Source organism: Punica granatum, chromosome 7, assembly GCF_007655135.1.
Source record: "Punica granatum isolate Tunisia-2019 chromosome 7, ASM765513v2, whole genome shotgun sequence".
Lineage (NCBI taxonomy): Eukaryota > Viridiplantae > Streptophyta > Magnoliopsida > Myrtales > Lythraceae > Punica > Punica granatum.
The window spans coordinates 18,321,600-18,393,519 of record NC_045133.1 but is presented as its reverse complement, the minus strand read 5'-3'; the positions used below and the strand labels follow the sequence as shown (position 1 = coordinate 18,393,519).

At 36.9% G+C, this 71,920-nt stretch overlaps 5 protein-coding genes and 2 pseudogenes across 10 annotated transcripts in view; 5 read left to right on the top strand and 2 right to left on the bottom strand.

The window, feature by feature from the left end:
• Positions 1-12,314, bottom strand: part of LOC116215431 (sister chromatid cohesion protein SCC2) — a 13,907-nt gene extending 1,593 nt beyond the window's left edge. The window contains exons 1-25 of one of the 3 annotated variants that reach the window (XM_031551143.1): positions 11,851-12,314; positions 9,446-9,555; positions 8,949-9,082; positions 8,746-8,836; positions 8,370-8,626; positions 8,038-8,145; positions 7,786-7,897; positions 7,565-7,658; positions 7,283-7,469; positions 6,753-7,184; positions 5,722-6,233; positions 5,431-5,641; positions 5,312-5,362; positions 5,064-5,222; positions 4,805-4,972; positions 4,045-4,344; positions 3,826-3,978; positions 3,167-3,336; positions 2,599-2,707; positions 2,244-2,405; positions 2,056-2,160; positions 1,729-1,962; positions 1,229-1,362; positions 857-1,147; positions 334-769 (exon numbers count right to left, since the gene is read on the bottom strand). In XM_031551143.1, coding sequence (XP_031407003.1) covers positions 334-769; positions 857-1,147; positions 1,229-1,362; positions 1,729-1,962; positions 2,056-2,160; positions 2,244-2,405; positions 2,599-2,707; positions 3,167-3,336; positions 3,826-3,978; positions 4,045-4,344; positions 4,805-4,972; positions 5,064-5,222; positions 5,312-5,362; positions 5,431-5,641; positions 5,722-6,233; positions 6,753-7,184; positions 7,283-7,469; positions 7,565-7,658; positions 7,786-7,897; positions 8,038-8,145; positions 8,370-8,626; positions 8,746-8,836; positions 8,949-9,082; positions 9,446-9,555; positions 11,851-12,113 — 4,983 coding nt within the window. In that variant the 5' untranslated portion in view covers positions 12,114-12,314. Of the gene's footprint in view, positions 1-333; positions 770-856; positions 1,148-1,228; positions 1,363-1,728; positions 2,161-2,243; positions 2,406-2,598; positions 2,708-3,166; positions 3,337-3,825; positions 3,979-4,044; positions 4,345-4,804; positions 4,973-5,063; positions 5,223-5,311; positions 5,363-5,430; positions 5,642-5,721; positions 6,234-6,752; positions 7,185-7,282; positions 7,470-7,564; positions 7,659-7,785; positions 7,898-8,037; positions 8,146-8,369; positions 8,627-8,745; positions 8,837-8,948; positions 9,083-9,445; positions 9,556-11,850 lie in introns of all 3 variants that reach the window. The other 2 variants (XM_031551141.1, XM_031551142.1) reach the window with 2 other exon arrangements.
• A 7,889-nt stretch (positions 12,315-20,203) lies between these two features.
• LOC116215436 (expansin-A23-like) lies at positions 20,204-22,090 on the top strand. The gene is made up of 2 exons (XM_031551151.1): positions 20,204-20,364; positions 21,363-22,090. The coding sequence occupies exons 1-2, from the start codon at positions 20,235-20,237 to the stop codon at positions 21,977-21,979; spliced, it is 747 nt and encodes a 248-aa protein (XP_031407011.1). The 5' UTR covers positions 20,204-20,234; the 3' UTR covers positions 21,980-22,090.
• A 12,570-nt stretch (positions 22,091-34,660) lies between these two features.
• Positions 34,661-35,511, top strand: LOC116215437 (pentatricopeptide repeat-containing protein At1g63130, mitochondrial-like). Its single transcript, XM_031551152.1, has 2 exons — positions 34,661-35,039; positions 35,145-35,511. Exons 1-2 carry the CDS (start codon positions 34,850-34,852, stop codon positions 35,363-35,365), a joined length of 411 nt encoding a protein of 136 aa, XP_031407012.1. The 5' UTR covers positions 34,661-34,849; the 3' UTR covers positions 35,366-35,511.
• On the top strand, positions 35,367-36,332 carry LOC116215442 (annotated as a pseudogene).
• Positions 36,333-39,246: 2,914 nt separating this feature from the next.
• On the top strand, positions 39,247-39,956 carry LOC116214456 (serpin-Z4-like). The gene is made up of 2 exons (XM_031549859.1): positions 39,247-39,655; positions 39,850-39,956. The coding sequence occupies exons 1-2, from the start codon at positions 39,247-39,249 to the stop codon at positions 39,954-39,956; spliced, it is 516 nt and encodes a 171-aa protein (XP_031405719.1).
• Positions 39,957-42,049: 2,093 nt separating this feature from the next.
• On the top strand, positions 42,050-46,235 carry LOC116215439 (annotated as a pseudogene).
• Positions 46,236-46,537: 302 nt separating this feature from the next.
• LOC116215432 lies at positions 46,538-54,927 on the bottom strand. 4 transcript variants are annotated; one of them, XM_031551146.1, is made up of 5 exons: positions 54,700-54,873; positions 48,593-48,787; positions 47,767-48,348; positions 47,532-47,594; positions 46,544-46,677 (listed from the first exon to the last, which is right to left on the bottom strand). In XM_031551146.1, exons 1-5 carry the CDS (start codon positions 54,757-54,759, stop codon positions 46,669-46,671), a joined length of 909 nt encoding a protein of 302 aa, XP_031407006.1. In that variant the 5' UTR covers positions 54,760-54,873; the 3' UTR covers positions 46,544-46,668. The 4 variants fall into 4 exon arrangements, 3 of the variants coding, with proteins under 3 accessions (XP_031407006.1, XP_031407004.1, XP_031407005.1); XR_004158463.1 differs by having other exon boundaries at positions 46,538-46,677; positions 46,802-48,348; positions 54,700-54,927; XM_031551144.1 differs by having other exon boundaries at positions 47,532-48,348; positions 54,700-54,921.
• Positions 54,928-71,920: the final 16,993 nt, after the last annotated feature.

The following is a 71,920-nucleotide window of genomic DNA, read 5'->3' as shown; positions in this document are numbered from 1 at the left end:
AGACTATAGATCATTGCATGAACTTGGGAAAATGCCCTATCCAATTAAACTGCAGAAAAGGATATGAGCAACGGCCGAGGTTCTTAAATCAATTGGCGGAGAGCCGCGTCAGATGTGCTCCAAAAGCAATTGCTAATTTTGCAGTGAAAACAATGGTGCCTTTCTCAAATTATTAAATGGTTTTTGGGTTAGGCAAATTGGAAGCACCTAATAGACGTTTTTTTACCAGTTCCATCAACTTTATGATTTCGTATATCGAATATCATCTGAAAATGCAACTCTGTACATGTCTAGAAGAAAACAAGTTGCTTTATCTACTGGAAAGAAAAGTACCTGGATTTTCTGCAGGTCGTCACCAGATATTCCACGAGGTTCACTTGAACCCGGAAAATGGGCTTCTCCTTCAGTATAAGCACTGCCGTTAGCACTAGATTTATCAACCGCCTCAGGCAGGGTTCTGCCATTCAGATCCAGTGATCCCACATGGCCTTGAACTGGCTGAAAAAACGACCCTGACTGAATTGTCCCATTCAGATCTACAGCTCTTAAGTTACCAAACAAAGGTTGAGCAACTTGCTCCTGTTGGATACTTCCATTACCATGGCCTGTTTCCTGGCTTCCTCTTGAAAACAATCTCGAACAAAATGCCTTCAAGTTTGCCTCAATGGCACCAGCCCTAACTTGTATTATTCGATTTATAGAATAAATCAAATAGAGCGGCTCATCAGGCACGGTGAATGGTAATAAAGCAAGTATTTCTGTACAGTGCCTGCGGACAGAAACTTAATGCTGTCAGTTGACCTAATTAGAGCAATAAAAAAGGAAGAAACTTCAGTAAGCAGTGTTTCTGTCTTACATTAAAAAAGGCACCACTGAATCATTCCATGCGGGGTTATCAAATTTGCGCACAATTGAAGCCATAAATTTGTTTCTAGAAACTCGATTTCCACGAATAAGCTTGTAGATCCGTGAGACTCCAAGCCTAGCTTGGGCTAATGCAGCCCCGTCAGACTTCCCCCTCGTATTTCCAGGACCCTTGAAATTACTCTGGCTGGCATCTTCAGAGGAAGCTCCATTAATGACTTGTATAAAAATAAATGACATCTGAAGGCCATCTCCTAACCGACTTTCAAAAAAGGCTGGGTACCTGAAAAGGAGCTTCAATCAGTCCAGAGTATACAAGATTCAGAATCACTAAGGACATATTTGGTTAGAGGATTGCACTTACTTCTCATTCATATTCATCAGCAAATGATGAGCCAGCTTTGAATTTGCCTCCTGGGGATCAGTTTCAAGTGCTATAAGGTATGGAACACAGGTGATAGGATGAACAAGACCCTGACGCAGAACAACCTCCACAATCTGCACCAGAACCAGAGTTAAAACTTGTTGATTTTGAATACCAAAACCCTAAAACCCTTAGTACTCCTCAGCAAAAACTTCAAGATTCTATTTAAGTAGATCAAAAGGATTAAACACCTAACTAAATATTCATCTCAGCTGTCTCATTACAGTTTCATGAATAAACCATTATCTATAATTGGTGTGACAAATTAGATACTGAATAAATCATTATCTACAAAACGGTTGTCCTATGTTACGGACCCTGTCCCTCAGATTTCTAAGTGCATACCAACGATTCTTTTTTGTAGACCCACCACGAACACACATCATTCACTCCTATCTCTATATATAACTGACTAGATGTTCAGAGAAATAGAGTCTGACCTTGAGAGCAGTCTGACGAACTTGTTCATTAAAGTCGATGCACCTATCCAATATTTTATCCCAATATAACTGAATGATACCCCCACATATATTAGTATCTCCTGCACCTGCAGCGACAGGTACGCTAGAGTTGGCTTCTTCGGGGTAAGGAGTTGCAGTATCCCCAGCCCTTTCTGTTCCCATTTGGCTTTCAGCATCAAGAAGATACTCATACATGTTTTGCAATGCTTGCATCTGATAATGGAAAAAGTCAATTAAAATATGAAAGATTAATTGCTGATAGAAGATGACATGGGCAGAAACTAGCAAGTACAAGATACTCCTCACCTTGAGGCGGGAATCAGCATCAGAGGAGAATGTTGCCTCTAGAATGTTGCCAACATCCTTGTCCAACATAAATTCAGGCCTAGCAATTAGCACAAAGCCCAAAGCCTACAGAAGTCGCACAAATATGAGAGATCCTTTGTGAAAAATCAGCTCGTAGTATGTAAAGAGAAGATAGCAGAAAGACTAACCTGCAAAGATCTAACCTTCAAAACAAAGTCATCCATCTGAAGATATCTTTTAAACAAGCTAAGGCTGCTCGCAACATCAATCCTTTTCTTACTAGAGGAAGACAAAAGGGAATTTCCATAGCGGATAAGCAGACCAAGACAAAAAAGAGACCGACCTAGTTGCTGATGCAAAGAAAATAACTGTCATTAGGAGAAAAGAAAACGATATGCATTGCTTTATATGTGAGAACTTCCATAAAAGCGGCACCGAAAAATGCCCATCTTGTTGATGAGACTAACACAATGAAGGCCATTAAAGGCCATTTACCATAAGGTAGCAAAAGAATATATCCCTAAAATCTTTGAGCCTACCAACCTGCTTGCTCTCAACACCTTGGGAATCCAAATGTTTGAAAAACACCTGAACAAGATATTCAATAACACTGGATCCCTTTCCAGCAACTTTTGTGACAGAGCATAGGCATCTGCAATCAGAAAAACAAAATCAGGAGGAAAAAAAATGATCCTTACTTTTCAAATAAGTATAAAGTGCATCAAAATGGCTATTTTCTGGATATCTCAGGTGTCTATAACTGCTTGCATGGAAATAAATAAATAAATAAACAAATCCACCATTGACAATCAGTAGAAAAATATTATTTTGGAACCTGTAACTGAGTCTGACAAGCTAGCAGCATATCCAAAATGAAGTCTCGCTATACATTTACATATATGTCTAGAAAAATTGCATCTCACCAAAGGATATTCAGTAGTCATTTATCATATGTGGAGGGAATTTTATAAGCTTTAACCTCCTCTTTTAATATAGTTCTTCTTTTTCTCCCCAATTAGATAAAACTGACAAGTTGCAGCCATACAGCAACTATCACTACACAATTCAATAAGCAGAGAACAAGAAAGAGTAAGTGAGAACTCGGAGTTACTTGATGCAGGCATGGACAACTGTCAAGAAAGAATGCCGAACAATCATGTGCTTCAAATCTTGTTCTAATTCTTCAATAACACTTTGCGGTAACTTCCGAAGCAAAGGCAAAACGGAATCAATTATGAAGATTATGCTTTCCAATAACTGCGCAACAGCTCTGTTATCTCCCTGGAAATGAAAGAAAAAACAAAATTTTAGTGTCAAAAACCCAGCTTCCCTGCAACTATTGGAAGCAGACTCACAGAGCGTTTCGGAAACTAATAATACATACGAAAGTAAAATATGGATTTCACAAAAATTGTTCAATTTTTTTTTCTTTTTCAATACCACAAATCACATGGTTCTGTTACTAGCTTCACATAAATACAGATGACATACACTAATGAACTACATTGCTTCCATCCATGAAAGTTTTGATTCCTATTTTATCACCAGCTCCATTATGAAATAAATTTTGACAGCAGCCATAGGTATAGCCAACTACTACTATTATATTAATAAGCTATTACCTGCGTATTCTGCATAATGATTTAGCAAGCTGAGGCTTTTCCCCAACATTGAACAGAATGTGGATAGAATATCTCAGGGAGTTGCAGAAGAGCATGTGCCAATATCAATAGTTGTATGATTTACATATGAAGGGCAAGGAGTATATACCTGGCTCTTCAAATAAGGTTGCAAAGTGACAACAAATTGGGAAGGATCGGAAGCTGGTGCACAAAGTGTTGGATCCACAACACAAAGTGCATGCAAAACCAGTACATAGGGGAGCGTCCTCACCTCCACTTCCTCACTTGTTGATTCCTCCACCTGAGAATTAAGCTTTCAGCAAAATAAATCAAGTGTACTTTATGCATCACAAGCAATGAAGCTTACCTGCAATATCTTTTCCAGTAAGCACTTGCACATTAACTCGCAGCGCTTACGAACTGATGCAAGCAAAACCGGGTTAATTCCAGCAGCTTTTGCCGATTGTGGGAAAAAATCAAGCGCCAAATTGCGCTTAATGACAGAGACAAGGAGTTGGTAATTTGGCATCCTCCTCAACATGTCAACAATTTGCTCAGTCTTTTTAGCAACTTCCATAGGAACAGAACTTCCATTGCTGTAGAATCGAGCCTGTCCACCAGAAGGTTCCTCAAACCAAAACTCGTAAAATGTCTTACAAACAAGATCCTGTAAAGGACAGGAAATAAGCAGGAAATGTGAGAGGAAGATAACAAAAAGAAAAGCAGTGTCTATATACTTCTGCTTCAAGTATAACAAGAATAAATCATACACGATAGACAACCAGAGGAAAAGGAACATTTAAGAATGACATATGAAAGCCCATGAAATAAGAACAATAGAACTCTCAGCTATTACAATATAATTGATGACTTATTGTCATACTGGGGTTCATTCTGTAGTGTGTGTGTGTGTGTGTAGATAGCATAAAAAAGTTGGCATCTACACAACTGCCATTCAAAATCACATTCAAATCGTAATCCCATTGTGTTATGGTGTATTCAATGCCAAAAGTGGATGGCCTAGGTAACACGTATAGAGAGGCCAGAGGAGGGAGCTTAAACTGCTGCTAGAAGTTCAGAATGCATAATCCATATGACCAAATATAAGCACAAAATTACTCACTGACCTGAATACTAGACTCGTCATCAGTAACCCGCACAATGATCTCAATGCAGGCACTAGTAAATTCAGAGAAATTGTCACTAGCAGTGCACATGTCCCGGATTATTTTGATTGCACGCTTACGAACACTGACTCCAGTATCTTTTATTCTTTCTGCAACCTTCTCAAAATACTACAATAATGAACTTTGTGAGAACTAGTATTGGATCAACTAAACATCAAGGAAGAATAAAAAAAGATGGGTGCCACACTTATGAAATTACCTTCAAACCAACGTCAGGATGTGATGCAATATGCCGACCGACAAGCTCCAATGCAGCTTCCCTTACAGATATTGCAGAGTCACAGAATCTCCCTTCTACAGCCAATTGCACACGATTGTCGCACAACACCTCAGGGTCAGCCTCAACAATAATACTGACCTGCTCATCCCAGTTAATAATAAGAGTTAACAGACATCATGACAAAAATGAACAGATATAATATGGTTATCCAAATGAAAGATACTTACTGCTCGTAAGGCCTTGGCCCTAATTACTGGAGAGTTTTCCCTGAGACTTGCCTGAAATCAAACCCCCAGTAAGAATAATGCCTTGCTGTTTAAACATAAATCTAGCAGATTTTACTGACCAGAAGCATGTGAAGAATTTTATCGAACCCTCTGGAAAAAGAATTATTTTGTCCCAGGGCTAAAGTGATCTTCTTCACTGAATCTCTTGTCAACAATGAATACCCTGAACCAGAATCACGCACTATTGCTTTCGATTTCAGTCGGGCAAGGTAGTAAAAGAACTTCTGTTGAGACTTCAGATCATCCTTGCACCACAGGCAGAGATAGAACCTGGAGGAAGGCATCTTCAATGCATCCACATAAAGTGCAAATATAAATAACAATGCAAATATAGATAGTTTAGAACGGACCAGCGAACAAACAGGTGTAAGTCGTCAGCAGAAGCAGAATCTTGGAGGTAATTCAGAAGCAACTGCTGAACAATTTCAATCTTTGTGATAGGACCATAAGGATCAGAACTATTCTTTTTGTTGTCCTTGCGTTGTGTTTCGCAGTACGATTGCAGAACCATAAGTTGCTTCTTGCAGACGCAAAATTGGCAATTCCAACTATGATTTGGTACCTCCTGCTCCCTCATACCCATGCAATCAGAGTGGGATGATCGTTGACAACTTTGACATGTAAACAACAACTTTTCAACCCTGCCATCCAAACAAATAAAGCATAGGTCCTGTGGATAATCTTCAGTAACATCTTCTCCATCATTTAACTCTTGCACTATCCAAAATTTGTCCAGCTTGTGAATAACAGCATCACGCTTCAATCGAGCAGCAATCGTACCAAGTAAATCAATTGCCATAGACCGAGCAGAGACATCTTTAGATTTCAAGCCAGCATTCTGGAGTAGAAGGACGCAGAACACCTGCAAATAACTTCACCAGCTTAAAAATATTTCATCAATACTTCAAAAGGATAAATAGCAACATTTGCCTCATGGCTTTTTAGCGTGGAATTTCAGGAAATAAAACAGAATCATAGAACAATAGGACTCAGACTATAGCTTCAATTGCTTCAACATAGAGTCCTAAGTGAAAATCTGCAGGGTGGTGGTGGGGTGTGGGTGAAGGGGCATGCGCATTTGCATTGTATATCCTTATTCGATATTAAAATTCAGCAATACAAATTTTCAACAAATGTCCAAATTACTCATACTCTTAGCACTCTTCTTATCTGAATAAGTATACCAAGTTAGTGCCTATTTGAGAGTCCTTACCCGACCAAGAACGAATTTCAAATCAACTAAACTGCGCAACATCCTGATATGCAGTTAAGTATTGTTAATGAGCTCATATATGTAATAGTTGAAACAGCATTATGTTTTAACGTTGGAAGACAAAAAATAGTGCAGTCAGCAGAATTTTGCATTATGTGTAGAAGATACCTCAAGAATGGGAGCTGAAGCTGGATATTCAGGCAAGTTCAATGTCGTCATCAGATCCATCACAAGATTTTCCATCAAAACTTTCACCTCAGATGCATCCTGAGGCTTTGCACTAGTAAAACGCTGAAGTACACGGGTCCAAAAGAGACAACAAGCCTCTGTGACAGCTTCATGGCATTTGGCCAAGTGACTAAAATCAGTAGGGGCTTCCATAATGGCATTAATGCTAGATGCATCCCTCATAGCTTCAGGAAGGTTAGCGCTACAGTGAACCAATTGAATCAGCAAAGCAGTAACCATCTGAATCTGCCTTTGATCCTCATCAGGCAGCAGATAGGCTCGAAGTGCTCGCTTTGAGGAGGGTAACTTCCACAGCAACTGAAGCATTTCATCGATCACATAAGAGCGATGTTGATTGTACGAATAAAATATCTGTTAACAAGAATAAAACCAAAATGATCAACTATTCCAATTTATACCTGCATGATGAAAAATAATACTTCGAGGATTTAGGACGAAGTATATTCTACCGCACTAGTTAAAGCAATGGCTTTCAGCTGCAAAAGCTGAACATTATCCACCAAAAATGTGGTAAAGCTTGTCCTCACCAACTGCAGAATACAACTATCTGATAGCTTCTCTATCAACAGTAGATCCCTGAGTAGACCAAGAATAGTACACAGTTTCTGAAGCACGGTATTAGCTGCTGATGAGACCCTATCAAGTGAAAGTGGCAATAAAACATAAGATGCCAGGTCAAAATAAGGAAAACTCCAGCACATTCAGATAATAAAGAAGTTGAATGAGCAGACTTGTTCACAGCAGATTTCCTCATTTTAACACTCTTCACACTGCGTCGCCTCTTGCCAGAACTAAAATCAGCATCAAGCTCGTCATCTTCATAACCTGGAAATAGACAAATTAAATACATGTATAACATGCATAACATAATATCCAGCAGCGAAATGATGCGTAATCAACAAGTAGAAAAGTTTTGTTGCCGTTATGAATGAACTTAGAAAGAAAGTCTAACCTTCAGCCACACCATTGTCACTAGGCTTGTGCAAGGCCCGATAGGATGGATCATAGACATACATGATACCCGTTATCTGATGCCTAGAGAATTCCAGAATTCTTTCAATGATCTGAAGCAGATAAGGTATTATCAGCATCTCACTACTAACAACGTGCAAGATTGAAATAATTTGACAGGGCCAACGAAGGCACAAACACAACAGAAATTGCAAAACCTCAACAATATAAGCATAGACGAATACATAAGTACCTCTTCACTATAAAGCTGTTTTGGCATCTGCCTGTGAGACATCACAGCTAGAGCTGCATGTATGGACTCCAATGCACATAGAACAGATGAAAGTGCATCTGAATCTGACTGGAAGAACATACCAGGATTAGTTAAATAAAGCATACAAATTTGTAGTAATAAAATCAGCAACGAAAACATCATAGCACAAGCACAAAGAGTTAAACTGAAGTGCTTCTTAACCAGAGATCATTTGAACCAAATTGAAATTGCTTCATAACAAAGAAAGACTGCTTCAGCATTAGAGCCAGTGAGAGAATATTTGCAACAATAAAAAAGAATGGTAAACTTACAGAATCCATTTCATCAATGGACAATCCTTCTGCTCGATGTATCTGATGATCTAGTACCTTCAGAAGTCTAACAAGAATATTTACATCTACCCGATGTAGAAGCTTCTTTGCACGAATAGACATAATTTCATTCACAAGTGTTCTAATATCAGACAGGGGCAACGAAAGCCACTCTGCTTCATCCCTCTCATCTCCAATAATCTCAGCTCTGCCACAGAAATCCTCCAACACCTCACAAAAGCTCCCGATTATGTCATCTACAACCCAACATACGCAGAATATATCAGGGGCAACAGCTGAGAGTTTTAACTCATATTGAGGATATGAACCCAAGCATGTGAACACAAAGAGAAAGAGGCAGAATAAGAAGGCTAACCTTGAAGTTCAACAGGATCTTGCGGAACTGACGGGACTTCGTCATGCACTTTCTTCTTAACTTTTGGCTTTTTAGAAGACGTAGAAACGTCCTGCAATATTTAATTGAGACTGAGAAAACAAAAAACACGTGCACTACAAACTACTTTAGAGAGGAAGAACTACAACAAATTACTTATAACCAGAACCAGCATGCAAACATACATTGGCAAGGAAATGATTAAGCTGTTGAGCCCTGCTTTCATCCAAGTCTGTCTGTGCTTGACTAGCCAATACACTAGGTTCAATAGGCTTCTTGTCATGCAATTTACTAACTGGGATCTGCTCTTTGGGGCGACCTGAGAAACTTGAACGGTGCAATGAACAATAAGAATAGAAATGACAATACAGGTGGGGAAAAAAAAACTTATTAAAGGTCTTAAAGCAGGTATAGCAGTCCATGGCATCCACAGATCTTGGCTTATATGTATATATATACATAAATATGTGTGTCTGTGTGCGCGCGCGCGTGCGTGTGTGTAAAAGGGAAATAGAACCCCACGATCCCAATCGATACCCTAGGCAGAAACATCCAGAATTCTTAAAAAACAAGAAAGATATACAAAATAGATAGTTTTACTCAAAGAAAAGATGGTGGAGAAAAGGGAACATTATATAACAAGAATTGCCAGGCAAGGTACATACAGGGAATACTCCTTTACCTGGAACACTGTATTCAAATGCTTCAGGATTGTGGCGCAGAACCTCTTCATAAAGGGCTAACGGCTCGATATCACCATGTGACATTACTCTTGAATCTTCTCTAAGATTTCTGCCCCCCCCCCCCCCCCCCCCCCCCAAAAAAAAGGTATTATTACATAAATACATCCATATACAGAAGGATAAAGCATGTAACTCCAGCCATTAGCAAAATAAAGCCTCCAAAAGACGATATTACACATGTAAAACTTTCCTAAGCACCTTTTATAATGAAAACTCAGGGAAGAGATAAGTTAGGAACTAATCAACATCAAATTACTACTTATAACTATCAAGAAGCCCGCATAAGGGTTTTTTTACAGTTGTTTAAGGGTAATAAAGGTACGAATTTGAGCTGACCACTAAAGAGGAGATAAGAGCATAAAAAGGGTACACATTTGAAAGTTGAAAATTTTTAACCCCAAGCAATGAAAGTATATCTCATACAGAATACCTTATTTTAGCCAAATTGCATATATTATTTGAATGTGATCTATAAAACAAATTTTCTCGAACCATAGTAAGGAGTTTTTTAAACTCTTGGTGCATTCTTTTCTGTAAATACATGCCAATTTGAACCCGCAAGAGAAACTGCTGCTACCAGAAGATTGTATTATCTACGCAATTAAAAAAATAAGGATTCTCTAATTCGCCTCTTTTTGTAGAGAAGCATCAGTTAAGCATTATCTTACCCATTACCCCGAAGATTAAGATTTTTAATAGCCATAACTACACCCCCAATCACCTCAATTTATCAAACTATCTTCCAAGGAAATTAATTGCAGCCATGAGACTTGATCGACCACCGCTCTACTAGGAATTCAGGCTTATTACCAATCAAGTAGCTTAAAGAATTACTGCAGATTAAATCACTGATTCTCATCGAAACATGGAAATCCAGTTATCACTAAGAATCTCGTCTTCAACTTACTGGCTTGCTTCAGAGGCATCTTCTTGTAGCAGCTAAATCGTACATATAGTTTTTAGCTGAAGGAATTAATAGTAATGGCAGCTTCCTTGGACAGATGAGTTGGAAGTAAATTACTCATCCACTACCTGAATGTTATGATCTTTGCACCTTGACGAAGTTAGTGAGGTATAACTAATAGGCAGCATCTAGGTTCACTGATGGTGAAATTTCAGGATCTGTCAGGGCTTGGAATTTCGCTCCTTTAATAAACTTTTTCGGTGAGTTTCGAGAAAGAGGAGTTTACTGTGTAAATAGCAATTTGATTAATTGAATATTTTCTTCTGCACAGTAACTTTTGACACATTTAAAGCACTCCTTAACAGATGATTGTCTTAAACAGTTTCCTGTACTAGATATGGCAAGAGATCCGTGAACCATTCAATGCCTATAAGAAAATGATGGCATCTTTCCATTGATGATAAAACATAAATATGCATATAATGAATTTGATTTATCTTAATTATTAAACGGTTAAATAGACTATGCAAGCAATTTATGAAATATGAATAAACCGCCCCATGCTAGACATGTGGAATCAATCTAGCTAGACATGAAACATGTAGTTTATCCTAGAAAAATGCTTTAAATGCCACTGCTTTATAGAGAAAGTAAAACCTTTGGCTAAATAAAATATAACAAGATAAAATGCGTTGAAGTTTAATTCTTAAGAATTTAGTATTTTTCAGTAAAATAAAATTTCTTACTTTAGGAAGAACCAACTCATAACGTAACACATGAACAGTAAGAACTAGCACTTTATTGGGACTAGAACTAAATAAGAAGAAAATAAATTTAAGAGAGAAAATAATATGTAGTATTTATAGGCCCTGCCCATAACAGGAACGTAGAGTTCACGGTGGCATATCTCATTACTTATAGTAACCACAACTCCTAAAACTCCCACTTTTTACGGGGGAATTATATTATTCAATATGAAATCGAGCTTATCTTCATTATCTGATTTATTAATTCATTTTTCTGATTTAACATATGATGCAAGGCACTTCGGCCTTTTAAAACTACTCCATACTTAAACAGCCTATTTCTCAGACTCATTTAACGAACCGAAGGTCAGAATAACCACTCTCCCTCAATTCAAGTATCCAAGTGATCACTCCTTCACTACTCTATTCTGCTTGCCATACAGCAGACTATCACTGCTAACCGTCACACAAAAGTATGGCCATTGCATCTACAAATTCTCAATCAGCCTCATGGAAATGTACTATTATCCAGAAATTTGAATCCATCCTCACTTGAGCACGAGCAGAAAAACTCATGGAGCAGCATAGATGTACGAAATCAGCTTCACTTCCCCCGAGCAAACGAATTGGAGCAAAAGCTTCAGCAGAGCGGAAGTAAATCAAGCAGTTGCGAGACAACAGAGAAAGAACTCACAAGTAAGAAACATCGGTTTCTCGGAGCAGAGCTGCAATTTTACTTGCTTGAGCGAGGATCCCACTGCGATTCGAGAACCTGCTGCTACTGCTGCTGCTGACACCAGCGGGCTCATCGAACAACCTAAGTTCGGGATCGGACGAACCACAGAACACCGGCAGTGATGGCAGCGGCAGGCACGGAGCAACGTCGGAGTGAATAGTGTTGGGCAGTCCGATGCCCCTGTAGCTCAAACCCGAGCCCGAACTGCTGGGGTTATTCATCGTTCGACTGGGAATCGAGTCCGGGAGGTGCAGGTCAAGCTCGAGAGCATGAATTCAACCGCTCCGGCGAGGAATGTCGGAGATCTCCGGCCAATTCAGGGGGTGAAATTAGGGTTCCGGCTCGCAGGAGAGATTCGGAGCCCTAGGAAATGAAATCCGGTGATGCAATTGGCGGGGAAAATGCGTGAGGGGCAAAATCATTTTTGCGATTTTTCGGCTGATAATATATGTATATACAGGATTGGATAAAAATGGCGTCTAATGAAGTTACCAAATTACCCCTGAACATGCTATTCTTGGCACTGGCCGATAATTATCTTCCGGCTCAGTTCAGGGTTATGTGGCGGCGCATTGACTTTGACGACCGGGGCTTTACCCGGCAAGTGGGAATTTAATACGATTTGAATTACGGAATGACGAAAATACCCTGAAGCATCTGTTTTATTTTGAAAATGGCTTGTCGGGAAGCCATGTTCGAACTTTTGGGAATATCTGCAAGAACTTATCCGCTAGGATTAGGAGTTTCCTAAAAAATGCGTTTTAACGAGACTTCGAAAATAATAAAACTCTTTCTATTATAGCCCCCGGATCTATTGATATTTAACGGTTGTCATATTATTTCGGATTTGGCACTTCTAAGTATACATTAATATTTAATGATACCTTATTGAAAAGCAACTCGGCATTATATTGAATTTAAAATAATAAATTACATTCCAAACAAAGAAAAAACTTAGTATTAGTGATCTTTCCATATTCAAAATAACAAGTCATTCGTCAAATTATAACAAAAAAATAATAATGGTTATTAACCTAAAAATACATATCTTTTTAGATTCCTAGATCTACTTTTCTTTTTTTTTACTTTGACAGGTGGATTTATAAAGTTTCACTCCGTCACCAAATATACCAAATCATGAATTCCTCCTTTAAAAATGCTAGCGTGGACGATGACGGTGGTGGCGTGGCTAATGGAATCTGAGTTAGCATTTTTTTCAGTTCCATAAAATCACAAAATAATAATTTTTTCCCAAGTCTACCAATTTTTTATTTCCATGCAATCACAAACTTTCAAGTTTTTCCAAGTCTATCAATTTTATTTTTATTTTTCATTATTTAGTAAATAAACTAATTTATCCACTTTAATAATGACATTTTTTAGTTCTCAAGTGTATTTGCTTCTAGGTGCATTTAGTCTTACTTGAAATTAAAAAATTGGTTTGAATCAATTTTATAAATTTCAGTCCTTGAATCATTTGAACTTTTAAATAGATTTTGTATGGTACCTGACATGATAGCCCTCAGTTGCTGCATGGAGTCTGCATGGCTCAGTAGGGTGCATGTCAATCCAATGCATTGATGGGAAGTAGTTGCCTTAGCTATTGGTATAATTTTCACCCCAGTTTTACTTCCTAAGCAAACAAAAATATTCATGTGGGATGGAGCATACACTGCTTAGTTGAATGCATGTTCACTAATCCACCGGTGGGAAGCTAGTACAGTATCCTAACTAGTGGTAGAATTTTTCTTATGTCCTACTACCCACATTCATAAAAAGAAATTCATGTAAGTTGGCGTGCTTCTTATTTAACTATGTGATGCTACTACTGTATTTCTTTCTAGCATGATGAAATTATAAGGGTTTTCTACAATATTTTTATCCTATTGTTGGCCATTCTCATACTTACGAAATTATTAGGATAAAGGAAAAGAAGTCGACAAGTTATGGGTTAGTTGACCAGAGCTACATCCCACCATTAGATTAGATTAATGTCCCTTGATAAGTAAGACAAACTTTCCACTTACTTGAATTGCTGTTTTGTTTACATTATGAAAATTCTATCAGTAGCTACGGTACTAGAACTACTTTTCACTTTTGGACTAGATTGCCATGTCACTACTAAGCAAGGCATGCTCCATCCCACTTACTTAAGAAGTAGAAATTAGGAAAAATAATATTCTATCAATAGTAGAGTACTAGAGTTATTTGCTACCGTTGCATTACACTAACCATCTCTTGGTGAGCAACGCAAGCTCCAACCAGTGATTGAGGACTCTCAGCTATGGTATAATGTGATAGAATAGAAGTTTTCAGAATTAGGTAGTTTATGATCTTTCATGGAGTACTTGTTGAAGTCTGTCTCTATATGTATTTGTAATTGCATGGCAAAATAAATCTTAACAGAATTTGCGTGGCTAAATGTTATGACCCTTGGCATGACCGATCGTATCCAGTGATTTCATTGTTGCAAGAAATTAAACTCATTTAAAATTTTTAAATATTTCTAGCATCAACTATCCAAAAAAACCGACTTAAAAATCGTTCTTTTTATTTTAAGTAACTAATTAAAAATGTTGCATTTAGTAATGAAATTAAGTTTTGAAGAGATGAAGACAAAGGTAGTTGGGAAAAAATGTGAAAGAATTCGGAAAAAAAATGTAATGATTGTGTTGTTGAATTAATGTAAAAGTAAAATGAAGTGAAGTCAAATTTAATTTCATTACATTACCAAGCATGCCATTAAATACATTTAGAAGCGGATACACTTAATTAAGAAATCACATCATAAAAAGGGATCAATTTTTTTGAAATAACTAAGGGAGCAAAAATTTATGATTTTATGAAAAATAAAAACAAATTGGTAAATTTAAGAATAAACTAAAAGTTAGTGATTTTATGGGGAAAAAATGCCAACTCAGATCCCATTTGCCACATTAGCATTTTTATTGTGCGCGCCAGCATTTTTAGCGGGTGGATGATGTTTTAGTAAATGTGGGAACAAAGTTTCGTGAATTTACATGTCAAAATAATTTTAAAAAAAAAGTAGATGGAGGAATATAAGGAAAATATATGTATTTTTAGGTTAATCTAATAATAATAACTTTCCTGTTTATTAAGAAATCTCACTTGATAAATTAGAGAAGTGGTTTATGCCTCCCAGATGGAATGCTTAACATCACCTAATCTCTATCACAGTTTTGTGGAAGGAAAAAGAAACAATAAAATTTGGATCGATTACTTCACAAACTTTGCCAGTTATCTCAAATCTAGCATGAACTATGTTTCTTTCTCACAAACATAGTTGGTGCTAAATTTGAGAAAATTGACAAAGTAAGTGATTTTTGACGCGGTTAATCCATAAAATTTTCATAAATTACTGGAGAAAAATATTATCCCGATGTTGCTCTTTCTTTACGATCCTATTTCTCGTGTAGAGTTATCTTGTTTCGATGTATTTTGAGATGAATTTTCGCAATCCTATAATTACTTGAGTATATCTCATGTACATATTTTTTGTTGAGGAGCGTATGTAATTTTAATGATGCAGATGGGATGACTACATACCATATTAGCCTGTTTATGACGCAGATGGATGACTAAAAAAATTTGCATGATAACCTTCCTTAATTCCCGATCCAAACAAGCAGTAAAGTACAAGTATGTAGCATCATATATAGGCTGTAATAAAATTCTTTTTATTATGTACATCATATAGATAAGAGGTGTTATGTGTAAAGTTCCTCATAATAATTCTCAGTTCTCACTATACCCGTAGAATAAATTAACTACTTTAATTTGTAATTTTACTTTTTCTAAAATATTTTTTGATTAATTGAGGATTTTATGAATTTTCAATTACGCCAATTATATAACTGAAACTGTTTATTTTATGTCGAATATCTTATTATGGGGTATTGTCATTATCTTTTAGCTTGGTTAAGATGCTTGTTTGTTGAAATTACATGTTACAGATGTATTGTATATATATCAAGCACATTATTTACATATTTGTATTATTCTTTCTTAAATTGGTAAAGCTGTTTTTTTCTTTTTTAATTTACCAAGAAAGCATGACTTAGCGTTGTAAGTATGAAATGTAACCCATAAAAACAATAGGACTAAATTAGTTAATTTTTTTTACAATCAAAACTGCGGAAAAGTTTCAGATACTGAATAAACATAGCATCTTCAAATAATTTTTGTGGGATAATATTATAAGAAATTATAAGCTATATTTTGTTTATAATACAGATAGAAGATTGTTAGTATTCACATAAGTATAGCATTGGCCGCTAATAAAGGCACTAGAGAGAGGATCACACTTTGTTGCGGCTGTAGATTTCCTATTATTTTGAGATCTAGAAGAAATAAAATTGTATAAATTAGAGTATAATTATGTTTACATATCTTACAACTCTTTTTTGAAAAATCTTAAAACATCATATGTGAATACAAATTTAATATGTTTTTCTATATAGTATCATTACATTTACAATTTTTCAAGTATATATATGTAATGATTATTATTTTTAATATTTTTTATTAAACCCTATTGTCGACACCAAATTATAATTAAACACTTAGTTATCTATCAAATTTTAGTTCTATTATACTTTTATCATTTGAATTATTATTCAATCAAGATGTTCTTTCTTTTATAAGAGTTTTGGATAACTAGGATTTTGGGAGAAAATAACTTATATAATAGGGAAATAATATCGTACAACAAGACTTTTTTATTTTGTTATGTTGTAGCACAAATTGAAATAATTTTATTATACAATGAAAAAAAAATTCACTCCACAGCATTCTGTCTATTTTTCACCATACATGATTTTTTTAATGTGGGGAACTTTTGAGAAATGGGAACTTGATAGACCTAAAATAAATAAAATATAATATAAATAATATAAAAAAATCCAAGACAAAATCGAAGAAGGGGGTGGAGGCGCCCACACCAGCAACATACCCACCCCCAACACCCCCCTCCCCAGTTGAGGTTGCTACACAACTTAGACCACGTTAACGACCTCGGTCGGGGGTTCGGTGGCTGGCGGGGCACCCATTCCCCCTAATTTGAAAGATCCCAAGCAGCTAGGATCCCTTTAAGCTAGTGTTATATATATATATATTTGGTGAGTAATGTATTGCTAAATATTATTGCTACTGTAAAGCGCAAACTTTTTTCTAGTTCAATTCAAAAAACTATTGTAAATGATATAGCAACAATTTTTTTATACTCCCATTTAAATAATAAGGCAAGGTAAAAGTACCCAATTATGAATTATTCAGATGTAATGTGAATAGATTTTCTTTCTTAGAAACTAAGGGTGCGTTTGGATTCAGAGTTAAAATAACTTTGATTTTTATTTTAATTTTGATTGTGGAAAAGACAAATGAGATGTGATTATAAATTTGACTTGAGAAACGTGTGTTTTTGTTGTGTAGTGTGTTGAGTTAAAGTTAAAGTTAAAGTTCAAATTTTTTAACTCGGAATCCAAATAGGGCCTAAATTTTCTTCTCAGTTATAGGACATGCTCATATGCTAGTTAAAGAAAAGAAAAAAAAGGCAGTTTTTGTCCTCAGCTTTTAGCTTTTTTATCATTTTAATCCTAAACCTTTTTTTCGCTATTCTTATCCTCAACCTTTCATGTTTTTGCCACTTTCGTTCTACAGTTACATTTTCCATTAACTTTGTTGACATGATAATTAAAAAATAAATTTTAAAATTTAAAATTGAAATAGAAGAGAAATAATAATAAAAAAAGAGAAGGAAAAATCGAGAGAAGGGGGCTGCCATCCTCAACCAACCACCCTCGATGGGTGTTGCCGGTGAGGTATGGGTGGCTCGGTGGTGGCAGCCCTCATCCCCTGATTTCTCCTAGGGTGGGTGGTCGGTGATGGTAGCCCTGACCCCCTCTCTAGATTCTTCCTCCATCCCTTTATTATTTTTTAATTTTATGATTATTTGTTTTATTTTAATTTAAAATTTCAGAAAGACATTAATTGCCATGTTAGCAGAGTTGACAGAAAATGCAACTGTAGGAGCGAAGTGACAAAAATGTGAAAGGTTGAGAATAAAAATAGGCAAAAAAAGGAGTTTCTGACCAAAATGGCAAAAACGCTAAAGGTTGAGAGAAATAGGCCATTTTGGGGACCCAATTGCTGGCAAAAAATTGGCTAAATGGAAATTTTGTTATGATTTTTAATACTGTAGGGACTAAATCAATGGCAATTTTTTTTTCAGGTACTAAAGCAGTGGTTCTAGAAAAATTTGAGGATGACAGTGTTACTGGTATATAAAATAAACTAGATGAAGGGCCCTTGGCATACATGCGAGCTAGTATTGAAAAGATAGTTGACTAATGGAATAAGCTTGATAGAAAATATTAGCGACTAATAAAAGTTTGTCCGTGATTGCATAAACAGAGTTTGACTATAAGGAATTTTTTATACGTATTTATAAGGAAGTAGTTTTTTTTTGCTAATTTGTAACCATATATTTAGTTATGATTTATTTCTTATCAATACTATATTGCTTAAGCTTGTTTTTTTCTCATATATATGTTGCTCCATTGCTAAAAAATAGTTAGCTGAATGTTTTTGTGCTTTTCAATGAAAAATTAGATTTTTCATAGTTCATAGGATATGAAAGTTTGTACTTTATTTATGTGAAAATGCTAAGAACTTGTATAAATAAAATTATTTTTTAAAATTTTAGTTTTAGGATTACAATAAATGACTTTTTATCTTCCATAACTACAAAATCTTTAGAGTTATTCGAATGATGTGATTCAATAATACTACGTCTATTTCGCATCGTGATTGGTTGAGAGCTTCAAGAATCATGAGGTACCTACATCCTACATGGCATTGTCCAGCACTTTGTTTCAGCTTTTATAATTATATTCATATATAGATATGTAGATGGGCACAAAAAGCCCCATCGACAAATTCAAATCCGAAAACTCTAGACATCTTGTGAGGGTATGTGCTTCTAACTCACGCGCTTTTTTAAATAAAGAAAGAAAGAAAAACTAATGATTGGGAATGGAGTGAAGTAATAATTATATTTATTTGGAATTTAATGATTATATTGTTAAATTATAGGAAAAATTGGTAAAAAGTAATGAATAGACAATAATTGAGAGAAAGCAATGATTGTGTTATTGAATTGTGGAAAAAGTAATGAATAGTTGAGAGAAGTTAGTATTAAAAATTGAATTGAATAGTAGTTAAGATAAAATAAATTGAAAAAGGAAAAAAAGTAATAATTATGTTATTAAATTGAAGATAAATAGAGTTAAAGTGGAGTAGAGTAATAAATATTACTCCAAAACCGAACACACTTGACACCCTAACACTTTAATCCCATGCCTTATGAAGTTGCATAACATATATAGCTATTACAGCTGTGGCATGCCAAAATAACTAATCTTATTTGCTGTCAGGAGGTATATAAAATTAAGAGAAAAGAAACTATTTCCATTTCTAGAATTGGGCGACTCAGCCATTTCCAAATTTTACTTGGCATGAACCAAAATATTGTCTATATTTACATTTATTATAGGGCAAATTACACAAAAAAACCTAAGTTTCGTAAAACATCTCAGTTTTGTCTTAAATTTTATTTTGTAACAAAACAAATCATAAGTTTTCTAAATTGTCTCAAAAATGACTTCCGTTATAAATTCTGTTAATTTTGCATACGTGGAATATTAATTTCAGATATAAAACAAATAAGATAGGTTAAATAAAAAAAATTAAATTTTCAAAAAATTCTCAATTTCATCATAAAGTTGGTTTGTAATGAAAAAAAACTATATGTTTTTGCTCCTAAAGTCGGCCCCGGCTAACATCTTCTCTCATGAACCATTTCTGAGAAATTTTTAAAATACGTATTTTTAAAAATTACAAATCAAAATTTGAAATAAAACTGAAACTTTTTTGAAAATTTAAGTTATTTTTGTAAAGAAAATAGATTATGATCAAATGATGTGTAAATTTTGTGGGTCCCGTGAAATCCTCATAGGCAAATAGACAGCAAACTTAACAGAATGGTGACGGGAGGTCAAATCTGAGACGATTCTCAAAATATGTGATTTGTTTTGTTACAAAACAAAATTTATGATAAAACTGAAATATTTTACAAAATTTAAGTTTTTTTTTTGTATAATTTGCCCTTTATTATATTATTATTGTTTTCTTTCGTTCTCATTAAGTTGTTCTGCTGTCTAGCTTTTCAAACAGGCCTATAAATACAAAGCTCCTCCATTCCTCTAATGGCACCACATTTAAATAAGCTCTATCGATCTTTTCTCTCCTTTCACTTTTCCCCAATGGCTTCTCGTCAACTAATTCCGCTCGTGTTAATATTTATGGTTGCAAAGGTGTTTGCAGGATTGGATGTAAACTGGTACGATGCTCACGCAACGTTTTATGGGGACATGAAAGGTGGAGAAACCATGCGTAAGTCGAAGGCTCGCTCATCAGATATAACTGTCCAGAAAAAAAAAAGAAAAAGAAAAATGGAAGCCTATAAGGAACAACAATATATCTACATATATATATATATATATATATGTATGGCACTACCTTTTCTTAATTTTAGATTAGATAGGGTAAATTCTGATTAAATTAATGATTTTTTTTCCTGTTGATTGTTCTTGACATAAACTTTATCATATAGTTCTTACGTTAATTTTGATAAACTTCTCTGATCAAGAAGAGAATAATTATTATATATCTTATTGCCTCATTAATCGTTTGTGCAATATAGCGGATGAGATCATACTTATACTAGGTCTGGTTTGACGTAATTTTGTTCATTGTTTTACAATCATTACAAAAATTAGTTATTTTTCATTTTGTAAAATCATGGACATTCTCAACTTATTAGCTAAGACTATTCTCATAAAGACGCCAATTTACCCTTGGCGATGAGGTGTCTTCGGTGGGTGTCACACCCCTGCACTGCTGAAAAAGTTTGTCAAGAGAGAGCATGTATAGGTATTGCTGCTTAGTTACATTAATTCTTGTTGATAAAAGTATAGTTATTTTCTATCGTTTTTAATATATACATAGATTTTTATATAAATAATATTAGGAATAGATGTTAATTGGTTTAAAAATGAATACTAAAATTAATATTGACAAAAAGAAATGGTGAGAGGGGAGAGAAAAGTATCCTTTTTTTTTAATTTACTTGCTTATTCTTGCTTAAACCGCCCATTTACTCTCTTCTTCTCATTTTTTTTTTGTTCCTTCTCATTTTTTGTCAAATAATTCTTTTTGAATAATGTTCCGATAAAAACTATGTTCTTTTTTCACATTATTCTTTTTGTATAACTTGAATTAAACCCCAATGATAAATAAATCTTTTAAATACGTACAAATAGAAATTGAGATATTGCTGTTAGCAAGGAAGCTAGTGGTTATGAAATTAATTTTGTACTCCATGTAAACAGAGGGAGCTTGTGGTTATGGAGATCTGTTCCAGCAAGGGTATGGATTGGCCACAACAGCCCTAAGTGCTGCCCTCTTCAACGATGGCCTAACTTGCGGGGCTTGTTATGAGATCAAGTGCGTGAACGACCCCCAGTGGTGCATCAAGGGGGCTGGCTCAGTCATCGTTACAGCGACCAATTTTTGCCCTTCCGCCCCAGGGGGCCAAAGTGGTTGGTGCAACCCCCCGCAGAAGCACTTTGATCTCTCCATGCCCATGTTCACGAAGCTTGCATACTACAAGGCCGGGATCATCCCTGTCCAGTACCGAAGGACCACATGTGTGAAGCAAGGTGGGGTCAAGTTCCAGATCAAGGGGAACCCCAACTTTGATCTTGTCTTGGTTTACAATGTCGGCGGGGCAGGAGATGTCATCAACATTAAGATTAAGGGCTCGAGCACGGGCTGGATTCAGATGTCCCGTAACTGGGGCCAGAACTGGCAGGCCGGAACAGTCCTGAAAGGACAGAGTCTGTCATTTCAGGTCACAGTCAGTGACGGCACGATGATTGAATTTGACAATGTCGCCCCGCCGAACTGGCAGTTTGGTCAGACTTACGATGGAGGGAAGAACTTCTAGACAGCATGCTTTTGTATTTGTAACATGTATGCTTATTACTTCCAATTGTAGTCCGCGAGGATTAATTTGATCAATTCATAATAAGTAATTGTATGAAGCCTGTGAACATGCATGCGGTGGAGCTAAAATGAAATGTTGATGACATTTCACCATATGTGTCGGCTGGTTTAAAGGTTTTCAATCTTATTTAACTTGCCCTCTCGATCTGCACACGATTGGAAAAATGAAACAAACTCATTCTCAACCAATGGGCCGAGGATACGTGCTCAGTCTCATTATCTCTTCGAAATTGTAGTACACAGATCAAGTGCATAGGTGAAGATATCACGAGATATAGTCATTTCAAGTTCAGCATCTGATTCTCCACCTTCTCAACGGCGTTAGAGCACAATCGCAGCCGGACCCAGTTGCATCTCGTTCTGCTTCACCCTAATCCTGGCTCGCCTTCTAATGATTAGATTATTGTTATTCACCTACCCAGGCCTCCATGTCGTACTCTCTGCCGAGCTCAAACTGTGAATTTCGATGGCTGAGACTCTCTTATTCAAGCTTGTTTAATTGAGTATCGTATTCTATATAGTATAATATATATATATATATATATATCTCTATATATGTTAGCAGATTAGTTTGCAGAACATTAGGCACAATCAGAATTTCGGAGAGCATTTTCTTTTTCTGGGATGAGACTGGGGAACATTTTTCTCAGACTGTAATATAATGTATGTGAATGGTAATTTCCGGTTGTAGACCCAGCTTGAGAAATTCGATCTATGAGAACTCGGAAATAATTTAATTTCATGAAGACTGCTATTATACATATTAGCAAATCAGACCTTTATCCTTGTCCCAGCGAAAACCCGGCTTAGCAAGCATATGTAAATGTAGCAAACCGTGCAAGCAATATAAGCTCAAAATTAGCCCCGAAGCTGAGAGCTAATTATAAGTTTGTTATTATTGAGATCAAGGTCTGATCGAGAAAGTCCCCAACAAAATCATGAGATGAGACATCAATCAAAAGCATGAAAAGTAGAGAAGGAAGCTAACAAGTAAGTGATCAGGAAATTAATCGATCATGACATATTGCCCTTCCAAGTTTAGCTTTGATCTAGCACCTTATGAGCATAAGCTTCGGCTATGAGCGAGAGGTGGAGCTTATTAGCATCCACCTTAGAGATCTTCACTACGAACCTGTCGTCATCCCCTATGTCCATCTTCAACTCTCTGACCTTGTACACTTCAGAAGGCAGAGGCAGGAGGACCTCGGTCCACTGCACCTCACCCGGGAGTCGCCTCCCAATGATGAGATTGCTGTTATTCTCTGTCCAGGCCTCCACGTCGTACTATTCCCCGAGATTGTTCCTGGCAACAATGTAGGGACATGGTGTTCGGGTCCTCCACCACATCCCACATTTTTCCTGGTCGACCTCTTTCTCCTTTAATAACATCTGCATACCCTGCTCGTATTGATAATTCCGAAGAGCGCAGCGGCAGCATGCTTCCGGCGAGTGATGATGAAGGATGCCATTGCTTTAGGTTGGATAAATCATGGGCATGCTAACTACCCAGAACAAATATTCGGTGAATATTATTCGGTTAATTGACTGTGTAAATACTCCACCAATATTTTTCCAACTAACAGGGGTCTGATGACGATATCAACGAGAATATTGGGGAATTCGTTGCTTTCATGGGTAAGGGGAAATGGGTTTTCCTATTGTACCCGGGGGGGCAAAAATTAGGGTACCGTAAGAAAGGAGACGCGGCTAAATCACATCGCACATTTCAAATCTGAGCATTGTCTCACAAAGAGGCACATTTCAGATGGGCTGTTACACATATCAATTTTGTACCGGTGACAAAATTATATTTTGCTTCATTAGTGTATGACATTAGAGTTGAAATTTATAAAATATTAGGTAGTAGCATAATATGATAACGTCCACCAATTACAGGTTTTATGGCCATTTATCAATCAATTATATAACATATAAAAGATGAAGCGTGAGACATGAGCCCACCATCTACTTCCGAATTGACAAATCCTTAACTCTATGTTAATTGACTTATTGAATTCAATTAAACAAACTTTTACTATATTATATTTGTATTATATTTGATGAATTCTTTTCTTGGATAAGTTATATTCAGTGTTAGCATGACGTTAGTATCTCCATTACGTTGTTAGATAAAATCAACATAATCTCCGTTACCTTGTTAGATATGAATTTTTTTTTTCACTTTAATTATTTGAGTTTGGTTTTTTAACTCGCGAACTTCGTAGACTATAAGAAATTTCTGTTGAGAGATAAAGATAATTTATTTATTAGGAAGGTAATTTTTGAAGAAAATGAAATGAAAAAATTAATGATGAGAAAAATGTGGAGATGAACGTGCACGGAGGGAGTGAGAGAGAGGAGACAATAGGGCGAGAGAGTGAGGTCATTCGCTCTTACAAATAATACACCAAATACTCGTTTTGAGTTTTTTTCTTCACTGATATCAACAATTACAATTTTTGCATAATTATATTATTTCAATTCCTTATTAATAAATAAGATCAACACATTTGAGAATATATTATATTTTATTAGATTGTTGAAAGATCATATTAATGTATAGCGCAGGTACGAACTCTAGTGTATTATATATGGTACATTATTACTAACACCCTGAGCGTTCTACGTGCCTTAATAGTACCGATGACAATTATATTTCGCTTCAGGTAAAATCTATAAAATATTAGGCCACCTTATATTTCGTAACTATTGGATCACACTGTGGAACCATAAAACTTAAAGCTGGTTGCTCTAGACAAAAAATATTAGGCCACCTTATCCTTCCTGCTGGTTCGACGGTAATGTTCCATCAATAGATGAGATTAATTATATTTAGGGTTAATTACCTTAAAAAATATAAACTTTTCATATTTTATCAATTTTAACATGAATTTTTTTCTTGACCTAAAAAGTATATACAAACTATCAATTTGATATCAATATTAGCACGACATCATCTTTTTTTATCGGTGAGGCCTCAACGGCGGTCACTGACCCTTAATCGAGATAGCATGTGATGACATACATCCATGCTGACCCCACTTAAGGGGGTAGTGTCCGTTGATGAGGCTCTCGCCGCTGATCCCTTGTCCTTTCTTTCTCTACTTTTTTTTTTTTTTCAAATTTGAGGAGGCCCTAGAGGCCACCACCACCCCGTAGAGTCGCCAACAACTCCTGAGTTCGCCGACTGCCCCGATTAGTGGTGTTGGCCAACAATTCCAGTTTAAATTAATCAAAAGTTGGTACTTGCTAATATTGATATCAAAGTGATGGTTTGTATATTTTTAGGTCAAGAAAAAAGTTCGTGTTAAAATTAATAAAATATGAATGTTTGTGTTTTTTTAGGTAATTAACCCTTATATATTTATGAACCATTTATTGAAATATTCCTCCAATTTTGTGAATTGCCAAAAGAGTTCCTAATGGACTGTATCCATCTATCTATAAATACTATAGTGTACTTCTCGTGCAATTGATTTCATTTATTTAGCATTGTACTTACTTGTTCATAATGTCAAATATAAAATTAGTTTCATATAATAATGATTCATTCAATATTCTAAGATTTTTTTATATAATAATGATTCATTCAGTATTCTAAGATAATCATGAAGTATAAAAATGAAAACAACATTCTAATAAAATTGAAAGTTGGATATAGTTTTATTCATAAACTTCATTTTATACTATATGCTATCTTCGTAAAATTTAAATTTTTCATAACTCTAATGGTTTATTGTTGACTTTTGATTAAAAGGATATTGCATTTTCCAATTAGTATTTCAATATTTCAAATTACATTAACTTTTATAATTTTGAAATTCAATATTATTTATTTTTCTATAATTTTTCAATTGCATTACATAAAGGACATTTATTTTTCTTGGAAGCCAATTTTATTATATATACATATAAATATTGATTATATAATTATAGTAATAATTTTAAATTATTAGTTGCATTTATTAAAGACATTTATTGCAACACGTAGTTAGTTTTACTATATACCATCGTTCTGTCCCACGCGTTGCATGTGTTGATTTTCACATATCAGTTAATGTTATTTTAATTAATCACATTTAGAAATATCAATGTTTTGTTTACAATAATAATATTTTTCATTATTAACTGCAATTTTAATAATAATTTTCAATAAAGTAGAGTAACTTTTCATGTTAAAATTAGAGTAATTTTAATTACAATTAGAGTAAGTTTTACAATACAATAATAATATTGCAACTAATTGTCTCGTACATTGCACATGCTTATTTTAATTATATATATGTATTTCTTGTTGTATTTAAGCTTTAATAATGTTAAATATAATAATTAATATATAGTAAAGATGGACATCAAGACGACAAGCCAATTCTCAAGAAAGAAGGAATAAAAAGGTCGAAAGGTCCAACACGAAATCATAAAGAGAAGATTTTGAAGGCCTTCAAAAATAGTTAGATAAGTAAATTTTGGTCTTCAGAAATCTACATAAGAGGATCACCTTTTAGTGATAGCATTACCTAGACTTCTCTACCAAAACTAAAAGTACACACATTGAAACAATACGACCGAACATCTGATCCATTGGAACATATTGAAAGCTGTCGTAACCTCATGGTGTTATTAGATGCTTCGGATGCCGCATTGTGTCGAGTGTTTCCTTCTACTTTGGTAAAAAAAAGGCTCGAGCATGGTTTCGAGATCTGAAGCCCAAATCAATCGGCTCATTCAAAGAATTGTTTCAGGCATTTCCAAAACACTTCGCAAGCTTCATGAAACAGAACAAAAACCTAGGAAATTTAATGCAGGCTTTACAGGGAAGTGAAGAAAGCCTACGAGACTATATCCAACAATTCACGGTCACTGCAATAGAGATCCCACAAACGGAAGTATCGGTAGTGATATTTGCCTTTACTGATGGGTTAAGAGACTCAAAGTTCAGCTACTCGCTCTACAAAGGACACCCGAAAGACTTGACAGAATTATTAGAAAGGGCGTGATGTTGCCACGAAGCTAAAGAAGCCACATCATTGAAATGTGCATCCTAAGTGTATGAGTCATTGGAAAGCATATGGGATCAAGACTATCAAGGACCGAAAAAAGAAAATAGCATCGAATGAAAGTTTGACATTTACAAACTTCTAAGCACTTGAGACATCGAAACTTAGAGTGGGGGCAAAAAGATGTTCCGAGACTCTCATGAGAATGGAATAAACTTTTGAGTTAATTAAAATAACAGTAGTGTTATATTACTTTTATCACAAATATACACCAAAGCAGATGTATGACGGGACTACGGGTCTATGAAGGTCTATGAACCCGATAGATACCCACGAGGTCTATCAAGAACCTATGAGTTCTTCAATTACAAGATCGACGAAAACTAATAGAGGCCCACAGGTCGATTAATAATAAAAACTTACATATTGATAAATAAAGATCTATATCTCAATCCACAATTAAAGATCCGAAAATTGACTTGGAGGAGCTTGTAAGTGATCAAACCACTCTAGTTTCATTGACCTAAAACAAACTCAAAGGTCAGGACACGTCGTAAAATAAAAGAAACTACCCAAGTCCCAAAATTGGCACTTAGGTTGGGGGCAAATGATGATTTTGATTTGAGGAATACATATATATATATATATATATATACGCGCGTTTGTATGAGATTATTGATGGGTTCATGGTGCTCCCGTTCTACTTGTTAAAATGCCGAAGCCCATCCACATGCCCAACATAAATAATAAAAACTTATAAATTGATAAATAAAGATCTATATATCAATCAATAATTAAAGATCTGGAAATCGACTTGGAGGAGCTTATAAGTGATCAAAATACTATAGTTTCATTGACCTAAAAAAAACTCAAGGTCAGTGTTGATATGCTTGTGATTTTCTGTGGAAGGAGCGCAATGAAGTCGCACGGTTTTCTCCAGTCATATATAGACTGGGGCACCACAATTGGCAACCAGGCGTTTATTGTGCAATAAATACAAAATTGGATGTTTTCGACGACCAAGAAAAACAAGTCAAGTGACCGTACCACTTTCTTTATTTTTCTCCCTTAATGGGTCAGCCCATCGATAGGCTCTTGCCGTTAGTCCACGTGCCCTATATTTATGCAGGTAGTCAGGTAGATGTTTGTTGTAGGTTAGATAGTTATGTTGGGTAATGAATACAAAACTAGACATTTTATTCACACATTGCGCAGGATTATTAATTATGAGAAAAATAGTATATTTTATTATATAATTAGATCTTTACAAATATTAATTAATTTATGATTGTATAATTAATTTTTCGATAATTTTCAAGTTTATGATTAAATGAAATTAGTAAAACTATTTCAATCAAAGTACCTTATTTACATAACAAAAAACTTTTATTCATTAAAAAGATGAATCATATATATTTTATTAATTTTTTAAAAACTAGCTGAGATGCCAACGTTCCTTGCATGTGGTGATGCCTATCTCTATGCCCAATATCTACAATTATGAGAATATATTACTATAGCATATAAACTTATTTATTCAGTATAAGCGAAATCTCATTACTACAAAGGACAAAACCCATTCTAAGTACAACGTTAATGCTAAAGTTATAAAGAGCACATAAGTATATTTATCATAAAATGGGAGATTGCTTGACAGTACAATAAATTGAAAAAGTGAGATAGAATAAATTTAAGTGATTATGACTTGATTTTTGATCATTTACTTTCATTTTCACATAATTTACTTAAGGTATGAGTAAATTTCGTCATAATTTTGTCAAATGTATTGGTATATGAAAGTACGGACCACACATTGAATAATTACGTCATAAAGTTTAAATTGGCATAGCATCAAATAGAAAGTCAAGGATATGAGTGACCAGACATCAAACAAATGGGAGATTAACCATTCTCTTTGGACCTCTTCGTGTTCCTCCCGTATTTTTTTTCTTTATTTGAGAACTCTGGATTTCTTCTTCACCTTTTTTGTTAAATAGCATTCCTTAATTTTCTTGGCCTATGTAGTGTACATACATATATATATATATACACACATATAAGTGTGTTTGTATGAGATTATTGATGGCACATGGTGCTCCCATCCTCGCTACTTGCTAAAATGCCGAAACCCATCCACTTGCGTTGCAGAGGGCAGAAGAAGATTCGTTAATCGTCTTGCATTGCAACTTGCTGCAATTTGAAGTATTTTACTAATATCTCTACTCTATAAAAGAAGGCTCACATCTTCGGAATTTAGAGAAAATGTGACAAAGAGTTAGAGAAAGTAGGGAAGGCGGTAAAGTACGATGGAAGCGAGCAAGAGAGGATGCTCCGAGTATTCCCGGAGTTATGTATTTTATGATGTAAAACAGAAGTCAAATTTTTGCATCAACATTTGGCGCCGTCTATGAGAACCTTCGAGAAGAAAAGACATGGCTCAAGAACATGATACAAGTAAGGATGTGCTTTCTCCAAGTAATCGAGGTCCGCTAAATCGGTTGAAGGCATCAAAGAAGATGCCTGATCATCAACACTCCACGATTGCACTATTTGAACGATTCCAAGGATGGATTGCCGAACAAGATCGTGCTTCCTCAAAAAGCCAGCCCGTGGTATCAACTTGTCAAGATGGACATCAAGACGACAAGCCAATTCTCAAGAAAGAACGAATAAAAAGGTCAAAAGGTCCAACACAAAATCATAAAGAGAAAATTTTGAAGGCCTTCAAAAATAGTCAGATAAGTAAATTTTGATTTTCAGAAAACTATATAAGAGGATCACCTTTTATTGATAGCATTACCCAGAGTTCTCTATAAAAACTAAAAGTACACGCATTGAAACAATACAATGGAACATTTGATCCATTGGAACATATTGAAAGCTATCGTCACCGCATGGTTTTACAAGATGCTTCGGACGCCGCATTGTGTCGAGCGTTTCCTTCTACTTTGGGGAAAAGAAAATGCTCGAGCACGGTTTCGAAATCTGAGGACCAAATCAATCAGCTCATTCAAAGAACTGTCTCAGGCGTTTCCGAAACACTTCGCGAGCTTCATGAAACAGAACAAAAACCTGGGAAATTTAATGCAAGTTTTACAGGGAAGTGAAGAAAGCCTATGAGATTATATCCAACGATTCATGGTCATTGCAATGGAGATCCCACAAATGGAAGAATCGGTAGCAATATTTGCATTTACTAACGGATTAAGACACTATAGGTTCGGCTACTCGCTCTACAAAAGACTCCCGAAAACTTGGTAGAATTATTAGAAAGGGCGCGATGTTGCCACGAAGCTAAAGAAGCCACACATGTGCATCCAAAGTGTATGAGTCACATGAAAGCATATGGGATCAAGACTATCAAGGATCAGAAAAAGAAAATAGCATCGAATGAAAGTTTGACGTTCACTAACTTCTGAGCACTTGAGGCATCAAAACTTGGAGTGGGGGCAAAAGATGTTCCAACACTCTGGTGAGAATGGAATAAACCTTTGAGGTAATTAAAATAACAGTAGTGTTGTGTTACTTTTATCACAAATATACTCCACAATAGATGTACGGCGGGACTATGGCTTCCCTGATTCTAAGGTCTACGGACCCAATAAAGACCCATGACGGGTTCTGAAATCTCAAGGTCTACGGATCTAATAAAGACTCACGAGGTCAATAATGAACCTACGAGTTCTGGAATTTCAAGGTCTAGGAACCGATAGACACCCACGAAATCTATCAAGAACCTACGAGTTCTTCAATTACAAGATCGACGAAAACTAATAGAGGCTCACGGGTAAATAATAAAAACTTACAAATTGATGAATAAAGATCTATATATCAATCAGTAATTAAATATCTGGAAATCGTCTTGGAGGAGCTTATAAGTGATCAAATCACTCTAGTTTCACTGACCTAAAAAAAACTCAAGGTCAGTACAAGTCGTAAGATAAAAGAAACAACCCAAGTCCCAAAATTGGCACTTAGGTTGGGGGGCAAATGATGATTAAGTTGATTTGAAGTTCATATATATACACACACACTCATATACGTGTGTTTATATGAGATTATTGATGGGCTCATGGTGCTCCCGTCCAACTTGATAAAATGTCGAAACCCATCCACTTGCCTGACATAATAGAGGCTCACGGTCTATCAAGGTCCATGAACCCAATAGACACCCACGAGATCTATCAAGAACATACGAGTTCCTCAATTACAAGGTTGATGAAAACTAATACAGGCTCATACATAAATAATAAAAACTTACAAATTAATAAATAAATATCTATATATCAATCAATAATTAAAGATCTGGAAATCGACTTGGAAGAGCTTATAAGTGATCGAAACACTCTAGTTTCACTGACCTAAAAAAAACTCAAAGGTCAGTACATATCATAAGATAAAAGAAGCAACCCAAGTCCCAAAGTTGGCACTTAGGTCGGGGGCAAATGATAATTAAGTTGATTTGAAGTGTGTATATATATATGTGTGTGTGTGTTTGTATGAGATTATTGATGTGCTCATGGTACTCCCATCGTACTTGCTAAAATGTCGAAACCCATCTACTTTCCCGACTTAGTTGCAGAGGGCAGAAGAAGATTTTTTAATCCTCTTGCATTGCAACTCGCTACAATTTGCAATATTTATAGAAAAAGAGCCGAAACAATTAGCAATAGCAAAAGTGTAGGATAGGATAAAGAGGTTCCGAATGGAGTTTATAGAAATGACACTACTCAAGCTAGAGCAAAATCATTTAGATCAAAGGACCACGGAATCAGCAACTGGAAACTGATTCCGTTGTAGACAAGAGTATCGTTTACCTTCAAACGCTACAAACATACAAATAACTGAGAAATTGATGGGATATATCATAAAATGGTCATGTTCTTTGCTACTCTGTTTGTTTTGGGTTTGTGTTGATGATACAAGTAAATTCGAGTTACCTTAGTTTCATTTCACCTAACACCGGAGACTTCTCATCTTTTTTCCGTTTTTGTTGCTTGATCAGAGGCTGTTCCTCCGCATTCGGAAGCTCTGAGAAGTATTTCATTGGAGTTCCGTGCTAACGGATAGCCGATGGTACTGTTATCAAACTGTGTTATTACAATCTCAAGCAAAAGATGGGGCAATGTGGATGTTGTTTTGGACTTCTTGCACTATAAAAGAAAGTCTCGAGACTCCAACCTGTTACCGTCAGAATCTCTCCCTATCTCATTCCCTCTCTCTCTCTCTCTCTCTCTCTCTCTCTCTCTCTCTCTCTGCTTTTCTTTCTCTGTGAAAGTAAATACCTTTATATTCATCTATTAAAAAAAAAAAAGTAAGTACCTTATATAGAAATGGAATAATTTCTCTAAAACATTTCTTCTCTACTATTATTACTTTTATACAAGAATTATGAAAGGTCTCTCTTTTTTGTTTTTATGGGAACATAAAATCTCTTTCTTTTTGTTCATTTTTCGTTAGGCAATTATGTCATCTTCGATTTTTCTAATTTATGACTGCCTTTCCTGTCGATAATCCTGACTTCTTTTTTATTTGCTTTTCTCTTGATAACATTTGCTTATAATCTTTTTTCCAATAACTTTTATTTCACATCTTTTACTCTAAACTTATAAACAGTTTCTACTCTTTCCTCTTTTTTTTTTTTGGGAACCTCCTTTTTTCAAAGTATTAGTTTTTAAGATATACTCAAACTTTTATTAGTTCATTATCATCAAACTCGTTTAAAGATTTCTGTTGTAAAACTATAACTATGCTGTGAAAATAGTTTACAAGCGAGCGCATGTTAAATACAATGAATTGATAAGATGTTTTTGCAAGATTCACCATTCATTAATGAATTAGTGATTGATTTTTCTCCATTGTAATTTATGACTTTCTTTTTTCTTGGGTAATCATGACTTCTTTTTTATTTGCTTTTCTATTTATAACCCTTTTTTCGGTTACAAGATAGACCCATGGGCCTAGTACATTGAAATAAAAATCCTAAATATCTAATAAAGTGGGAACTATACCTATTTAGTGAAAATACTTTATAAGCAAGAGTATGTTAAACATAATGAGAATTGATAAATTATTTTCACAAGATTTTGTTTGAAATATTTTTTTTCGCGAGATTGAACATTCATTGCTGAACCAGTGATTGATTTGAGAAAATATGAATTCTTTTAATACCTATAAGTTGTTCTCCTCTCTCCACCAATTAACTTATCACTTTTTCCGTCGTACTTTTTTTTTCTTGACATTCTCTCTCTTGAAAATCATCCTCTTCTCTTGTTCTTTTAATTATTTCTTTATTTTCTAAATTTACCTGTAATTTTTCACAAAACTAAGATTTAAACTATATTATTTTGATTAAAAGAAAAAAATAGCTATTATAATATTTTGATTAAGGAAAAAAAAGGAAATATAAACTAATGTTCCACAGCTACTTTACGATGATAATAATAAATGAAAAAATCAAAAGAATAAAGAACATGGAATGCAAACGTCTGTAGTAGGAGGATTTTGTTTTTCTTTTCTTCTTTTGTTTTTGGTAAGTAAAGACACTCGAAAATAGCCCCAAAAAAGAGATTCAAAAGTATTCTCCTCCTTGAAAGAGAAGTTTAGAGAGTAGGCCCTTTCTAATCTAATATATTAAACTTTAGGGCAAGAAATGCATCGATCAAAAGAAAACTTTTGGGTGCAAAAGATGATTTTAAACATCCAATTTCAAGTGCTTCCCTGATGCAACAAAATGAAAATAAAATGCTCATTGACGGTTTCGGCTGTGATGGGGGATGTAATGGCGGCAAAGCTCCAACCGAGCACCGACCCCCAGCAACCTACCTGCTGCTACTATTCTCCTCCTTTTAGAGAGATAGAGAGAGGGTAAGCTTGGGTTAGGGCTTCCTGTCTGGCGACCTGCCCCATCAGTGAGGTCACCAAACGCCATTTCCAACATTACCAAAAATAACGAATTGATCTATGGTAGATTTGGGGGTAAGATGTTGGTTTATGCATTTTATGAAAAAAGTTCATGCAAATTTGAGAAAAAATGAAAATTCATGGTTATTGACATGATTAATCCTTTGTATTTTAATTGTAATTTAGATTATTAACCTTTCACAAAATTCATTTATTTATTAAATTATTCCGAATTTTCTAATATTAGTCGAGTGGTTAATTTGTTTTTATAGATTTCTAAACTTTAAATTCTAAATTTTATTTTATTTTTCAATTTCCATTTAATTTTTAAAAATTTTACAGTAAGAATCTAGCTAATTTTATTTTTCAAATATTTTTAATCAAATGCGGTTATTTTCAACGTAAACTATCCTAATAAGAAATGAGCTAAAATTGCTATTGCTTGATTTTTTTTTCATTTCATGGATGTATTTATTTGTCAATAAATTGATAAAAGATGAAAGATTTTTTTTTTTTAGGAATAAACAACGAAATAAATTTTATTGATGAATTAATTTTATCTGCAGGAGAGCCACAGGAGGATCAAATTTTAATTTTATTGTGAGGAACTTATTTTTTACTTCGAGTCAAGGAGAAACAGAGGAAGAGGAAATATCTCATGTCTGTATCCCACACATAATTTTTTTTTTAAAAAAATCAGCCCTTTATTTTTCATGTGAACGCGCGTTCATATGGTTCGAAAGCAACCTTTATTGTGGGAGCCTCTTCTCATCACCGCTGGGGTTGCGATGGTATGACCGCCAAAATTTTGGGGTATGAAACTGTTCAAAATCAATACTAAACGGTTTATTTTCAGTGTCGGCTGCAGCAAAGGAAGCTCGGAAAATCTTCAGCCGGCCCTCCAATAGACGATGAAGAAGCTGATGATTTTGAGACAACTCCGCCTTTGTCATCATGTCATCCCTATGCAAATCCTGCTTCCAAAGCACATCTGTTTGTTTTTCCTCGATCGAAATTTTGGTGATGCTGTGACGATACATTTGGCTAAGGAGGCTGATCGTCAGTTCTTGAATGCCGTGAGGTGCAAATGCCGAACTGGTGGTATGGGGAACCTTGACGATGCTTTGTCCTGCTTTGGAAGGATGTTGCAGATTAGCCCTTTGCCTTCTGTTGCTGATTTTAGCCAGCTTGTGGGTGCCGTTGCAGGGATGAGTCCATACCGAGATGCTATCTCACTGATTGAGAGAATGGACCGAGTTGGGATTGACTTCAACATCTGCAGTCTCAGTATCTTAATCAATTGCCTTTGCCAGTTGAAAAGCGAGGACCTTGGCTTCTCTGTTCTTGGCAGAATCCTCAAGCTCGGGTTTGACCCTGACCTGATTACCTCGAATACCCTGGTCATTGGGCTCTGTTCTTCAGCCTAATGCCATCACCTATGGAGCTGTAATTAAGGGACTAGTGAGGACAGGAAAAACAAATAGGGCCTTTGGGTTGCTTAAAGAGTGGGAGGGCTATGGCTCCAGGCTCGATGTCGTTATGTATGTACAGCACGGTCATCTCTGGCCTCTGCACAGAAGGAAGAGTGGAGAAAGCTTGTGACTCGGTGAACAGCATGACGTGCAAAGGCATTTGACCAAATATCGTCGCCTATAACTCCTTGATTGACAGTTTGTGCTATGTCGGGTGGTGGAAAGAGGCCATTGCACTTTTGCTCAAGATGATTTCTAAAGGAATTCAACCGGATCTATTCACTTATAATTCATTAGTTTATGGTTTATGCCATCTAAGCCGGAGGGAAGAAGCTAGCATTTTTTTATTTTTTCAGAAAATGATTAGAGATGGTATCCAGCCTAATGCAGTAACTTATAACTCTTTGCTTCATTCTCAATGTACTTCAGCACAACTAAGATTGTTGTCCCATATGATCTCGATGAAGAAATATCAAGATGTCTTCACGCATTCCATTCTACTGGGCTCACTTTCTAAGGAGGGATTGCGTTCAGAAGCAGAGCATGTGTTTGATGATATGATTCAAAGTGGCATTGAACCTGACATAGTCATATGTAACTCGTTGATTGATGGCTATTGCCTTGAAGATCGCTTCAAGGGTGAGAGGAAGTTACTCGATTTTATGGTTAAGCGGGAATGCTTTCCCAATGTTATTAATTATAACACATTGATTAACGGGTATTGCAAGTGGAAGAGAAGGGATATGGCTGCCAAACTATATGCAGAAATGCTCGAGAAGGGTTTGGTCCCAAAAGTTGTGACATAAAACACTCTTATAGGTGGCTACTGTTGTGCAGGAAATATTCACGTTGCAAAAGAGTTTTATCATAGGATGCAAGAATAGATACTGGTCAACTTCCAGATGTTCAAAATTATGGTAAATTAATGGATGCCTTATGCAAAAATGGAAGCCTTGAAAATGCAATTTCATTGTTTAGAAGCATGGAAGATCAGAAGTTGATGAGTCCCGATATTGTGATTTGCAGAACTCTCATTGATGGCTTGTGTAAGGGTGGGAAACTTGAAACTGCTATTGGACTTTTCCACTCTTTGAAGGCAAAGAAGCTGCAACCGAATTTTGTCACATTTAGCACACTGATAAGCGACTTCTGTAGCAAAGAAAGAACAAGCGAGGCATGTAAGTTGCCTGAAGAAATGAAAGGGAAAGGATGCTCTCCGAATGCTGTTACGTACAATATCTTAATCAGAGGACTCCTTCGGAGTAGTGACTATTCAAGGATTGTGGAACTTCATCAAGAGATGGTAGTTTCTCTATGGACGTGTCCACAAAAGAGTTGTTACGTTTGTCTTGATAAAGCTGACCTACAACAAGACTAAATCATTTACGAATGATGCTAATTTTGCTCCATTTTTTTTTCGTGCTGATAGTTCTTAATTGAAACGTCACATAAGTGTTGGGTAATTGCTTTCAGTGAAGAGTATATATTTTGGATGTGAATGCTTATTTACCCACACCTTGCATTTTGTATGTTGGGTAATATCTCATCACATGATCAACCCATTCACTATTGTCTCCTTCCCATGCTTAAATTGATGGAGACTCTGCAGTATGCTAGACTGATTTATATAGGATTTTTTCGGTGTTTAATCGGCTTGTATCTGTTTCTTCGCATAAGTAGCGAGAAATCTGTTCTGCTGTACAGTGGTAAGTTATGATATCAGCTTCGCAATCAGTTCGTCCACTTAACTTCACATGTTTTGTTTCCGTCCTATGTTTAATATGGGAAATCCTTTACAAATCTTTGCTTCATTAGAATACCTAATTGCCATGGAGATGAAGCTAACGGGGTGAAAAATATAAGGTCTAGGGCAGTAAGTTCAGTAAGAAATGGCGAGACAACAATTTCTCGGGTAACAGAAGGATTTCTCGGAATCAGTCCGTAGTCGTTCTGTTCTGGTCCTCGTTGAAGTAAGTTCATCTAGCTATACCTTGTGATGTGCAGAAAATTCTTTCTAAATCTTTGGGATAAACAAGCTTCTGGACCATGAATGTCTGTCCGGATTTCATACACTTGAAGTTGCCTCTGCCCTCTTAAGGAACACTTTCATATAGTCATCAGAATTCGTTTCGAGTCCATGCTGAGTTGTTTTCGTTGGTAACATCTACAATGGAGCTTCTTCATGGTTTGATATACTAATTTGTTCTAAGCACTTCGAAGCTGCACATAAACTTTATATGGTTTTTCTGCTTTATTAATTATTTATTGCTAATTAAAGAAAAGTGTTGGCAAAACGTATTTAAATCTTTATCACGAATAACCAAAATAAAACAAATCGAATTCCACCTGAATACCTGTCTGGTGAAACGTAGCCAGAAAAAAACAAATGCAAATTAAAGCAGAGGAAGCTGCAGTCATCGTCCTGAGTGGTTTTCATTGTTTGATTTAGTCCAGAAATCGTACTTGCAAAAAGTATAAATTTGTAATTTTATTTCTCTTTCCATTCATTATCCCAAGTAAGTGGTTTTCATCGTTTGATCAGTACAGAAATTGTTATTGAGATCAATTAGAATTTGCAAAGTTGTATAAACAACGTACACTAACTTCTCTGCTCGAAGAAAATGGAACAATCGTTGGCGTTCCGTACAAGACCCGGAGCAATAAGGAACTCACTGCATGCATAATTGTAGTATTCAAATCTCAGGCGGTCCTTGTGCAATCGTAAGGTAAGCTCTGTTCATTTTTATCATTTTTTATTACAGAACATACATGCCAAATGATGCTGTTTTGAATAACAGGTGAACGTGCCTTCATGTTTTCTCGGGTTAGTCCTAGAGAATTTTCAGCTTTCATTTCCTAACCACGGCTACGATATCCTGGCAGATCCTTCGCCAATCCTGTTCTACCCCGGCAGCAATGAGATCCGACCTTAAGGTTCCAATATATATAAGACACTGTCTCCTCACTGTCAGTCCCTCTATCACACTTCCATGTCCCGGAGAGAAATCATGGGAGACGGCAACCTCCAAAGAAGAAGAGGAAGAGCCTCCACTGGCTCTGATGATGACTCGGACTCCTACAGGCTAGTCCATGCACGTGTCGAGCCTGAAGCTGAGCCCGACCCTCAGCCTGAGCCCGAATCCTCAATAGGTGTTTCACCGGCCTCTCTGCATCTGGACTCGGATTGACAGGCCAACTGTATGGCCCAGGATCTTTTACCGTCCTATCTGTCTGATAGCCCTGAGGAGCTCTCACCAGCACCAACAAGGGCAACCCCAGTGATCAGTGCTGCCATGGTACAGATGATGGGTACCAAAGTGGATTCGGCAACGAGGCTTGCCGGGGAGCTCTTCTCACGTCACAAGGATTGTAACACGGTGTTCTCGCCGCTCTCGGTCCAGGTGGTACTCGACATGGTGGTGGCAGGGTTGGCAGGACCAGACAGGCGAGCCTGCTGCAATTCCTTTGAGCTGACTCCACAGCCCCCATCAGAGGGTACGCTTCAGAGGTGGTGGAGCACGTCCGTAAGGATGCCGGCTACGCCTTTGGGCCCAAGCTTTCAGTGACCTATGGAGCTTGGCTTGAGTGGTCCATGACTCTCAAGCCCAAGTTCCGTCCTGGGCTCACTGTGGATTTTAAAGCTGCTGTTCATCTTGTTGATTTCAAATCTAATGTCAGTCCAGTCATGCTAAACTTTGGGGGACCAATTTACGAAATTTCATGACATTATGATTATTTCTATTTCGATGCTTTTGCTACCTAGCTAATAGATGTGATTGGGCTGCAGCCTGGTGCGGTGGTGAAGGAGGTGAATGAATGGGCAGAGAGGGCGACGGATGGTCTCATCAGGGGCTGTCTCCTGTGAAGACGTCACCCCTGTGACCCCGCTCATTTTAGCGAACGCTCTCTACTTCAAAGGTACTTGGCTCAAGAAATTCAAAGCAAAGTGTACAAAAGACTTCGATTTCTACCTTCTCGATGGCCGCCTCACTCGGGTCCCATTCATGACAAACAATGAACCGGATCAGTATATCGAAACCCACAATGGATTCAAAGTCCTGCAGCTCCCCTACAAGCAGGGCTGTGACTTTGGACGCAGTTTCTCCATGTGCTTCTTCCTTCCAGATAAGGGGGACAGGCTGCCGGCTCTCACGGAGAGGGCTTGCTCCGAACCCGGTTTCTTAGACTGCCATAATCCCCAAACCAAAGTAGACGTGGGTGAATTCAGAATACCCCAAGTTCGAGGTATCTTCTACGTTCGATAACATTCCCAGCGTTCTGGCTAAGCTTGGCGTGAAGGTGGAACACTTGCCCAATGGGGCAAAGGATCGGGATATTGTCTTTCCCTCGATCATCCAGAAGACATTCCTCGAAATCGATGAGGAGGGAGCCAGACAGCGTCATGTTATAGTGCCAGCCTGGTTATGCACCACCTGTAGAACTCGTGGACTTTGTTGCGGACCACCCATTCATGATCGTAATCCGAGAGGAGATGACCGGAATTGTTCTTTTCATCGGCCAGTTGCTCGATCCCCAACAGAAGTAACAACACAGGAAATACAATGAGGCGGATGGACGGGGATGACATGGACTTCTACCCATTCTCATTTATTTGCTAGTGAAATAATGGAACCACTTAACCGTGATCTATTGATGATCTAAAAACATCGTGGTTTCCAAAAAAAAAAAAAGGATAGCTTTAGACTTCTTCTTGTGCTAAATTTCTTACTTGAGATTCGTCAAAACCTGGTAAGAGCTCACAAGTCACGTTGTCAGATAATGAATTTTCCTAGTTGCAGTCAATGCAGTGAAAATCGGATTTTCAGATAAAAATTGTAAATGGTCCAAAATTTTGTTTTTAAAAAAAGGTGAAATTGATCGAATCGCCCAAATTATACGTTTCTATAATGCACGAATTCTACTTTACTTTATCTATTATATATAGATACAGATACATGGATCATTTTTTAGGGTAGGTCCTTGGAGTCGGAAAAAGTTATAATATTGTTTGAATACCATGTCGAATTTGTTCTTTTTTTCATGAAATTATCTTCTTTTACCTTTCCTTGAGTATCTCCTCTCTTATACCAAATTCCTAAATCCATCCCTGTACTTGTGTTTTGTGCAACATTAGTCTTAACATTTGGGACAGTTAATACCATACAGGAGATATACATCGACTTCGTAAAAGTCCAATTCACCGAAGTGAGGGCGGTGGTTTAGAACAAAATCCTACACTAGTTAAAAAAATTTATAAAGAAAAAAGCTTCCTTATGTTTCGTCAATAGACTCTCATTCCCCATACATTCATCCTCGCCTTCGCTGTGCTGTTTGTGTTATTTCTAGCACGAACTTTTGGAAATCTCCAAAAAAGCACAAATTCTTAGTGTTTCCATTCTTTCTAGCACAAACTTTTATTAATTACAAGAAGAACACAAACTTTTGAATTTATATCACACTTAGTAAACACTAACCTCCATCGTGAGTTTTGATGAATTCCTCTAGCATGCTATCTAACCAGCGCTTATGTGGTTGACGGTGGATGACATGGTGAGTCTTTTGTACTCTGAGATCTAATGAACTACCAATGTCGTTGTAGCTAGGCGTTTGATAGTGATGTTGAATTCATGAGCCGTTAATCGAACTATCCACCAATCGCAGTTCCGGTGATGAAATGAAAGGCAACCTATTTTCAACATTGATGAGGCAAACTTGAATGGCATTGGTGGTAGGAACATGAAGGATCTCTTTGTAATTAATTTTTTTCACTTAATGCGGTGGTGTAGAAGACTTCCCATGTCATCCACTGTCAGCCACATAAGTGCCGTTAGGTATTCACGTCACAAGAATCCATCAAAACTTACAGTGGAGGTGACTGCGTGCTATGTGTGATGCAAAATCAAAAGTTTGTGTTCATTTTTTTTTAATATCTAAAAGTTCATATTATAAAGGATAAAAACTGAAAAGTTGGTGCTCTTTTTTGGAATTTCTAAAAATTAGTATTAGAAATGACATAAACTGCAAAGTTGTTTTTTTTTTGGAATTAATCTTTTTTTTTTATGAGTAATTTGATGTATATGCATTATCATCCTCGCGAAAATGATTAGTTCCCATAAAATCAAGAAGGTATTGAGGAAAGAGTTTTAGTACGATAGCACAAAGCGTTGATCCAAAATTAAGAGATCTTGAATTCGATCATTATCATTGTGGTTACATATCCCTTTATTTCGCTTTATTTCCTATTCTTATACCATGCCTATGAGCTTATACGATAATAGAAATAGTCCACAACATTGTATTTTTTTTTTCCATGTATTCACCTAAAAAATGAAGTATTTGTTCTCATGTCAATTGGAGAGGACTGTGATCAAAACGGTAAGGTGATTTTTTCTTTTTTCTCTCTTTGAAGTGAAAGTGATCGGGGCAACTAACGAAGCAATCTCCACAAGGTATAATCATATAAGTCGAACCTCATCGAGGAATGTCTCATTTAGTGATTCACCCATTCGTAAATATATACTTAGAGTACTATCATTGCAAGCAAATTTAACAATAAATAGAGGGACCTTTGCTCCCAGGAGATTTGAACCTTTGCTTGAATATATTAGCATATTACTAACTGAATAACACCCCATGGATAAGGTAGGTGATCGCATTATCTCAAAAAAAAAATCCAAATACAAAAAAAAAAATCAGAAATTTCGTCACGGTCAGCGAGAAGAAAATGGCGCTATCGTTCTGCTATCCTCCTCCCATCACCTGCCGCCTCACTGCAGCCACCATCAGGTCTAGCCACGGCAACGGCAATTACACCCTCGAGGCCAGCCTCGTCCGGCGCGCTGCCGATTTGTCCGACAAGTCCTCCGGCTTCACCTCCCCCCACCCCAACTTCGGCTGCGTCATCGCCAACCCCGGCGGCAATGTGGTCGGGGAGGGCTACTTATACGCCCAGGGCACGACGCCGGCCGAGGTTCAGGCCGTCGAGGCCGCCGGCGCCGACCTCTGTATGGGCGCCACCGCTTACCTCAACATGGAGCCCGGCGACTGCCACGGCGACAGCACCGCTGTCTCCGCTCTCGTCCAGGTCTGTCTAACCGACAGAGAACTGCCTCTTCTCCGTTGATCCTACTGAGCTTTAGAACATCTTCGATAGTATGCATATCGGAAAAGAAGAATCCCGGGGCAAAACGAATTGCTTAGGATTAGATTGGAGATTGAACAAAGATGCCTGTTTTTTTTTTGGCAGCTCTGAGGGTTTTAATGCACTGGGTAGTTGACATATCGTGAATTAAACTAGGCAGGAATTGCACGAGTGGTAGTTGGGATGAGGCACCCGCTTCAGCATCTTCGCGGGAATGCTGTGCGTGCTTTGAGAAGCCAAGGAATTCAGGTCGATGTTCCTGGAGAGGACCTGCAGAGTAAAGCTGTCGAGGTGCTGCATTTTGTCTAAGATCATTTACTCGTGTGGAGCTTTACCGACTGTTTCGCGGTGTAGCTGAGGTTCAGAGTTTTGGTGTCATGTGCTGCAGGAAGCTCAGAAGTCGTGCTGCCTCGTGAATGTTCATCTGATATACGGAGCGGCTTCTCGAGTCCCATTTTCTGTTCTCAATTATGCCATGACCCTTGATGGTTAGCATTTTAAATGTCATTCTGCCACTTCGAGTTGTCATGTAATTTTCCTCAAGAGTAGAGCGCAAAAGTAATTTCAACCGCCTATGTTTGCATACAAGTGTGCTGTCTGTCCAAATGGAACAGGCAAAATTGCTGCCAGTAGTGGACATGCTGCATGGATAAGCAGCAAAAAGTCTAGAAGTCGAGTCTTTGAACTGCGGGGACGAAGCGATGCAATTGTTGTTGGAGGGAACACCGTACGTAAAGACAGTGAGTACTGTGTACTAAGATTCTCTATTTTGGTTAAAACTAAAATAACAATTTCTTGCTCTTTGAAACCATTGCTGTTAAACAGATCCAAGATTGACTGCAAGGCATGGTGGTGGGCACTTGCCCGTGAGGATTGTGATGACACAGACGCTCGACCTTCCTGAGGAAGCAAACCTCTGGGACATTTCCGAAGTGTCAACGATAGTGGTGACCCAAAGAGGTGCTAGGAGGAGTTTTCAGAAATATTTAGCTTCCAAAGGTGTTGAGGTTGTAGAGTTTGGCATGTTAAATCCTCGTGATGTCATGGAATATTTCTATGATCGTGGGTACCTTTCGATTTTGTGGGAGTGCGGAGGGACATTGGCTGCATCCGCAATCTCATTGGGTGTTATTCACAAGGTCTTTCTACTTCCCTTCTTCTGTTTTTCTGATATCGAATAATGGAAAGGATGTATTACATTTTAATTCATGCTGCTCATGGAGAAAATTTTGCTAGACCAACATGTCTTGCAAAGTGCGTAAAGAATTTCTTTGTTCTCATTTTTCGAATTCTTTCATTGGAGCATGAGCATGGAAACCTGTCCATGTTTTCTGGAACCGAGCAACCAGTTGCATGGTGTTGGTCATAAGATCTGATCTTTTTGCAGGTGTTTGCATTTGTTGCACCTAAAATTATTGGTGGAAGGAATGCACCATCTCCAGTTGGTGAACTCGGTATGGTGGAGATGTCACAAGCCTTGGATTTGAGTGATGTTTCCTATGAACAGGTCTGTGGTTTGTTTATGTTCTACTTGTCCTGTTCTCCCATTTCCTTACCTTTTAATGTATACTGTGAGCTCATTATGTTCAGGAATTATGCAAATTTTTGTGTCATCAAAAGGCAAAGACTTGATCGACCTTTTGCAGAAGTGCAAAACTTTCTCATGTTCTTTCTCAAGTATTTCATCATGCATTCTGAGTCTGAATATGCCGATTATTTGCTGAAGTCGCATGAAGCTCCTCTTAACAATTGCATCTGATATTTCCATTATCTGGGAATGTGTCTTATAAGTTGAAATGTTTTTCCTGGTTGGACCGGACATGCTTGTCAGTGGGTTTCTTCAGCCTATTCCCGACCTCACACCTGCCATCCCATCAATGAATGAGACTTCTGCAATTGACCCTACTGTCACTCCTTATGAACCGAACATCATATTCTTCTACAAAACATGGGACCCTTATGGAGCTTTCTCCAACTTCTCTCCTCATCCTATTCGAATGCCCAATGAAACTGGCGATTATGTTAGTTGGTCAAGTGTGGAGCACTACTATCAGGTAACACATTTTCTGATTTTCCGCCTTATATGATTTATTATTACCGTGTATCTGGTCGAGAAACTTTTGGGAGAAATTTTACAAATTTTAGGCCCACAAATATGTCGGAGTCGATAATCCTCAGGCCCAACAATATGTTGAAGAGATATGATCTGCAAAAAGTCCAGAGGAAGCCGCTAGGATGGGGAGGCTTGTGCAGAGGCGGCATCCTGATCTTGTAAGGCTTCTCTACTTGTAGTATATCATTAATAAATATATCTTACATAACCCTCCTTGAATGGGGTTATATAAAAGTAGGAATTTAATTAGTAGAGAAATGTGTCCAGGGAAAAAAATACTGGCCGGATTACTGATAGAATCGGCCCTGAGCTTGGTTCTATGAATAATGAGAGTCCGGACGGGACAGGGGTCCATTATCCGCCCGATTTAGAACTAGATATGAGATGTTCCAAAACAGCCTCGAGCATTCAAATAATGAAGAGTAGTTTATTCCCTCCAAATTAACCAGTTGGTCAGTTGTACCTCTGAAAAACTTCAACTGAACCGACTAGCATATAAGTGAAACATGTGTTAAACCAGAAGCAATTTTTGATGCAGGTGAGACCTGACTGGGATAGTATGAAGATCGATGTGATGTACCGAGCATTAAAGTGCAAGTTCTCAATATATCCTCATCTAAATTCCATGCTGCTATCCACTGCGGGGTCCATTCTCGTCGAAGCTTCGCTGCACGACCTCTTCTGGGGAGGAGGAAGGGAAGGAGAAGGCCTGAACTATCTAGGCAGGCTGCTGATGCAGTTGAGGTCTGAGTTTCTTGGGGAGTACTCCAGCTCTAGTGAGAGGACTATCTTATCCACGTGATATACCTAACACTTCATCGTGTTAGAAGGTAATATACGCAATTTGTATTTTCCGTTCTATTCATTGACTGTGCACAGGAAATTGATCTGAATTTTACCTGTAACATATATGACTATTAATTTTTGCTGTCCACAGTCCATGGAGTTTCCCTGGAATATGAGGAGAACATCAGCCATGTTGTAATGTTAGAGGTGTGTTGTAATGTTAAAAATGTTGGGATGGAGCACAAGGGGTGAGAGGACTAAAAAAAAAAAAAAAATTGAGAGGAAGGAGCAAGGTTGGGAGCTCGGGAAACGGTAGAGGAAGGAGACTAAGTTGGAGTTCTTGATTAGTAACTTGGTTTTCATAATTTAAACATTAGTATTCGCTGGGTTTAAGTTTATTTTCAGCTCAGCTTAGCCTAAGGTCGGTTTTGTTGCTCGAGCATATTTGATGAGGAGAGCCATTTTGAGTTTCTCCCGGTTAAGGTTATGCTGAAATCAGTTAGTTGAGTTGGTTATATGATCAGAAAGTGGTGAAATTAGCTGAAAATTTGAGTTATTCTTGATGGAAGTAATATTGGAATGGATACTGTTTTGGTTTTGGAGTAAAGAGTTAAGCTTGTTCTCTAAGGTTCAGCTGTTTTTGCTTGGCCAATCAATATTCTTTAGCCAATTGAAGTGCTTTCGATAGGTTCACCATATGCTTAGGTATGTGAGATTGATTTTATAAGTTTTGTACTATAAGATCTTCTTTTGAGTGGGTCTCATTTATATCACTTTTTTTTTTAGTGCACCGAAGCAACATTTTTTTTTTCAATAAACCTCCAAGCGATCAATAACTTTTGTTTGCATAGAAAGAAAGGAGCATCCCGCTTAACGAAAAGGAAACAAAAACAAACGTGAGAAGAAAAAGGTAAAGCGATAAGCACTGAAAATCCACAAGGAACTTCATCAGGTGAAGGGATCTAGAGAGGCGGCTCCAGGCAACTGTCTGAGACAGTGGCAAGAGAAGGCATGAGAGGCTCGTGAATGTTTAAGACTCTAATAATGGTGAAATCGCTTATTAGAGCAGGACGAGTGGGTGATGGCACAGGCACAGACGGCTGCGCAAGTAATGCAATATTGCAGATCTGATGGGGAATGATGTGAAACGGGGGCAAGACCAGCACATTCAAAGGAAAGAACTCACACAGGCAAGCAATGGTGAAAGATTTGCAAGCCTTATAGTCCCTGCAAAGAAAATGCAACTTATTAGATAATCATTGAACTCATTGAATAAATTACATATATTACTGATAATTTATCATAATAAAACACAACAGAGAATTATGCAGAATATGCAGAATTTACGTACCAAAAGACATTTCACAATATTGTAAGCAAAGTAACGCGCCATGACTTGGATCCCTAATTTGCATTGTAGAATGAGCGAACAGTGTAGACAGTTTGTGTGATAGTTGAGATGAGTAGGATCAATCCTACTAGAACTGACAAGATTTTCCACGGGCTGCTAAGATGATTTCTCTATAACTTCGCCATCCAGACATGTCGCTTCTTTTTGCAATGCTTCGTCAGTTTGTCAACTATTTCTGCATAGTAGTAGTTCGACAATATCCTATGTTTGCACATATTGTTGAACATGGCAGCGATAACTTCATCATCACCCATGAGGCTTTCGATTATCCCGTGGTGCCGAAGCAGCTCAACATCCTTTGGGGTATTTACCAGATCGTCCATGAAACTCATGTAGTCTCCTATATATTTATTTTTTCGGACATAATGTTCTTCATATGCAATTAAATTTCGAAATCGCCCTTCTGTAACATCTTCTATTTTGATGATTGGAATCTTTAAAAGCCCATTTTCAAATGTGATATCATAAAACTTACTTTTCTCCACACCCTTAAATCTAACTCCTAATTCACGCAGTTTTGTGGCAGAATACTTTTTGATACTCTGCCCTTGCTTGGGTGGTGAGTCACTTTCATCTTTCATTTCCGAGATCTCCACAACCAACATGAACTTGCGGACAAGATCCAAAATATGCTTAATATCTGTGAGTTCCTCTGGGTTTAGTCGTCTACCTTGAAATGTACGTTTAGGCCGGAGAAGATTGGAGATGCTTTCCAGTGCATTTTCGCATTCACCTGGGCCAACATGTGAACTTAAGTGCCCATATGCTGGGAGATACTCCACGGCCCCATAAATAAGGTGGACCGGTTCAGGCCGATCACCAATCATGAAATGTAGACGCTCCAGAACAAAGAATGGAATTTGATTTTCAAGTAGCATTAAATCTCTCGCTAAGGACACACGTACCCAATCAGCTTTAAATAGTGGGTCCGCTTCTCTTTCAGGTTGATCCCATGCAGCTTTACGGAACAGCTCAATGATAAAGCAGCCATCAAGCAACAACATTTCTAGGAAGACATTTTTCTCAAGGGCGATGGGATCTGCATAGTAACCACGAGCCTCATCTTCCAATTCTTCCAAAACCCCAAGATACTCCCTTATTTGGTCAAATTCGGTTGGACCTTCTTTTTCCTCCTTTCGTTTCAGCAGATCTTGTAGGTAGCGCAACTTATGTTGTTCCATATATTGAAGTTGACTCTTGCGTTTATCATGATAGTATGGTCCAATCGAAACCAACACAGGCTCGTACACCTCTTTATTCGCAGCACGTAGTTGGTGATGAACCTTAAATATATGAGGCTCGTACACCTCTTTATTCGCAGCACGTAGTTGGTGATGAACCTTAAATATATAAGGCTCGTACACCTCTTTAGTCGCAGCATGTAGTTTGTGATGAACCTTCGTTGGCCTGGTGGAAGCTGGCAGCTCGTCTAGCGTTTCCATGATGTTTATTGCGATCTTGTTCGTGTTCCAACCTCTCCCATTTGGCTTCAAATTATAACAAGATGAAGTAGCTGAATTAGAAAATATCCTAATATTCATATATATGTAGAAAAGTAGAATTCACAGGTTAATAAACTATCATATTTCCTGCCCCCAAAAAAAAATTATCATATCACAACACGTACTAATTGTCTTACTTTCACCATATATATATATATATATGTATAAGTATATTGCGCAGAAACAGAATAATATGGACATGAGATCATCAATTTGTTAGAACGTTTACCTGGAATTTGGTATGGCGGCTCTTTTCCGATTGGGAAGAACCATCGAGGATCTTCATATGGTTTTGGTCTTTTCTTTTCCGTGTGGGGAGACACTCTGTTTCATATGGTTTTGCTTGTGTTTCCGTGGCAAGCTTGCACGGGCATTCAGCGATCCCGCTTGGGATCGCACTCATGATCTTAGCAGTCCTAGTATTCTGCTTAATTGTAACAAGAAGATACAATTAAATCAGAAAAATATCTGAATTATATATGACTGAAGTAGAATTCAAACTTGTCATTGTAGCATCACATCACAGTGCGTACTTGTCTTAATTTCATCATATATATATATATATATATATATAGCCATTAATAATATTTGAAGTAATATTATATATATATATATATATATATATATATATATTTGAAGTGATATTTTCACTTATCTACAAAAAAGAAAAAAAGGCATAATTTTCATATGCAAATTTTAATTACTTCTTGTTGGTCAAAACATTTGATTCACGTCCTCCTTTAATTCAAACGAGACCCTAACAGTAACATCGGCTCTTTCATGTAAAGTTACATTCTCTTTAGTCTATGATTTTCTTCAACCGAGTGGACTCGTGACGTTATCAACCTCGCACCATCTGGCAATATACATAAGACTATCTTTTTTTAACAATATATATTCGATGGAAAACCTCGCAAATTGGTTCTTAAATTTAAAATTTATTTATTATTTTCACAATTTTGAAATTACAATTGAAGATTTTCTCAACTTAGAACTGCTCATCTATACTACTCATAACTAGGTGCAGATTCGAGCTTTTCCGAAAGTATAAAAATTATAAAATTTAACTTACTCGATATTTGTGGGAAAACCTTTTTATTAGTTGAGTCAATTATTTTTTAAGAAAATATTTAAGGTTTGTTCATTTTTCAATATAATAATTAAGTAAGATCATAATGTCATTAATAATATTAATTATATGAACAACCAAAAAGACGTTCAATCATGAGATGAGAGTTATAAATTTGGGCAATGTGGCACAATCATATCCTCCATCTCGGCTTTTATATTTTATAATTGTTATGAAATATTTTTTTTTTATTTTCTAGAAAAAAATACTTCATATGAAAAGTGTAATTGCTATACCCTGAATAATATACCCTTTCATTATAAAAGTTCATGCTATTAAAAATTTTAAATGAATATTGTGTACAGAGTTTTTACTCTTACTTTATAATTGCTCCAATTTAATTATATTTATATATTAACATCGATAATGAAGAATTTAGTGAGTAGTATAATTCATTTTAATTTTGCTTTTATTAATTCATTGTAGAAAAATTTAAGACAGTGTAATTTATTTAAATGTAAATATGAAAACTTAGTTGAAAATTGACTATTATTTTCATTATTATCTCCCAAATGTATCTTTAAATTTCTAGAAACGACATCCATATCAATTATTGTGATGTAAATATTATCATAGACTGCATTTGGACGTCCAACAGGACATGATATAGGAGGGCGATGGGAGAGGATTCAAATCCTAATAGTGAATAATATAAATAAAATATTCGGTGCATGTGAAGATTTAGAATTAGGACATGAAGGTGAAAAAATATGGGTGTCCCAAATTTTTTTTTTCAATAATATAGAACAATCTTTTGAAATTAAATTAAACTTTCAAAAATATTCTAAAAATTTAAAAAGAAAAAGCTAAAGTAGCGAACTGAATTGAGAGAGGGACGGCGGGCCTGACGCCACCGCCACTCAATGCAAGCGTATTTTCGTCCTTTTCGCATGTTTTATTATCCTAATAAGAGTGTAATGTCCCCTGGGCAGGATTATTTTATTAATGGAATATCTTGTCTTGTCCCGATCATTATCCCATCCCGGTCTCCTCCAAACATAGGATAAGGATTTCATAAATCTTATCCTGCCCCATATCCCGACGACCAAACATGCTCAATGTAAATATTGATGGAGGATCAGGCTACGGCCCCCTTGATCACCGAAAAAAGAAGATGGAATTTCATTAAAAAAATGCTTATTGTGTACATCTATCTATTTTCTAATCTAAACAAAAATAGTTAAATATATCTTCATATTTTTATCTATATTTTTGCTCGAAAAGAAAATCATTACTTATGATATTCATCCAAAATTAAAATAAAATGATTGATTACATGATAATTTGTTCATTTGTGTAAACAGGCTTGATTATACAGTGTAATAACAAGAATAATCACTGAGTAGAAGAATTTATTGTATTTTCTCATGATCGTGCTTTCCTTGCGTTATTGATCATGAAATTAGAGTATTCGTATAATTTTAATTTGCTATTTAATTTACTAAAGTGCAATTATATCAACACTGAGTCACTGCAATTATAATTTTAGACTTCCAAAAATTTTTTAATGCTAATTTGATTAGAGAGTAAACATACATGATATAAAGACTAGTATTCCAGTAATATTGCTAATAATTTGGAGATTCCTTACAATGCTGTAAGCCTAGTTGTGGTTCTCTCGATTCCGATTTATGGGGCACCGATTGCGGCCATTGCACCCCCAATTGGGGTCACTGCTAACACAGAGAGCACCGTTGACCCTAGTTAGGGTGGTGGTGGCTATGATCGGGGCACCCACCGTTGCCCCTTTCCCTTTTCCTTATCGATTTTACCTTTTTTTTTCTTTTTCTAATATGGCGGTGTGTTCCTCACCGAAGGCGATTACCGCCCCTGTCAAGTTGGCTATGACCACTGAGGTCATCGGTGATGCTGCTTCGGGGTGGTAGCCAAAGGCGAGGCCCATGCCTTTGGCCACCCCTCTTCCTTAGGGTTTCGTTTTTTTTTCAGATTTTGTTTTTAAATTTTTTTTATGAATTTTGATTAAAAATTCAGATGGGCCCACTCGACCAGCTTTCATGTGTAGTGTGGCACCGTTAAGTGGCATATCAACTCATTCTGTCAATTTTGATGGAATAATTGACGCTGTGGTAGACGCGCAACAAAATTAGCGAGGAGTGCATTTCTATGGAACTTTTTAAATGCCGTGCCAAAATTTAAAAAATGAGTAAAGCTCGTATTTTTTGGATTATTAAACATTCATTTTATGGTTAAAAAAAAGATCATATTTTCACAAAAAGATGAACAGGAGTCATGCAAGAATAACTTTTTCTTTTTCTTTAATAAGGAAAATATATATTGGGCAGGACTAATAATGTTATTGGGTTACAAAAGGGGGCTAATTAAATTCGCTTGAAGACAACATTTCTTAGTCATAAGATTGAAGAAAGTGTCAAAACCTTCGTCAAACATCTATTTTGTAACTGAAAATGATTGGTCGAAATTACATGCAATATCGTCCAGAAAAAAAAAAGGTTAGTTTTTCATTTTTGAAACATTATTATTTTATTAAAGATTAAATTTTAAGTCACGACTTACCCTTTTTCTTCCTAAAACATTATTTATTCTCTCCATATGTGTATATAGATCTATATATTCCACATCGACATAAATAAAATTACCTATGTAATCTATTATATCTGCATCTATAATCTCGAGTACATTTTTTGCTGGATAAGCTATATCTATAGTAAATTCGACTTGAATACAGTAAATAATATTAATGATCCTTCTATAATTAATTAACAAAATGAAAATCAAACAATAGAAGACGAATAAAATTGAAATCTTAACACTCTAATCCTATATACTGAAAGATAAAACAAAGTATAGAAATAAATTTGATGGATAATATATATATATATAGAATATCCTAAATATATTGATATATTAATATTAATTGTTATAAAATTAAACAATCTACATAAGATGATTAAAATTGGGTTCGGAATTTTATGACTTGTTTGGTTTCAAAATGTGATCTTAAAATCACACTTTAACTTAATTGTACCCACAGCAAAACAAAATAACTCATATAAAATCAAAGAGTGGGCCCATTTATACCACTCTTTTTTCCACAACAAAACAAAATAACTCATACAAAGTCAAATGATGGGCCTCATACATAACCATTTATACCACTCTTTTTCAAAATCAAAATCTGATTTTAAAATTTTACTTTGAAACCAAACGTACCATTACCCAACACCCTAATCCTAAGGATTGGAAGATAAAATAATACAAGGAAATACATTGACTAGGTGAAGTATGAATGTCGATTCATTCTTCAAACATTAAATCGTAGTTTATATTTTCTCATATGACAATCGATATAGATATGGATTTCGTCTTCAAATATCTAATTTCGAAAATAAAAAATAAAAAATAGAATTTCGGTACTACTAATAGTCAACTAAATAAAATACCAAAAGAATAGCAAATGCCCTTTTCCAAATAGTGATAATTACTTAATTATCAAGAAAAAAAATTTAGAATTGCTAATATATTTCCCAATTTTCTTAATATTTGAAAATTTCCAATATTCATACCTCTATTATCATATTGCCATTTGATAATTTTACATAAATATTTTACTAATATGAACATATTAAAATCTTGAGTATTTCTGCCATTGGATTACAGTCAATAAATCCCTTAATTATAAGTTATTTATGTTACTTCTGTGTAGTGAAATCTTAAGCTGTTTTATTTCGTATATATAATTTCATTACATTAAAAGGATATATTTGGTTTTGTAATGAATTACTATGGTACTTACTTACCAACACTACTATCTCATATTCTAAGTTTTCTATATAATTTCTAATATGAATGCTGATACAGATTTAAAAATTCTTCAATAAAAGTAAGTCCTGATAGGCAACTCTTTAACTTCGATAAAACAACGTTGACTTATTATTTAAATTCATTTATTGAAAATTCCAACACTTTATAATTGTAAAGCTTATAAGTATATCAATTTTACAAATATATAATCTTAGTAAAGATGAATTAAATAATTGGAACATATGGTTTACATTATTAGATCTTAAGTATCACAGATGCTATTAATAATGATGAAAAATACATAATAAAATAAATAAACTATAATATTCTCAATGAAATAATCCGTGCAATGTAAGGGTTGAAATAACTAGTATAAAAAAAATTAAAAGAAAAAGGAGGGAAAAATGAGGAGAAGAGAGGGTCCCCTCGGGCGGGAAACCATTTGCTCCGGGGATGAGTAAATGACAATTTTAAAAAGCAGAAGAGTGGGTCCCTTCGGGTGGGAAACCCACCCCACTCACTCCACGGATGAATAAATGACAGTTTTAGTTTTCTTTAAAATTAAGATTAAGATTCTGAAATTGCATCTATGAAAAAGACTAAAAATTAAACTTATATTGAAATAAAATAATAAGTGCGCCGAGAAATTAAGGGAGCAAAAACTAGAATTGGTGGATTATTGAAATAAATAGAGGGGAGAGAGTTATTCAATAAAATTATTAATTTGCTCAAAATTTGGTGGTTAAATTAATTGGAGACGATGTGTTATGGATAATTTGGGAAATGAAAAATGAGCTCAAACAAGGGATTTTGGCTTCATATAGTAGAATGAATGGATGTTATAATATCTCCTTATACGCAAGTAACTTCTGGATTTAGACATTACTTTGAGTTTGAGATTGTAATGTAAAATTTCTAACCGCGCTTGTTCCGTTTAAATAATATCTCGGGTTCGAGTCACTGTAAATACAAAAAATCCACGCTGAGTGAGCTTTACCCCTACCTAGCTTGATTGGATTAGTCAGGGCCGGGCTTTCGGATACCATGGTTCGCATCGAAAAAAAAAAAGTTCAAACATCTTCCACCCAAAAGAAAATTTTCAATTATCAATTTGCTAATTTATTTTATACGCAGTATTTCTGGAATAAGTATGTTAGTTTTTTTATAATTATTTTTCAATGTATTACAAATGCAAAATTGAAGTCATAGTATACATATGGTAATATGTTACTCATATTTATCAGTGTCAAATATATAAATGCACTCGTCAAATTGCAACAGTTACACATGCAGCACTGTTTCTACGTTAACATGTACGCAAAAAAAAAGTACGGATTAAAGTATGTATATATATATATATATATATACGCGCAAAAACACAGAATAGCATGGACATGAAATTATCAGTTTGTAAGAACGTTTACCAGATCCCTGTCGCTTATTTCCTCGACGCTTATTTCCTCGTCAGACATTCTCTTTATCATTTCTGGGAAATGGATAGTGATTGGTCTGCGAAAGGAGTGCGATGAAGTCCCACGGTTTTCTCCATTTATATATAGACTGGGGCATCACAATTGGCAACCAGGCGTTTGTTGTGCAATAAATATAAAATTGGATATTTTCGATGACCAAGAAAAACAAGTCAAGCGACCGTACCTCTTTCTTTATTTTTCTCCTTCAATGTGTAGGCCCATCGACAGGCTCTTGCCTTTCGTCCCTGTGAGCTATATTTATGCAGGTAGTTAGGAAGATGTTTGTGGTAGGTTTGATAGTTTATTGGGTAATAAATACAAAACTAGCTATTTTACCCGCGTATTGCACGGGATTATTATTCATGAAAAAAATAGAATATTTTATTATATAATTAGATCTTTAAAAATACTAATTAATTTATGATTAGATAATAAATTTTTTGATAATTTTTAAGTTTACGATTAAATGAAATGAATAAAATCATTTCAATCAAACTACCTTATTTACATAAACAAAAAACTATTATTCATTGAAAAGAAAGAATCATTTATATATTTTATTAATTTTTTAAAACTAGTTGAGATGCCAACATGTTTTGCACGTGATGAGACTATCTATCATAGGTATATTTATCATAAGATGGAAGATTGCTTTACAGTATAATAAATTGAAAAAGTGAGATAGAATAATTTTATGTAATTATGACTTGATTTTTTTATCATTTACTTTCATTTTCCCATAATTTACTTAAGGTATGAGTAAATTTCCTTATAGTTTTGTCAAATGTATTGGTTTGCATGAAAGTACAGACCACACTTTGAATAATTACGTCATAAAATGTAAATTGGCATAACACCAAATAGAAAGTCGAGCAGATGAGTGACCAGACATCAAACAAATGGGAGATTAACCATTCTCTTTGCACCGCTTCGTGTTCCTCCCGTATTTCTTTTTTCTTTATTTGAGAACTCTGGATTTCTTCTTCACCTTTCTTGTTGAATAGCATTCCTTAATTTTCTTGGCCTATGTAGTGTACATATATATATATATATATACATATGTGTGTTTGTATGAGATTATTGATGGGCTCATGGTGCTTGCGTCCTGGCTACTTGCTAAAATGCCGAAACCCATCCACTTGCGTTGCATAGGGCAGAAGAAGATTTGTTAATCCTCTTGCATTGCTACTTGCTACAATTTGCGGTATTTTACTAATATCTCTACTCTATAAAAGGAGGCTCACATATTCGGCAAGGAGGGAAGAAGAGGAATTTTCCCCACGAAAAGGTGACAAAGAGTTAGAGAAAGTAGGGAAGTCAGTGAAGTATGATGGAAGCGAGCAAGAGAGGATGCTCCGAGTATTCCCGGAGTTATGTATTTGATGATGTAAAACAGAAGTCCGATTTTTGTATCAACATTTTGCGCCGTCTGTGAGAATCTTCGAAAAGAAAAGATATGGCTCAAGAACATGATACAAGTAAGGATGCTCTTTCTCCAAGTAATCGAGGTCCACTAAACCAGTTGAAGGTATCAAAGAAGATGCCTGATCATCAACACTCCACGGTTGCACTATTTGAACGATTCCAAGGATGGATTGCTGAACAAGATCGTGCTTCCTTAAAAAGTCTGCCCGTGGTAGCAACATGTAAAGATGGACATCAAGACGACAAGCCAATTCTCAAGAAAGAAGGAATTAAAAGGTCGAGAGGTCCAACACGAAATCATAAAGAGAAGATTTTGAAGGCCTTCAAAAATAGTCAGATGAGTAAATTTTGGTCTTTAGATACCTATATAAGAGAATTACCTTTTGTTGATAGCATTACCCATACTTCTCTACCAAAACTAAAAGTACACGCATTGAAACAATACAACGGAACATTTGATCCATCGAAACATATTGAAAGGTATCGTCACCTCATGGTGTTACAAGATGCTTTGAACGCCGCATTGTGTCGAGTGTTTCCTTCTATTTTGGAAAAAAAAAAAACTCGAGCATGGTTTCGAAATCTGAGGCCCAAATCAATCGGCTCATTCAAAGAACTGTCTCAAGCATTTCCGAAACACTTCGCAAGCTTCGTGAAACAGAACAAAAAACCTAGGAAATTTGATGCAGGCTTTACAGCGAAGTGAAGGAAGCCTATGAGACTATATCCAATGATTCAGGGTCACAACAATGGAGATCCCACAAATGGAAGAATTAGTAGTAATATTTGCATTTATTAATGGGTTAAGAGACTCAAGGTTCAGCTATTCACTCTACAAAGGACCCCTGAAAGACTTGGCGGAATTATTAGAAGGGGCACAATGTTGCCACGAAGCTAAAGAAGCCACATCATTGAAATGTGCATCGGAAGTGTATGAGTTGTTGGAAAGCATATGGGATCAAGACTATCAAGGACTGAAAAAAGAAAATAGCATCGAATGAAAGTTTGACATTCCCCAACTTCTAAGCACTTGAGACATCAAAACTTGGAGTGGGGGCGAAAAGATGTTCCGACACTCTCATGAGAATGGAATAAACCTTTGAGTTAATTAAAATAATAGTAGTGTTGTATTACTTTTATCACAAATATACACCAAAGCAGATGTACGAGGGGACTACGGGTCTGTGAAGGTCTACGAACCCGATAGACACCCACGAGGTCTATCAAGAACCTACGAGTTCCTCAACTACAAGATCGACAAAAACTAATAGAGGCCCACGGGTCGATAAATAATAAAAACTTACAAATTGATAAATAAAGAACTATATTTCAATCAACAATTAGGTTTGTTTGGCATTTGAGTTGAGTTTTAACTCAATTCTATTTTAACTTTGAATATATATAAATTAATTGGGTTATAATGATTATTTTGTTGAATTATGAGAAAAAGTATGAAAAAAGTCATGAATAGTTGAGAGAAAATAATGATTGTGTTATTGAATTATGAAAAAGTAATTAATAGTCGAGAGAATTTAGTATTAAAAATTTAATTGATGTCTTATTCCCATTTTCATGCAAACAAACGAAAAAGACAACAGGAGGAGGGGCATAACAGAGGGGAAACAAAATGAAAAAAGGAAGAAAACGGGACAGCAGAGAAAGGAGAGGGAATAGACCTTCGAAAAAAATCCTCAGCTCAGTCTGGTGGCTCACGAGGGAACCCTTGGTTTTCTCTCTGACTCCTTTTCCGCTAAGCTCGTCTCCCACAGCTCCCCTCTAACCCCCTCTCAGCTCCCCCAACTGCCCTCAATTCCCCGATCTCACAACTCTCTCACACCCTCAGCTGCCTTCGGCTCCTTTCCCTCTCGGCCTCCCTTTTCCTGCATAATAACAGACCACCTCAGTTCTCCTTAGCTCCTTCACCTTCATCCGAACTTTATCCTTCAGGCACTCTCTCACTCGTTCGACCACCTAAGTTCCAAGAGTGAAGGCCAGACTTCTCTGTCCCCGCAAGCTTCTTGGAGTTGCCTCCCATTGCTGTCTGGCCCCGGAAGTCTAGTGCTCTTCTGTTTTCTTTTTCCTTGTGCAGGTGCCGCAGCCAACTGTTGTTCCTCGAGCTTCTCTGAGCGTTGTGCAGCTCCGTGAACCATTTTGGAACCACCGCATCGAGCCACCAGAGCTGTCCTTAGCAGTCCATCCCGGTCCAGCAATTCACAACCCCTCCCAAGTCTTTGTCAGGTCATCCTCGGGCTTTCCAGTACATTTGGATGTCCAGCAGCCCCTCTCCAGGTCGTGTCGCTACTGGTGTCCTCCCTCCAAGCTTCCTAGTTCCTCCCGGGGTTGATTACAGCTGCGGCTTGACCCCCACATCCATCGAGGTGCCTTTGGACAGTCCGTGCCACCCCGGTTGGAAGGACTTTCGAAGCCTCGTGATCCTTCCGACATTTGCTAAGGAGAGGTACATATCCCGACTTAGTGGCATGTTTAGGGCTTTATTTTTTAACATAAATGTTTGATTAGATGGTGATGAAATGAAATGAGTGTTCGTGTACCGCGTTGGTGAGCGAGATTACTCCGAACCCGGTTTTACAAACTTTCCATTCTGTTCCAATTTAGCCCCTGCTGATATTTTCATTTTTCCAGACCCGCTCTAAACTTTCAAATCTGTTACAATCAAGTCCTGGGCTATTTTCTACATTTATAGTCCAGCCACTGAACTCTTCGGGTGATTCAAGTCAATCCGGAGAACTTTCCTAACTGTTTCAGTTTAGTCCCTGCCGACATCTTCATTTTTCTAGACCCGCTCTGAACTTTCAAATCTGTTTCAATCAAGTCCTGGGCTATTTTCAACATTTTAAGTTCAGCCACTGAACTTTTCAGGCAATTCAAATCAGTCCAGAGAACTTTTTCAACCGTTTCAGTTCAGCCCCTGCCATTGTTTTCATTTTTTTGATCAGTCCTACACTTTCAAATATGTTTCAAATTAAGTCCTGATCCATTTTCAGCATTTTCAGTCAACCACTGTACTTTTCAGACAATTCAAATCAGTCGGAAGAACTTTTCCAACTGTTTCAGTTCAGTCCCTGCTTTGTTTTCATTTTTTTCGATCAGCCCTAAACCTTCAAATATGTTTCAATCAAGTCCTGGGCCATTTTCAGCATTTTCAGTTCAACCACTGAACTTTTCAGACGCCTCAAATCAGTCCAGATAACTTTTCAATCTGTTTCAGTTCAGTCCCTGCAACTCTTTTCACCTTTTCAGATCAGTCCAGTGAGCTATTCACCGTTTTCAGTCCAGTCCTTAATTTTCTTAACAAATCCAGAATGGTCCCTAATAGAATTTGACATTTTCAAAGCAATCCCTGGACTTTTTGAGTTGTCCCAAATCAGTCTCCTGGAGCTTTAACCGAATTTTTAAATCAGCCCTATTCCTTTTATGAAATTGTTCAACTCAATCCTTGGACACTTTTTAAAAGACATCCAACCCTTTCTACTTTGATTCCTGACCGATAACGTGCATGTTCTCGTTTAATATGTTTTTGTTTCGTTTATTATGCATATATAACATGACAACACGTGTTAATTTTATGTTTTCCTGCCTCGATGAGTCGATACTATTTTATCAATTCCGATAATATTATGTTTGTGTATGCTTGTACGCATTTCTCGTAATCATGGCAGCACCGACTATGTAAAATATGTACGATGTGATCGTGTGCTTTCGACCTGTGTTTGGATGCCTTTTTTTTTTGTCATTTTAATTGAAACTTCACACGAATAAGTTTGATCATGTAAATTTGACCTAAAATCAATTTTTAAATTTCAAGACGGTCGGGAATTAAGGGTCATATCAAACGATCCATCAATGGTAGGCTTGACGGCTTGAAACCCGCAGATTTAAAGCATTTGGCAAATTTTAATTAATGTAATCAATAATTCCACTAATGGGAGAATTGGGACGTTCATGCGATTAACTAACTCACTTGGCCCTAATAACTTTGCATGAATTGGTAATTAACCGGTAACACGCATCGATAAGTTGCAAATATGTTTTAGTGCCCTTCTCAAAACTCGCAATTTTACAGAACCCGAGATACGCGATCCGATGTGGCATGGACGTCTAAGAAGGATTTGCACGTCCTAACTCGAGGTCTCACTTGATTTCAAGTAACTCAGGTCGGGGCATGGAAGTTCTTTTTAAATCACTTCCTGATATATTTACCAATTCTTTGGCTCTTTCAGGGTTCTTACACAACCCTAGAAGATCCAGGAAATTGGTCAGCGCCGATCACAGGCCAAGCCGGCCTGCATAGCGCAATCTTTCTTTTTTGAAGCAATTTTCATCGCAAGGGCAAAATTGTCTATTTTTAATTTAGCGACACCCTAGTATTATGATAAGAGAAACACTACGGTACTAGGTTAAGGACGGGCTACCTGTCTAGGCGCAGGTTCATCTGCATGGCCCTCCCTATCCGACTAATGAGTTTCTGTTATCATAGTATAGTTTTGGGTATTTAGATCGGGTATTTTGGCTCAAAATACAAATATCGGACTAACCGTGAACTTAGCTTAAAACAAAGGGGCAATAATGGGTTAAGCACTAAGTTCTAGGGTTTATGGGCGAAATTCATGTTCTGTAATAATCTGTAACAACCGTAGTGTCATAATACAGAACAATCCTAAAAGTAACCCACGAACACAAGATTTGACTATGAATATCATGTCTGTCAGGTCCTTAAATAATACCAAATGAAAAATACCCTCCCAAGGCGGTCCTTCACCGAATTATACCCTATGTGCGTTTGTCTATCTTAGGGTAAGATTTGCATACCAAGACACCCCGGTTAATAATCGATAACTCACGTAAATCCGGCAATAACAAACCCCATTATTTGTTTATTTTTGCTTGCTTATTACATTTTTGTATTTGTTTATTATGCAGGCCGAGCCCAAATTCCTAGGATGTAATGCACATGGGGTCCAATGCCCCGACCATCAGTCACGAGGTCTAACGCCCTCATACACCGAGCGCGCATTTTAATTTCATTTTTGGTCTTTTCCAAACCACACGGTGAGCACGAATGGAATAATGACCGGACGCGAACCGATCGGGATTTAGTCGTTGTCATTTGTATTTTTATTTATTTGAGAGAACAAGGTAAGAATTTATTTTGTATATTTATCCATGTAAGAATCTCGGTCGGAGAGTGAACGGTCCAAGTGTTAAATCGGTCGAGTCGATTTACCTACCTAGGGATGAGTAAACCTAATGCTTCGCGATTTTGGTTTGCGAGGGATGTCGACCATCTCGGTCCGATGAACCGTTGCGTGAGGATAGCAAACCGATTCCTCGATGTACGGGGCTACTCCTTTCTCGGGTTTTTAGTCCGAATCGACCGTTTTCTTCGAATTTACAGTGTCAAAACGGGCGAGTCAAGTGCAACCCTAAATCACGCAGTAAATAAATAAAACAGTAAGCATAGCAAACTAGAGTACCTAAAGGACTTGCGGAATATAGGCCCGCACATAATAGAACCCTCTAACTCGGAATTTTCGGTTCCGCAAGACCAATACCTTAGCAAAACTAGTTGTACCCAATACCCCTAGACCCAGGCAACTCACCGGCCCTCGACCTTCGGGTAATAGCGACTCTTTCTCACTTGTGTCCGTCACGCGTCTCCATGGAAAGGTGGACACTCCCAAGTCGTGCGATAGCGCATGGATGTAGGCCTCAACGAGATGAAATTCGGGTGCGCACAGTGTGTTTATATGAGATTATTGATGGGCTCATGGTGCTCACGTCCCACTTGATAAAATGCCGAAACCCATCCGCTTGCTCGACATAATAGAGGCTCGCGGATCTATCAAGGTCTATGAACCCGATAGACACCCACGAGGTCTATCAAGAACATACGAGTTCCTCGATTAGAAGACCGACGGAAACTAATAGAGGCTCATGGGTCAATAAATAATAAAAACTTACCAATTGATAAATAAAGATCTATATATCAATCAATGATTAAAGATATGAAAATCGACTTGGAGGAGCTTATAAGTGATCAAAACACTCTAGTTTCATTGACCTAAAAAAAAACTCAAACAGTACAAGTCGTAAAATAAAAGAAACAACCAAAGTTGATGATTAAGTTGATTTGAAGTATATATATATATATATATATATATATACACACACATATATGTGCGTTTGTATGAGACTATTGATGTGCTCATGGTACTCCCATCCTCCTTGCTAAAATGTCGACACCCATCCACTTTCTCGACATAGTTGAAGAGGGCAAAAGAAGATTCTTCCATCCTCTTGCATTGCAACTTGCTGCAATTTGCAATATTTTACTAATATCTCTACTCTATAAAAGGAGGCTCACGTCTTCGGCTAAGGAGGGAAGCGGAGGCATTTTTCCCACGAAACGGTAACAGAGAGTTAGAGAAAGGAGGGTGGGAACTAAAGTCTGACAGAAGTGAGCAAGAGAGGATGCTCCGAGTATTCCCGGAATTATGTATTTGATGATGTAAAACAGAGGTCCAATTTTTTTATCAACAGGATGGAAATGCAATGAGAAAATTTTGCACGTGAATATTTATTAGCCTTTGAATTGGCAATTTAACCACCAACTAACTCTCAGGGAGGGCAAAAGAAGAGTGGGGATGGCAAAATTTACCGTGGGAGTTCGTCTAATAGCATATGGTGGAATGTACTGATCAGTGGCTCTTGTCCGGGAGAGTGGATTAAGCAACATCAACCTCGATCTTGAGAAAGTTAACATGTGAATATTAATTAGCGCTAGTAAATGAAATAAATTATCTCCTCATATGATAGCCAAAAAGAGCCGAAATAGCAAAAGTGTAGGATAGGATAAAGAGGTTCTGAATGGAGTTTAGAGAAATGACACTCCTCATGCTAGAAAAAAAATCATTTAGATCAAAGGACCACGGTATCAGCGACTGGAAACTGATTCCGTTGTAGACAAGAGTATCATTTACCTTCAAACGCTACAAACATACAAACATACCAATAGAATGGCCATGTTGTTTGCTACTCTGATTATTTTGGGTTTGTGTTGATGATACAAGTAAATTCGAGTTACCTTATTTCATTTCATCTAACACCGGAAGCTCTGAGAAGTATTTCAATTGGGTTCCGAGCTAATTGATAGCTGATGGTACTGTTATCAAAATGTGTTATTACTATCTCAAGTAAAAGATGGGGCAGTGTGGATGTGGTTTTGGACTTCTTGCGCTGTAAAAGAAAGTCTCGAGACTCGACATGTTACCGTCTCTCTCTCTCTCTCTCTCTCTCTCAGTGCTTTGGTTTCTCTGTGAAAGTAAATACCTTTATATTCATCCATAAAAAAAAAAAGTAAGTACCTTACGTAGAAATGGAATAATTTCTCTAAAAACATTTTCTTCTCTACTATTATTATTTTTATACAAGAATTATAAAAAGTCTCTCTTTTTTTTTGTTTTTATGGCAACATAAAATCTCTTTCTTCTAGTTCATTTTTCGATAATCCTGACTTCTTTTTTATTTGCTTTTCTCTTGATAACATTTGCTTATAATTTTTTTTTTCCAATAACGATTATTTCATGTCTTTTACTCTAAACTTATAGACAGTTTCTACTCTTTCCTCTTCTTTTTTTTTTGGGAACCTCCGTTTTTCAATGTATTATTTTTAATTTACACTCAATCTTTTATTAGTTCATTATCATCAAACTCGTTTCAAGATTTCTTTTGCAAAACTATAACTATTCAGTGAAAATAGTTTACAACATTACCAAAAATAATGAATTGATGGATGGTATATCTGGGGATAAAGTATTAGTTTATGCATTTTATGGAAAAGGTTCACGCAGATTTGAGAAAAAATTGAAAATTCATGGTTATTGACACCATTAATCTTTTGTATTTTAATTGTAATTTAAATTATTAACCTTTCCTAAAATTCATTTATTTATTAAATTAATCCGAATTTCCTAATATTATCGAGTGGTTAATTTTTTTTTTATAGATTTCCAAACTTTTAATTCTAAATTTAATTTAATTTTTCAATTATCTTTTAATTTTTAAAAATTTAAAAGTAAGAATCTAGCTAATGTTATTTTTTCAAATATTTTTAACCAAATGCGGTCATTTTCAACGTAAACTATCCCTATAAGAAATTAACTAAAATTGCTATTGCTTGATTTTTTTTTTCATTTCATGGATGTATTGATTTGTCAATAAATTGATAAAAGATGAAAGATTTCTTTTTTTTTTTTCCATGAATAAATAATGAAATAGATTTTATTTATGAATTAATTTTGCCTTTAGGAGAGCAACAGGAGGATCAGATTTTAATTTTATTGTTAGGAACTTAGTTTTTACTTCGTGTCAAGGAGAAAGAGAGGAAGAGGAAATATCTCATGTTTTTATCGCACATATAATTAAAAATTAAAATTATCTTCCTGTTTTAATTTTTGAATTACACGAGAAAAAAATATAGTTGCCATTTTCTAAAAGTCGAATTAAAAAAGAAGTGGAAGTCATTTGGGAGCCTCCTCTCATCACCACTGGGATTGTGATGGTATGACCGCCAAAATTTTGGGGTATGAAACTATTCAAAATCAATACTAAAAAGTTTATTTTCGGTGTCGGCTGCAGCAGAACAGCAATGGTTTAGTTTCATTGTCGGCTGCAGCAGAGCAAGCTTGGAAAATCTTCAGCTGGCCCTTCAATAGACGATGAAGAAGCTGATGATTTTGAGACAACTCTGCCTTCGTCATCATGTCATCCCTACGCTAATCCTGCTCCCAAATCACATCTGTTCGTTTTTTCCTCAATCGTAACTTTGGTGATATTGTGACGATACATTTGGCGGAGGCTGATCGTCATTCCTCAGAATGCCGTGAGGTGCAAATGCCGAACTGGTGGTATGAGGAACCTTGACGATGTTTTGTCCTGCTTGGAAGGATGTTGCAGATTAGTCCTTTGCCTTCTGTTGCTGATTTTAACCAGCTTGTGGGTGCCGTTGCGCAGATGAGTAGATACTGAGATGGTATCTCACTGATTGAGAGAATGGACCAGGTTGGGATTGACTTCAACATCTGCAGTCTCAGTATCTTAACCAGTTGCCTTTGCCAGTTGAAAAGGGTGGACCTTGGCTTCTCTGTTCTTGGCAGAATCCTCAAGCTCGGGTTTGACCCTGACCTGATTACCTTGAATACCCTGGTCAATGGGCTCTGTTCTTCAGCCTAATGCCGTCACCTATGGGGCTGTAATTAAGGGACTAGTGAGGACAGGAAGAACAAATAGGGCCCTTGGGTTGCTTGAAGAGTGGGAGGGCTATGGCTTCAGGCTCAATGTCATTATGTACGTACAGCACAGCCATCTCTGGCCTCTGCACAGAAGGAAGAGTGGAGAAAGCTTGTGACTCGTTGTAAAGCATGATGTGCAAAGGCATTCGACCAAATATCGTCACCTATAGCTTGATTCACAGTTTGTGCTATGTCGGGTGGTGGAAAGAGGCCATTGCACTTTTGATCAAGATGATTTCTAGAGGAATTCAATCATATCTATTCACTTATAATTCATTAGTTTATGGTTTATGCCATCTGAGCCGGAGGGAAGAAGCTGGCATTTTTTTTTTCCAAGAAAATGATTAGAGATGGTATCCAGCCTAATGCAGTAACTTATAACTCTATAATTCATTCTCTATGTACTTCAGCACAACTAAGATTGTTTTCCCATATGATCTCGATGAAGACATATCAAGATGCCTTCTACTGAGCTCACTTTGTAAGGAGGGATTGCTTTCAGAAGCGGAGTGTGTGTTTGATGATATGATTCAAAGTGGCATTGAGCCTGACATAGCCATATGTAATTCGTTGATTGATGGCTGTTGCCTTGAAGATCGCTTGAAGGATGCGAGAAAGTTACTCGATTTTATGGTTCAGCGGGGATGCTATCCCAATGCTATTAATTATAACACAATGGGCATTGCAAGCTGAAGAGAATGGATATGGCCGCCAAACTATATGCAGAAATGCTCGAGATGTTGCGCCTGATATACGATAATAGGAAGACAATATGAACGAAAAGCAAAAGGGACACACGGAATTGATTACCCAGTTTGTCAGAAATTCTAACTACGTCTGGGGGCGTCGCCAAGCCAGGTATTCCACTTTTTTGAGTTAGGGTTACAAGAGATATAAACTGCTGTTTATAAAGGGAACAAACCCTAATTACTTCTAGTTTCACAGGATCTACGGAAGCGTAAAAGGAACAGAAATTCAAAATTTCCTACCATTGAAACTAATTCCAAGACCTACTAGAAAAATAAGAGTAAATAAAAGCGTACTTGGAATATTTAAAATTGTCGACCGAGCGTCCCACGCGTGACGCCTCTACCGGTATTCACACCGACTTTGTCGACGAGTCTTCGAGATCGGCGGTGCTAGAGGCCAACACTCGAAAGAAACACCGATGCGACACCCGAAATTTTCAGACTAATAGACCTAATTTGAATTGAACAATTCAATTCAAATTATTTATATATATATATGCTCACATATATAAAGCATACACACATGTATATATGTATATGCTTATGCATGCATATATATCACATATATATATCCACACACTGTCACATATATATATCTATACATCTACCCAAGACTTCCCCATTTTATAAGCAAATTTGGGGTAGCCTTGGACATGCACGGCCGGTGTGGGATAAAAGGGAATTAATTTTCCCAAGTGACATGTGTCCATACACATGTCCATCCAAATAAAAGCCATGTGTCATCATATGCATCGTGTATCAATTTGGTCCATTTAATCTAATAAATCGAGTCTAATTAATCGATAAATTTAATCTCATTAAATATCCGATTAATCGGTCACACCATAAATCATCTAATCTCAATTAGACGATTTTATTATTTCAAAATATCTCGTCAATTTAGTCGTAGTGTGTGACCCTGTAGGTTTCTAATTACGTTGACAGTAATATCGAAATCTCTATTTCAATATTACAAACAGTGAGTGGCATCTAGCAATGCATCACTATTACTCAAGTAATCGGAAAGTCAATTTCTCGACGAACCTTGTGACCTACGTTACCGTGTAATATAATCCATTTGTCCTCTATATCTCTATTGAGCCCAAGGCATGGTCGATGACATCCTTGTATGGCTCAATATCTCTTTTTCTTGGTTTACCGAGTAAGTCTATCAGAACAAATGAGTTCGAATTCGCTATATCGACTCATTTGGGTATGCATACACTTTTAGACTTAACCACCAAGTGGCCGTGAGATATCGCTCCCGTTTCGTAGGAGGGACAAATTCTATCTTGATCACTCACATTCCTCTCCATGCTCTGTGGTATACCCAATAACTGTTTTTATAACCAGCCTGTTACAGTGGCGTTTGACAGTATCAAAGTATATGACATTACATGTAGGAATCTATGGTGACCTCAAGTCAAAGGACCATTACATTATAGTCACTTTGAGATATGCTAATGACAGTCACGTAACAACCCATGTAGCAATCTCATGGCGGGTCAGTCCAATACACATTACTCTTAATGTATACATGTGGTGTGATTTGATATCTCCATATCCATGACTTATGAGATTTGGTCATTAATCAACACTCACACTAGTCTAACCGTATTATCGTTGTCCTAATTGACTATGGACATTTAGGAATAATGTTCAGTAATTATAGGATCTCATAATCAAGTCACACTTGATGCCTATTGAACCTACTATTCCAAGGATATTATTATGTAAAATCATATTTAGCGCAATCTACACAATAACAGATATGCCTCGTAATATAATGAAATACATGTCATATTACAGAACTGATGATAGATTGTCTCTAGGGCATACACCAATTCCCAACAATCTCTCACTTGCACTTGAGCCAATCTGGCATATGTCTAATGCCAATAGATCTAGTGTGAGCCTCGTGCTTGCGCTGCACAAGAGGCTTCGTAGGTAGATCTGCGAGATTCTCATCTGTTGGTATTCTGCATATCTTCACATCTCCTCTGTCGATGATCTCGCGAATGAGATGGAAGCGCCTGAGTATATGTTTGGATCGCTGATGAGACCTGGGTTCCTTAGCTTGCGCAATGGCTCCATTGTTGTCACAATAGAGATCCACTGGGTCTACGATGCTAGGAACTACAACAAGTTCTGTCACGAACTTCTTGATCCAAACGGCCTCTTTTGCAGCGTTAGAGGCAGCAATATACTCGGCCTCTGTGGTAGAGTCGGCTACTATCTCCTGTTTGGAACTCTTCCAACTTACAGCACCTCCATTCAGGCAGAACACATACCCTGACTGCGATCTACTGTCGTCCTTATCGGTCTGGAAGCTAGCATCGGTGTAACCTCTTACAACGAGCTCTTCTTCGCTTCTATATACCAAAAACATCTCCTTAGTTCTTCGTAAGTACTTAAGGATGTTCTTTACTGCGATCTAGTGTCTTTCACCTGGATCTGATTGGTATCGACTCGTCATACTCAAAGCATACGAGACATCAGATCGAGTGCATAACATAGCATACATGATGGATCCAATAGCCGACGCATATGGAATCTTATTCATGCGGTCCCTCTCATCATGAGTAGAAGGACTCTGAGCCTTTGAAAGGCTTATGCCATGTAACATAGGCAGCGACCCTTTCTTAGAATCCTGCATGCTAAAACGCCGAAGCACTTTATCTATGTATGCACTCTGACTTAAGCCAAGCAGTCTCCTGGATCTATCTCTGTAGATCCTGATACCTAGCACGTAGGTAATTTCGCCTAAGTCCTTCATAGAGAAACACCTTCCCAACCAAGTCTTCACAGACTGTAGGGAAGGAATGTTATTCCCGATCAGAAGTATGTCGTCTACATACAACACCAGGAAGATCACTACGCTCCCACTAACCTTCTTGTAAACACAGGGTTCATCTTCATTCTTGATGAAACCAAACTCTTTGATTGCATCATCAAAACGAAGATTCCAGCTCCTAGAAGCTTGCTTCAGCCCATAAATAGACCGTTGTAGCTTACAAACCTTTCCGGCACTATGTAGATCGACAAAACCCTCAGGTTGTGTCATATACACATCCTCGAGGAGCTTCCCGTTCAAGAAAGCAGTTTTGACATCCATTTGCCAGATCTCATAATCATAATAAGCTGCAATTGCAAGCAAGACCCTGATGGATTTAAGCATAGCCACCGGGGAAAAGGTTTCGTCATAGTCAACACCATGAATTTGTCTAAAACCTTTTGCCACAAGTCGGCCCTTAAAGGTAATCACATTACCGTCCATGTCAGTCTTCTTCTTGAAGACCCACTTACACCCAATGGGTTTTGCCCCTTCAGGTGGATCAATCAAAGTCCATACTTGGTTAGTGTACATGGACTCCATCTCAGATCTCATGGCCTCCAGCCATTTCTCAGAGTCAGGGCCTATTACGGCTTCCGCATAGGTTGTAGGCTCATCATTATCTATGAGCAATACGTCATTGTCTTGAGTCACGAGAAATCCATATCTCTCGGGCTCATGACGTATCCTACTAGACCTACGAGGCTCATGTGTCACCTGTGCAGAAGATTGTGCCACAACACCTTGTGGTACTTGTTCTGCAACATTACCCGTCGATTGGTCAATGTCATTTTGTGGTAGAACTTCCCCAAGTTCTAATTTCCTCCCGCTAGTTCCTTTGGAGAGAAACTCTTTCTCAAGGAATACCGCAGTTCGAGCGACAAACACTTTGCCCTCGATGGGATTATAGAAATAGTATCCTCGAGTTTCCTTAGGATACCCCACAAAGTAACATTTGTCCGATTTAGGGCCAAGCTTATCCGAAGACAATCTCTTCACATAAGCTTCCCAACCCCATATCTTTAGAAAAGACATCTTGGGACGCTTCCCATACCACATCTCATATGGTGTCTTTTCAACTGATTTCGACGGAGCATTGTTTAATATGAGAGCAGCTGTCTATAGAGCATATCCCCAGAAGGAGTCAGATAAGTTTGCATGACTCATCAAAGATCGAACCATATCTAATAAAGGTCGATTCCTCCTCTCAGCTACACCATTCCACTGTGGTGTTCCAGGTGGAGTCAGTTGAGATAAAATCCCACACTGTTTAAGATAGTCAGAGAACTCATAACTCAAATATTCACCTCCTCGATCTGATCGAAGAACTTTAATGCTCTTACCCAACTGATTCTCCACTTCATTCTTAAATTCTTTGAACTTTTCAAAGGATTCAGATTTGTGTTTCATCAAATACACATATCCAAATCTACTGAAATCATCAGTAAATGTAATGAAGTAGAGATACCCACCTCTAGCAAGCTTGTTCATTAGTCCACATACATCGGTATGTATGAGAGCTAAATGATCACTAGCTCGCTCACCTTTTTCGGTAAAAGGGGCCTTAGTCATTTTCCCCATTAAGCAAGGTTCGCATGTCTCGATCGATTCTAAATCAAACGAGTCCAGTAATCCATCCTTATGGAGTCTAGAGATGCGATTCTCACTAATATGGCATAAACGACAATGCCAGAGGTAAATCGGGTTCGAATCATTAGATTTGAGCCGTTTGGTTTCCACATTATAAATAGGCGTATCTAGATCAAGAACATACAGACCATTACTTAAATGTGCACTGCCATAATATACATCATTCATGTACATAGAACAACACTTGTTCTTGATAGTGAAACAAAATCCCTTCTTGTCCAAACAAGAAACAGATATTATGTTTCTACTAATAGCAGGTACATAATAACAGTCGTTAAGATCTAATACTAGCCTAGTAGGCAAAACTAGGTGATAAGTCCCTACAGTTAATGTAGCAACTCTTGCTCCATTTCCAACTCGTAGGTCCACCTCGCCCTTTGCCAACGATCTACTGTCCTTTAGGTCATGCATATTTCCACAAATATGAGCACCACACCCGGTATCTAATACCCAAGATGTAGAAGTAGTAGATACATTTATCTCTATAATATGGATACCTGAAGTGGAAGTCTCACTTCCCTTCTTCTTCTTCAACTCCTCCAGGTATACCTTACAATTCCGCTTCCAATGTCCAGTGTTGCTACAATGGAAGCAGTAATCATTCTTCGCCACCTTGGCTTTAGACTTCAACGCATCCAAGTCATACTTGGATGCACCTTTAGCCTTCTTGCCTTTACTCTTGCCCTTGCCCTTTCTTTTGGTCCTTGGACCATTAGAACAGACATCCTCTTGCTGATATCATGCTCAGCTGTTCTCAACATGTTAAGCAGTTCAGGCAATGGTTTATTGTAGTCATTCATATTATAGCTCATGATGAACTGACTATAACTACTGGGCAGCGACTGTAGGACTAAATCTGTGGCCAACTCTTGACCCAAAGGAAATCCCAGTCTTCCTAGAGTCTCGACGTACCCAATCATCTTGAGTACATGAGGACCTATCGGGCTGCCCTCAGTCAACCTTGCTTGAAAAAGTGCCTTAGAAATCTTGAATCTCTCATATCGGGCCTGCTCTTGATAGAGCTGCCTGAGATGCACGATCATATCGTACGCCTTCATGTTCTCGTGTTGCTTCTGAAGCTCCGAGTCCATGGTGACTAACATGAGACATCCGACGTTTACGGCATCATCATGATGCTTACTATAAGCATCTTTCTCAGCTTGGGGGGCATCGTCAGGTGGTGGCGCAAGAAGAGGTTGCTCTAA

Coding starts and splice junctions, on each gene's coding strand:
- LOC116214456 (XM_031549859.1), top strand. CDS start 39,247: ATGGTCTCATCAGGGGCTGTCTCCTGTGAAGACGTCACCCCTGTGACC. Junction 39,656..39,849: donor CAGAATACCCCAAGTTCGAG/GTATCTTCTACG, acceptor CACCACCTGTAG/AACTCGTGGACTTTGTTGCG.
- LOC116215437 (XM_031551152.1), top strand. CDS start 34,850: ATGAAGAAGCTGATGATTTTGAGACAACTCCGCCTTTGTCATCATGTC. Junction 35,040..35,144: donor GTGCAAATGCCGAACTGGTG/GTATGGGGAACC, acceptor GTGCCGTTGCAG/GGATGAGTCCATACCGAGAT.
- LOC116215432 (XM_031551144.1), bottom strand. CDS start 54,759: ATGATAAAGAGAATGTCTGACGAGGAAATAAGCGTCGAGGAAATAAGC. Junction 48,349..48,592: donor GCCGCCATACCAAATTCCAG/GTAAACGTTCTA, acceptor TATAATTTGAAG/CCAAATGGGAGAGGTTGGAA. Junction 46,678..47,531: donor GCCTAAACGTACATTTCAAG/GTAGACGACTAA, acceptor TTTTCTTTGCAG/GGACTATAAGGCTTGCAAAT.
- LOC116215436 (XM_031551151.1), top strand. CDS start 20,235: ATGGCTTCTCGTCAACTAATTCCGCTCGTGTTAATATTTATGGTTGCA. Junction 20,365..21,362: donor GAAAGGTGGAGAAACCATGC/GTAAGTCGAAGG, acceptor CCATGTAAACAG/AGGGAGCTTGTGGTTATGGA.